Consider the following 72,089-nt stretch of genomic DNA (forward strand, 5'->3'; position numbering starts at 1 on the left):
TTCAAAGAGTACGAGGCTGATGTGGAGAAACGACAAAGTAAAAGTATCAAGACACTACGGTAAGATCGTAGTGGCAAGTACCTCTTGGGATAATTTAGGAGTCATTTATCAGAAGTAGGGATTCAATCCCAACTAACTGCACCTGGTACACCCCAACAGAATGGTGTAGGAAAAGGAAGGTATAGGACTCTTATGGAAATAAGTAGATTGATGAGTTATTAAGAATATTATCAAAATCATTTTAAGGATATACTCTGGAAACGGGAGTGAATATAGTACCTTCTAAATTCAGAACTCTCTACTCATATAGAATTGCTGAATAGGCGTAAGCCTATTTCGAAGCATATTCGGATTCGGGTAGTCCAGCACATATGCTGAAGAGAGACAATGATAAGTTGGACAGGAATTCACTTGTTTGTGGGTTATCCTAGTGAAATGAAAGTAGGTTTATAGTCTTAAAAATCAGAAGGTCATTGTTCGCATCAATGACCGATTTTTAGAAAAGGACTATGTAATAAATCATGTGCCCATAAGAAAATTTGTTCTTAAGGAAATAATAAAAGGCATATCTAATCTAGTACCAACTGTACAAGATGAGATACCACAAGAAAACTGCAACACGTATCACAAATGATACACAATTGCAGAAAGTGCCTTGTCGTAGTGGGAGGGTTGTTAAGCAACCTAAAAAGATTCATGTTTTGGGAGAGTTTTTGGACTCGATCCCTGGAGGACATGAACCTGATCTCCGGACATATGACGAAACACTCCAAGATAAAGATGCAACATCTTGGCAAAGAGTAATGAATAACAGAATTAGAATATATATATTCTAATAAAATCTGGAAGCTTGTAAAATCACCAAATAGTGTAAAAGCCTTTGGGTGTAAAAAGGTCTATAATAGGAAAAGAGGGATAGAAAGGAAGGTAGTAACTTTCAAAGCAAGGCTTGATGAAAAAGAAAACTTTTTCACTGGTATCCATGCTTAAGTCTATCCGGATTCTTTTATCTATTTGGCAAGTGGATGTCAAGACAGCATTCCTTAATGGAAGACTTGATGAAAGCATCCATATAAAGCAACCAGAAGGGTTTATTGCAAAGGGCTAAGAACATCTTGTGTGCAAGCTCAATAAGTCTTTGGACTGAGGCAAAGCTTCAAGGTCTTGGAACATCCGGTTTATCAAAGTAATCCAGACCTATGGATTTATTGAGTAAACGGATAAGTCTCGTGTATACAAAAGGTGTGATGGAAACGTGGTCGTATTTCTTGTACTATACGTAGATAACATTTTTGGTAGTTGGAAACAATATCAAAATGTTGTCAGAAGTAAGGGTATGGTTGTCCAAATAATTCGATATAAAGGACTTGGGAGAATGTATATATTTTTGAGATCAAAATAATAAGGGATCGAAAGAAAAAATATATTTTACTTATCCCAAGCTTGATACATCGGAAAATCCTTGCTCGTTTTAAGCATGCAAAACTCCTCGAAAGGTTTCTTACCTTTTAAGCATGGAGTGTCTTTATCTAAAGAGATGTCTCCGATGACATCAAAGGAGATTGAGGACATGTAACCAGTTCTTTATGCTTCGGCAGTTAGACAACCTAATGTATGCTATGCACGAGATCAGAAATCTGTTTTGCCAAGAGCATAGTTAGCAGATATCAAAGTAACCCTAGACAAGGATATTGGACTGCAGTAAAGCATATATTAAAGTACCTTAGAGGCGCTAGAGATTATATGCTAGCTTACAAGGCAGTTAATTTGGTCCATGTGAGTTACACGAATTTTGACTTCCAATCGGATAGGGACAATAATAAGTCGACCTCGGGGTTTTGTGTTTACTTTAGGAGGAAAAGTCATAACTATGGAAGAGTGATAAGCATAGATGTTTTTCTGGACTCCACCATAGAAGCTGAGTATATGGCAAGCCTCTGAGGTAGCCATAAAAGCTGAATGACTTAATTACCTCAAGATAGACTTAGATATGATTTCTAGTTTGTCCAAAGATTATTACAATTTATTGTAATAATAATGGTGCAGTAACAAACTCGAAGAAACCATGAGTCTATAAGGCAAGTAAACACAATAGAGCGCAAGTACTACCCAATACGAGAAATTGTATAACGAGGAGAAGTTGTTGCCGCCTAGATTGCATCAGATGATAACCTAAAGTCCTTAAGGCAAGAGCTTTTTAAAAGGCATGGGAATCAGATGTATGGCAGCAGATATGGCAGCTTAGTCTTTTAGTATAAGTGGGAGATTGTTAGAATGTATACTAAAAGCCTAGCTTTTGGTATAAAATATTTATCTAGAAATAAGAATCACATTGGTCAAATGTCTACATTTGTGATAAATGTAGTTGTTCAATTAATTTATATTGTAGATAACATGGTGTGTGGTGTCACACACAGAAGATCATGTTATCAGTACCTTATAAATTATAAACAGTAGCTCACGACCAAGATGGAAAGGAACAAGCCATTGGAAGGTCGTAGTGTAATTAGGTATTAGTTTATCTTAACTATATAATTACACTAGTACACTTAGAGTGTATTAAGTAGGACCATTTGAGGTCGTTCCTTTTATACTGACTTTATGAAGGAACAAAGACCTCAGTTATTATGGAAGTGTGTGCTCTTAATCCTAATATAATAACAAGCACATATATTTGATATTTATTTCTTTAATTTATCAATGGGCGAGATTTAGTTCGATGAATCAATAAGCCCGATAAGTTGGGAAATGATATCACTTATAGTGTGTGTTGTTGATTATAGAAGGAAACTGTGTCCTAGTAATCTAGGTTGAGAATGTCCCTAAGAGGAACTCATAAGGATTGTCATGTTAAACCCTGCAGGTGGACTTAGTCCGACATGACGATGAAGTTGAGTGGTACTACTCTTGGAGCTAGATATTAATTAAGTGAGTTGTCAGTAACTTACTTAATTAGTGGACATTTGTTATCTTAAACACAGGGAGACTAACACACTCATAATAAGAAGGAGCCCAAAATATAATTTGGGATTGGTGCGGTAGTTCAATAATAGTTCTTTAGTGGAATGAATTATTATTGATGAAATTAAGTTGTGTGTTCGGGGCGAACACGGGATGCTTAATTTTATCGGGACACCAAAACCAATTCCTCCTCTCGGTCCCTATCGTAGCCTCTAGTATATAGAGATTTATACCCACCGCATACCCACCTTCTTACCCATCCAATGGGGCCGGCCAAGCTAGCTTGGAACCCAAGCTAGGGCCGGCCAAGATCAAGTGGATGAGTCATGTAGGTGGCGCCAAAGCTTGGGTCCCAAGCTTGGGTGTCGACCACTAGAATATCAAAAAGATTTTATTAAAATTATTTCTTATGTGGATATCATGTTTTAAAGAAAGTTTAAAATTAAAATTTCCTTTTATAGCTTTCTACAAAAGATTAAGAGAAGAGATTAATCTCTTTCCTTATTTGTAGTTTAAAAGGATGGTTTTAATTTTTGTAAAACTTTCCTTATTTGTAAATCATCTACATGTTTAAAAGAGAGTTTAAAATTTGAAATCTTTCCTTATTTGTTGATTAAAGGAGGATTTTAAATTTTAAGAAAACTTTCCTTTTTAATCATGTTCATGATTTAAAAGAGAGTTTAAAATTAAATATTCTCTTTTATAAGTTTCTACACAAGATTAAGAAAAGATTTGATATCTTTCCTTATTTGTAGATTAAAAGAGATTTTAATTTTTAGAGATAACTTTCTTTTTATCCACATGTTTAAAAGAAAGATTTTAATTTATTAAATTTCCTTTTTATAAACCAATCATGAAGGGATTAAATTATTGGAGAAATTTTATAAATTTCTGGAGACAAATTAGGAAGTTTTAATTAATTAAAACTCTCCTTATTTGTAGCTTTTATGTGGCCGGCCAAATAAAATTGAGAAAGAAAATTATTTTAATTAAATAATTTTTCCTTTTCAATGAAAAAAGAATTAAGGAAATTTTTATTAAATTTTCCTTATTTGCCAGGATCAAGGATTATAAAAGAGGGGGTAGAGGAGGCTTCAAAGCGAACGACTCTATTATATTTTTCTCCCTCTTTTCCTTGGTGGTGTGGCCGGCCCTATTTCTCTCCTCTCCTCTTGTTGGCCGAAACTTATCTCTTGGTGGAGCTTTTGTTAGTGGCCGGATCAAGGAAGGAGAAGAAGGAGAGAAAGCAAGCCTCGTTTCTAGCATCCCTTGGAGCATAGTGGTGGTGGTCGAACCTCTTCATCCTAGAAGATGTTTTGATGGCCGAAACTTGCAAGGAAGAAGAAGGTGATTGGTGGTTTCTCATCTCGGAAGAACGTTGCCCACACAACGTCCGAGGTTAGAAGAGGAATACGGTAGAAGATCAAGAGGTCTTTCTAGAAGGTATAACTAGTAATTTTTCCTTTCCGCATCATACTAGTTATTTATGGAAATAATACCAAATACAAGAGGCTTACGATTCTAGTATTTCGAATATATTTTTCGATGATGTGTTCTTTTGATTTATTTTTCCTTGTGATTTGATTGTTCTTTTCGGTTAACCTAAAGTTATTTTAGGAAATTAAATATTAGCTTTCCATAAAAGATTTTGTCTAGTCGGTGGTGGTTGCTCCCATATCCAAGAAGGTCATGTGCCTCGCCACGTCAGTACTGGGAACCAATTATGGAAATTAATATTTAATGGAATTAATAACTTAAGGTGATTTGGGTCGAACGTGTTAAGTTCCGTAGGAGATCCAAGTCAAAACCTAAAAGAACAAATAGATTAAGTTTTGGATCAAACGTGTTAAGTTCCGCAGGTGATCCAAAATTTAATTTAAAAGAACACATGATAGCTAGGAAAAGGTTCAGACCTTTGTACAAAATTTTTGTATAGTGGAACCTCTAGGTTTTCCGAGTAGCAACCAACAACCCTGAGCAGCCCAGGGCGCCCGGAACCCTCCAGGGCGCCCTGAGAAGTAAAATCGACCAGATCGAGTTTTGACTCGATCTTAACGTTGGGGGATAAGTTTTATCCCCCCAGGGCGCCCGGAACCCTTCCAGGCGCCCCGACCAAGGCTATAAATATAGCCTTGGTCCAGAAGCTTTGAAATGAATTCACTGATTGTAAATCCAGTGCTTGCACGCTCTCTTTTAGTCTAAGCTTCTGTTTTCTGCGCTGCATTGCTGTACGAGGCTTCTTCGCCTGAAGGAGATTTTTATTTGAACTTAATCTTCCTTGGATTAACAACCACATCGGTTGTAACCAAGTAAATACTTTTGCCTCGCTTTTCTTTATGCTTTTAATTTACTGCTTAGTTTATTTATGCAAGTATTAGCTTAAAGAGTTCGAGGAGGGTTTGTTTTCCTTTTGTGTTAGCAGGATATCCAACAACCCCCTCCTAGCCGGCCCAACGATTCTACAAGTGGTATCAGAGCTGAGTACGCCTCAGAAGGACTAACCGCCGTCTGAAGCAACAAAACAATGGCCGGAGCTAGCGACTACCCACCAGCATTTGAGGGGGAGCTTGCTTCTTGGAAGCAACAAATGACGGTATTTCTTAACTCTGATATTGGTATTTCTCTAATAATGAAAACAGGTTATGAATCACCAAAGACAACGAATGGAGAAGAACTCGATCTACGCCTATGGAACAAGAAGCAACGTGACGAGTCAATGGCAAACGGTCGGGCAGAGTTTCACATTTTAACAGCAATACCAAACGAAGACTTTGATAGAGTTGGCGAATACAACAGCGCAAAAGAACTTTGGGAAAAGTTCTTAAAACTTTACGAAGAACCTTCAAAAGCTGACACCTCAATAGATACCGAGCCACCGACAGAAGAGTCCGAAATCGAGGTAAGTACTACAACAGCCGAAGTACATCCCGAGATCGATGAAGGGGGAGAATCTTCGGAAGAAAGCAACTCAACAGGGGGAGAACCAACGGCCAACGAGGTAAGTAAGGTATGGTCTCTACCTTCTGAACAGCCGGTTAATTCAATAGAAAAATTGCCTGAAGATTTTTGTGATTTAATAATTGAATTACCGAAAAAGTTTTTTGAATTAGAAAATCAATTGTCAAATTTGTCTTGCAAATCAGAAATATTATCAAAAGAAATTTGCAAATTTAAAAATATTTTGACAAAAGAATTATGCAAATTAGAAGAATTTTTTGAATTACAAATTACTCTCTCGAAAGAATTTTACGATTTAGAAATTGAGTCACTGAAAAGGTATTTCGGATTAAGAAATCTATTGTTAATAGATTCCTGTAAATTAGAATTTTTGTTGTTAAAAAATTCTTGCAAATTACAAAATATTCTTTCGAACGAATTTTGCACATTGCCGAAAGAATTTTTTATATTGTTGAAAAATTTTATCAAGTTAGAATCTATGCTATTTGAATATCTTTGTGAAGTTGAAATTCAAAAAATAATAGAAATTAACATGATACAAATTATTGCATGTTTAATATTTGTGGCTTTAAAATTGAAAAAGTGTAATTTGAGAAGTCATGAAAAATTGAAATGGAAATTTAAAACTTGCTGATATAAGTATCAGTATAAAATAAATAAATAGATGCATAGAAAATTTTTTAATGCTATCAATTTTTTTTAAAATTTTCTTGCATAAATTTTTGGGCTTAGAAAGATTTAATTCTGGTGAAAACTTAGAAATTTTTCAAGAGTCATTCTTTGACTTAGAAATTTTGTTTAACTTGGAAATATTTTTTCTCCGAAAAACATTGAAATAGATTTCTATAATTTTTCTAAGTGTCAAACCCTTAGATTGCTTTTTTAAAAAACCCCAATTTTTATGTGATCAAAGGGGGAGAAGTATGTCAAGTCTAGGGGGAGGTAATATAATTTTTTCAATTGAAAAATATTTGGACTTATTGGAATATAAATCGTTTTTATTGCATATGGTTACCCTAACTTAACTTGGGTTGCTCACATCAAAAAGGGGGAGATTGTTGGAACCCCAAGGTGTTTTGATGTGATCAAACAAGCTAAGTTAGGTCCTGCGTTTGTTTAACCCTTGTGTCTAAGTGTGTAAGAGCTTAGAAACACAGGAAGTCGAGCGGAAGATGCGGCTAGCGAGAAGGACGGCACGGGGAGAGAGTCGACGGGCTCGGTGCGTCCGAGGGACGAGGTGACAGCGGAAGAGTACACCGGTGGACGAGAAGAACGTGCGCGGCGTTCGAGGGATGAGAAACCGGGAAGGAAGGCTGCTCGAGGAGAAGGCCGGAACATGGGTTCGGGTGAGCCCTATTCCGGATGGCCGAGATCACCCAAGCTAGTGGAGCCGGAACAGAAGACCCGGACCGAGACGAGCTGAACCGAAGCGGAGCGACCGGACGGAAAAAGTCAACCAGAGTTGACTTTTGGGGTTCGGGGCGCCCGGACCCCTCCGGGGCGCCCGGAACCCTCCGATGGGGAGGATACTAGGATACTATTAGATGTGTCTAAGTGTATACCATTACTTGACACTAAGTCCATTAATAAGATTATGCCCCTTCCGTTGGGGAAGATCACACGCTCTTAATTAACTTCCTATAGTCATCCAAAAATGGAAGTCTGTTCTAGTGATCCACAAACAAGCTCATCCGTTATGGAGGAAGGCACTCAGAGCCAACGCGCAAGCTTGTTTGCATCACTTACAAACCAGTAATGGAGACCATGAGATTTACTTAAAAATCCCTCTCCCACTTAGTTATTTATAAATGAGGAATTTTAACTATGCTAGCCTACTAAATATGTAAACTAACATGCACACACAGCACAGTATAAAAGCAATAAATAGAAAATTTAATTTTCAACTATTATGGCTTTTATCTCTAGTTGTCCTCCGTGTGTTGTCATCCCAAGCTGCTGCCATATTTGGCCACTGCCATCGGGTCTAGCTGTCGCATCCATCTTGCTCCAAGTTCCGCTGCGCCTCTGGTCCTTAGAAGGTTCCACGCTTTGCAAGATTCGATCGGCGACATAAATAGAATTTTACATTTTGATCCTATATTCCATAAAAGGAATGTACATGTATCTAGATCAAAAATAAAATCCTAATAAAACTAAATACAGCTCCTGCTGTATTTTATAATATAATCATGCACACACATATAAATGCCCTTGACATGTCCAAGGGTCCAATCACACACATAAAACTATAAGCCATAATAGTTGGATCCTGCATCCACAAAGTTAGCACATCCTACTATTATCCTGCCTAAATTATGTATGACATGTGCATAATTAAACTAATACCAAATACACAGAGGCAAAACCCTAGCTCTGATACCAATTGTTGGTTGCTACTCGGAAAACCTAGAGGTTCCACTGTACAAAAATTTTGTACAAAGGTCTGAACCTTTTCCTAGCTACCATGTGTTCTTTTAAATTAAATTTTGGATCGCCTGCGGAACTTAACACGTTTGATCCAAAACTTAATCTATTCGTTCTTTTAGGTTTTGACTTGGGTATCCTGCGGAACTTAACACGTTCGACCCAAATCACCTTAAGTTATTAATTCCATTAAATATTAATTTCCATAATTGGTTCCCAGTACTGACGTGGCGAGGCACATGGCCTTCTTGGATATGGGAGCAACCACCACCGACTAGACAAAACCTTTTATGGAAAGCTAATATTTAATTTCCTAAAATAATTTTAGATTAACCGAAAAGAACAATCAAATCACAAGGAAAAGAAAAAAAGAAGAACACTATATCGAAAACAAATTCGAAACTCTAGAATCGTATGCCTCTTGTATTTGGTATTATTTCCAAAAATAACTAGTATGATGCGGAAAGAAAAATTACTAGTTATACCTTTTAGAAAGACCTCTTGATCTTCAACCGTATTCCTCTTCTAACCTCGGACGTTGTGTGGGCAACGATCTTCCGAGATGAGAACCACCAAGCACCTTCTTCTTCCTTGCAAGTTTCGGCCATCAAAACTTCTCCTAGGATGAAGAGGTTCGGCCACCACCACCATGCTCCAAGGGATGCTAGAAAAGAGGCTTCTTTTCTCTCCTTCTTAGATCCGGCCACCAAAGCTATCTCCACCATGAGAAGGTTTCGGCCACACAAAGGAGAGGAGAGGAAAGAAAGGGCCGGCCACACCCAAGGAAGAAAAGAGGGAGAAAAATAATAGAGTCGTTCGCCTTGAAGCCTCCTCTACCCCCTCTTTTATAATCATTGGTCTTGGCAAATAAGGAAAATTTAATAAAAACTTCCTTAATTCTTTTGCCATTGAAAAGGAAAATTTATCTAATTAAAATAATTTTCTCTTTTCAAATTATAATGGTCGGCCACTCTTCTCCCCAAAACAAGGAGAGTTTTAATTAAAACAAAAATTAAAACTTCCTAATTTGTTTATAGAAATTTATAAAAATTTCTCCAATAATTTAAATCCCTTCATGATTGGTTAATAAAAAGAAATTTTATAAATTAAAATCTTTCTTTTAAACATGTGGATAATTTCCAAAAAGAAAAGTTATCTCTAAAAATTAAAATCTCCTTTCAATCTACAAATAAGGAAAGATATTAAATCTTTTCTTAATCTTTTGTAGAAACTAATAAAAGAGAATTTTTAATTTTTAAACTTTCTTTTATATCATGAATATAATTAAAAGGAAAGTTTTTACCAAAATTAAAATCAACCTTTTAATCTACAAATAAGGAAAGAGATTTTAACTCTTCTCTTAATCTTTTGTAGAATCTTATAAAAGGAAGGATTTAAATTTTTAAACTCTCTTTTAAATTATATTATCCACATAAGAAAAATTTTAAAATTTAAAATTCCTTTTTATTTAATAGGGCCGGCCACATGAATTCACCCATGAACATACCCATGGCCGGCCTTAGCTTAGTCTCCAAGCTAGCTTGGCCGGCCCCTATAGGATGGGTAAGAAGGTGGATATGCGGTGGGTATAAATCTCTATATACTAGAGGCTACGATAGGGACCGAGAGGAGGAATTGGTTTTGGTCTCCCGATGAAATTAAGCATCCCGTGTTCGCCCCGAACATACAACTTAATTTCATCAATAATAATTCATTCCACTAAAGAACTATTATTGAACTACCGCACCAATCCCAAATTACATTTTTGGGCTCCTTCTTATTATGAGTGTGTTAGTCTCCCTGTGTTTAAGATAACAAATGTCCACTAATTAAGTAAGTTAATAACAACTCGCTTAATTAATATCTAGCTCCAAGAGTAGTACCACTCAACTTCATCGTCATGTCGGACTAAGTCCACCTGCAGGGTTTAACATGACAATCCTTATGAGCTCCTCTTGGGGACATTCTCAACCTAGATCACAAGGACACAGTTTCCTTCTATAATCAACAACACACACTATAAGTGATATCATTTCCCAACTTATCGGGCTTATTGATTTATCGAACTAAATCTCACCCATTGATAAATTAAAGAAATAAATATCAAATATATGTGCTTGTTATTATATTAGGATTAAGAGCACACACTTCCATAATAACTGAGGTCTTTGTTCCTTTATAAAATCAGTATAAAAGGAACGACATCAAATGGTCCTACTCAATACACTCTAAGTGTACTAGTGTAATTATATAGTTAAGATAAACTAATACCTAATTACACTACGACCTTCCAATGGTTTGTTCCTTTCCATCTTGGTCGTGAGCTACTGTTTATAATTTATAAGAAACCGATAACATGATCTTCTGTATGTGACACCACACACCATGTTATCTATAATATAAATTAATTGAGAAACTACATTTATCATAAATGTAGACATTTGACCAATGTGATTCTTATTTCTAGATAAATGTTTATACCAAAAGCTAGGCTTTTAGTATACACTCTAACAGTTGAGATCCAACATCACCATTGTGACTACTAATTGTGACTCTCACAATATGTGACAACGTCCTTCTATCCTTGACATCTAAATTGATCAATTGAGGCATAGACTGTGTCATCCTCTAATCAATTTATGTCTTGAACTCTAAGTAGACTCACTCTAATCAAATGAGCTCAATATCTCATATTGACTTATTTGGGCATTGTCATGCACTTAATGGTCTCACTCTATCAAGAATCATGATATCACTCCTATCATATAGGACGAATAGATCCCATCTACATCACTCACATCCCTCCGTATAATTTGTTACATACCAATAGTCGCCTTTATAGTCCACACATTTACGGGAGACGTTTGACGAAATCAAAGTATGCAACTCCTTATGTAGGGAACCATGGTGACTTTAGGTCCAAGGACTGATAGTCATACTAATAGTTACATGAGAAAGTATATGACACTCATATAACGATCCATGATACTTTCTCATAGCGGGTCATTTAGTATACATTCTCCAATACATATCCATGTGTCAATTTGATATCTAATATCCATGACTTGTGAGATCAAGTCATCGAGTTGACCTACATGCTAGTCTCATCGCATTAACATTGTCCCTGAATGTTAATACTTGACTAGGAATGATTAAAAGTAGTGTTCTCTATATCATCTCATTATCAATTCAACCAATCGATTGATATAGATAAGAACCTTCTATTCAAGGACGCTATTATACTCAATTATTTGACACCAATACAAGTAAGTATAATAACCATAAAGAAATGCCTTTATAAATATATATATATATATATATATATATATATATATATATAGGAATATGATACATCGAGTTCATACAACAATCATCACATGATCGGCTCTAGGGCTCTCACTAGCATTCCCCGATGAGGGAATAGTAAGAGTCGGTTTGACCTAGGGTTTCCGGATGGAAATCCGAAGTCAAAACCGGATAGTCCAAAGACTATCAAAATGACTTATTATTTCTTATATTATTGCGTTAAACTTTTTTTTCAGGATATGTTTTGTATTTTGGACTAATACATCTTGCAGGGAGTGAAAAAACCTTTAAGTCTCAGACGAACAGTACCCGAGGCACCCTCCATGGAACTTGGAGGTGCCTTGGGTGCACTGCTCAAAGGCTCCGTGCAGCAGAGTAGGAGGCACCCTCTATAGAGCTTGGAGGCGCCCTAGATGTGGGGTTGGAGGCACCCTCCGTGGGCTTGGAGGCGCCCTCAGTCGGATAGGCTGCGGGCAAAGTGGAGCTTATCCATGCTGCGGATAAGATGGGCTTGAGGCACCTCCCAGGGAAATGGGAGACGCCCTCAACATGCTATATAAGTTTGTCTCGAGCAGCAGAAAAAAAAAAAGAACTTTAAATCGTAATCCATCTTTTGTGCTGCTCAAAGAATGATCCGACAAAGCTGTAACTTGACTCCGACGACTAACAGCTTTAAATTCTCTATTTTTTCTATCGGTATAATTTTCGTTACTGCTCTAAATTGTACTTCAAAGTATTTTTCGAATTGATAGTGATTGTCCGAATCAAGTAAAACCCTTGGTGTTTGAGTATTGTTTGTGTTTTAATTTTTCGTTGCGTATTTACTTTGAGTTTTTTCGAAACGAACGAATAAGCCACGAGCGCTATTCACCCCCCCCCCTCTAGCGCTTTCAATCCTACAAAAGTCTTGCAAAAAAAGTCTATAGAACTCCATGGAATTTTTTCACAACTATATGAGATTCTATAAAAATCAATAAAAATCTATAAACTTTATAAAAATCTATCATTAAAAAAAAGTTAATGAAAGTCATTCAATCTCTTAATTGAATATACCCCGTAAATTTCTCTCCAAACTATATTATATATATATATATATATATATATATATATATATATATATATTTTATCGGATTTAGATCCAATCTAAAACCATATCCATTAGCTCAAAATTCAAAATTATTTATCTTAAATTTGGTTCATGACCAAACTAAGTTAGTTTAACCAAACCATTTAGTTCAACAATCAAACCTATTTTTAATTAAAACTAAATCATTTTAGTTTATAATTAAATCAAAGAGGGTCTAATTCTCTTCAAAAGGCGTGACCCATTCGCGCTTCTATTGTGACAAAATTTTCCCCATATTTGTCTTTCATCTAGTCTAACCAGATTCAATCTCTCTCAATCTGAGAATCCAATTCTCAAACTCGTTTTATGTCTCTTGCATAAACTCATAGTGTTTGTGATCTCATAGGTTTCCAATTTTTGTTGGTCGTCGCCTACCATCTCTCTGGAGTCTCCACCCACCGTCCCCAGCTCTTCATTGCGTTAAGCTTTCAGACAGGATCAATTGACAAGTAAGAAATTGGGTTAAGATTTTTTCAAAAATCTTACAAGCCAATTAAAAATCTCATGTGTATAATTATCTTTCAACCAATATCAATATATAGGCCTCATTAATGAATTATATTAGAAATCTCAAATCCAACCCATTACCATTAACTAAAAATTAGCCCATTAACCCCTTGGTTTGGTTCATAACTAAACCAAGTTGGTTCATGACTAATTCATGATTTAACCAAATATTTGTCTTATGTATAGTCCAACCAAACATTTATCTCTTGATCTAAGAATCTCATTCTTTAACTTATTTTACGTCTTTTAGAGACTCATTAGTGGGTGTGGCCTAATAGGTTTCCGATTTATCTGAATGTCTTATATAATTATATTTTTAACCGTCTTTATTAGGTGTCTTATTTAGTTGAATTTGAGACAAAATCTTAAATACTGTCTTAAATTTAATGTCTCCATGTAAAATTTTGAGACATCTATTATTACTGTCTTAATTACTTAGTATTTGAGACGAATTTTGTCACTGTCTTAAAATTTTTATCTCAAAAGCCTAGTTTTCTAGTAGTGAAGCTTCGCACGTGGCTCTGATACCACTGTTAGAACTTTCGAGCCGCAAAAAATCGCTTTTTGCGTTGCGGAAACTTCGAAGCTAGTCACGGATCCGTGCGAAGATAGATAAAATATAACATTAATGTACATGTTTACCTACACTAGATCTATCTTAGATCTACATGTAAAAGGAAGTATTACCCTTGTAGCAATGCCCTTCGCTTATCTCGCTCGTCCAAATGGTTTCCGGATCTCGTAGAGTGTCAAGTGTGCACTCCTCTACACGTATGCACACGGACAAAAGGTGGAGAGAACCACTTAGAGTGTGCTAGCACTATTGAAAGGTCTCGACAATGGAGGAGAAGGAGAGAAAGAAAGAGAGGAAGAAGAAGAGACCTTGAATAATCACACCCTTGCTACACACACATGTGGACGACCCCTTATTAGAGTGTTTTATACCTCCATGTAATACCAAGAGTCATGGCTCTTGGTCTTCCTCATGAGGTGACACACAATGATGTAGCCTTGATGATGTGGAACATCATCATTGGCCGGTCCATGCCAAGTCACAATGAAGTGGTATTTGGTCAAGTCAAACTTGACCCTTCATCTTCCCTCTCAAGTTAAGTCAAACTTGACCTCTTATCTTCCATGGTTGATCAAATCTACCCTTTGACTCAAATCAATTTAATTTAATGAATTTCTATTCATTGGTTTAAATTGACTCAATGAATCATAGTCTAAATTAGACTCATTCGACACATGAATCAAATTGAGTCCAACTCAATTAGTCTAATTTGGATTACTCTTAATTCAATTTGGTTCATCACATGAACCTAATCCTCTTGGTCCATCATATGAACCTAATCTCCATATAACTGCGCTTTGTGTGTGACCCTATAGGTTCTTGTAACGTTGGCAATGCTCCTAAACCCATTTAGAAACATAAGCAATAAGCGGTATCTAGCAACACATCATTACTACCCAAGTTACAAGAATGTTGATGTTGGTTGCTACTCGGAAAACCTAGAGGTTCCACTGTACAAAAATTTTGTACAAAGGTCTGAACATTTTCCTAGCTACCATGTGTTCTTTTAAATTAAAGTTTGGATCGCCTGCGGAACTTAACACGTTTGATCCAAAACTTAATCTATTCGTTCTTTTAGGTTTTGACTTGGGTATCCTGCGGAACTTAACACGTTCGACCCAAATCACCTTAAGTTATTAATTCCATTAAATATTAATTTCCATAATTGGTTCCCAGTATTGACGTGGCGAGGCACATGGCCTTCTTGGATATGGGAGCAACCACCACCAACTAGACAAAACCTTTTATGGAAAGCTAATATTTAATTTCCTAAAATAACTTTAGGTTAACCGAAAAGAACAATCAAATCACAAGAAAAAGAAAAACAAAAGAACACTATATCGAAAACAAATTCGAAACTCTAGAATCGTATGCCTCTTGTATTTGGTATTATTTCCAAAAATAACTAGTATGATGCGGAAAGAAAAATTACTAGTTATACCTTTTAGAAAGACCTCTTGATCTTCTACCGTATTCCTCTTCTAACCTCGGACGTTGTGTGGGCAACGATCTTCCGAGATGAGAACCACCAAGCACCTTCTTCTTCCTTGCAAGTTTCGGCCATCAAAACTTCTCCTAGGATGAAGAGGTTCGGCCACCACCACCATGCTCCAAGGGATGCTAGAAAAGAGGCTTCTCCTTCTTCTCCTTCTTAGATCCGCCACCAAAGCTATCTCCACCATGAGAAGGTTTCGGCCACACAAAGGAGAGGAGAGGAAAGAAAGGGTCAGCCACACCCAAGGAAGAAAAAAATAGAATAGAGTCGTTCACCTTGAAGCCTCCTCTACCCCCTCTTTTATAATCCTTGGTCTTGGCAAATAAGGAAAATTTAATAAAAACTTCCTTAATTCTTTTGCCATTGAAAAGGAAAATTTATTTAATTAAAATAATTTTCTCTTTTCAAATTATAATGGCCGGCCACTCTTCTCCCCAAAACAAGGAGAGTTTTAATTAAAACTTCCTAATTTGTTTCTAGAAATTTATAAAACTTTCTCCAATAATTTTAATCCCTTCATGATTGGTTAATAAAAAGAAATTTTATAAATTAAAATCTTTCTTTTAAACATGTGGATAATTTCCAAAAAGAAAAGTTATCTCTAAAAATTAAAATCTCCTTTCAATCTACAAATAAGGAAAGATATTAAATCTTTTCTTAATCTTTTGTAGAAACTAATAAAAGAGAATTTTAATTTTTAAACTTTAAATCATGAATATAATTAAAAGGAAAGTTTTTACCAAAATTAAAATCAACCTTTTAATCTACAAATAAGGAAAGAGATTTTAACTCTTCTCTTAATCTTTTGTAGAATCTTATAAAAGGAAGGATTTAAATTTTTAAACTCTCTTTTAAATTATATTATCCACATAAGAAAAATTTTAAAATTTAAAATTCCTTTTTATTTAATAGGGCCGGCCACATGAATTCACCCATGAACATACCCATGGCCGGCCTTAGCTTGGTCTCCAAACTAGCTTGGCCGGCCCCTATAGGATGGGTAAGAAGGTGGATATGCGGTGGGTATAAATCTCTATATACTAGAGGCTACGATAGGGACCGAGAGGAGGAATTGGTTTTGGTCTCCCGATGAAATTAAGCATCCCGTGTTCGCCCCGAACATACAACTTAATTTCATCAATAATAATTCATTCCACTAAAGAACTATTATTGAACTACCGCACCAATCCCAAATTATATTTTTGGGCTCCTTCTTATTATGAGTGTGTTAGTCTCCCTGTGTTTAAGATAACAAATGTCCACTAATTAAGTAAGTTACTGACAACTCGCTTAATTAATATCTAGCTCCAAGAGTAGTACCACTCAACTTCATCGTCATGTCGGACTAAGTCCACCTGCAGGGTTTAACATGACAATCCTTATGAGCTCCTCTTGGGGACATTCTCAACCTAGATCACTAGGACACAGTTTCCTTTTATAATCAACAACACACACTATAAGTGATATCATTTCCCAACTTATCGGGCTTATTGATTTATCGAACTAAATCTCACCCATTGATAAATTAAAGAAATAAATATCAAATATATGTGCTTGTTATTATATTAGGATTAAGAGCACACACTTCCATAATAACTGAGGTCTTTGTTCCTTTATAAAGTCAGTATAAAAGGAACGACCTCAAATGGTCCTACTCAATACACTCTAAGTGTACTAGTGTAATTATATAGTTAAGATAAACTAATACCTAATTACACTACGACCTTCCAATGGTTTGTTCCTTTCCATCTTGGTCGTGAGCTACTGTTTATAATTTATAAGAAACCGATAACATGATCTTCTGTATGTGACACCACACACCATGTTATCTATAATATAAATTAATTGAGCAACTACATTTATCATAAATGTAGACATTTGACCAATGTGATTCTTATTTCTAGATAAATGTTTATACCAAAAGCTAGGCTTTTAGTATACACTCTAACAATCTCCCACTTATACTAAAAGACTAAGCTGCCATATCTGCTGCCATACATCTGATTTTCATCCCTTCAACATGCCCATCAAAAGCTCTTGCCTTAAGGACCTTAGTGAAAGGATCTATAGGTCATCACCTGATGCAATCTAGGCGGTAACAACTTCTCCTCGTTTATACGATTCCTCGTATTGGGTGGTACTTGCGCTCTATTGTGTTTACTTGCCTTATAGACTTATGGTTTCTTCGAGTTTGCTACTGCACCAACATTATTACAATAAATTGTAACAATCTTTGGACAAACCAGAAATCATATCTAAGTCTATCTTGAGGTTATTAAGTCATTCAACTTTTATGGCTACCTCAGAGGCTTGCCATATACTAAGCTTCTATGGTGGAGTCCAGAAAAACACCTATGCTTATCACTCTTCCATAGTTATGACTTTACCTCCTAAAGTAAACACAAAACCCCGAGGTTGACTTATTATTATCCCTATCTGATTGGAAGCCAAAATCCATGCAACCCACTAGGACCAAATTAACTGCCTTGTAAGCTAGCATATAATCTCTAGTGCCTCTAAGGTACTTCAATATATGCTTTACTGCAGTCCACTGTCCTTGTCCAGGGTTACTTTGATATCTGCTAACTATGCCCTTGGCAAAACAGATTTCTGATCTCGTGCATAGCATACATTAGCTTCCGATAGCCGAAGCATAAAGAACTGCCTTTATTTCCTTTATCTCCTTTGATGTCTACAGAGACATATCTTTAGATAAAGTTACTCCATCCTGAAAAGGTAAGAAACCTTTCTTGGAGTTTTGCATGCTTAAAACGAGCAAGGATTTTTCCGATGTATGAAGCTTGGAATAAGTAAAATATTCTTTTCTTGCGATCCCTTATTACTTTGATCTCAAGAATATATACATTCTCCCAAGTCCTTTATATCGAATTGTTTGGACAACCATACCCTTACTTCTGACAACATTTTGATATTGTTTTCAACTACCAAAAATGTTATCTACGTATAGTACAAGAAATACCACCACGCTTCCATCACACCTTTTGTATACACAAGACTTATCCAGTTACTAAATGAATCCAAAGGTCTGGATTACTTTAATAAACTGGATGTTCCAAGACCTTGAAGCTTTGTATCAGTCCATAGACTGATTGAGCTTGCACACAAGATGCTCTTAGCCCTTTGCAATGAACCCTTCTGGTTGCTTTATATGGATGCTTTCTTCAAGACTTCCATTAAGGAATTCTGTCTTGACATCCACTTACCAAAAAGATAAAAGAATCCGGATAGACTTAAGCATGGCTACCAGTGAAAAAGTTTCCTTTTTCATCTAGCCTTGCTTTGAAAGTTTCTACCTTCCTGTCTATCCCTCTTTTCCTATTATAGACCTTTTTATACCCAAAGGCATTTACACCATTTGGTGGTTCTACAAGCTTCCAGATATTATTAGAATACATATATTCTAATTCTGTTATTCATTACTCTTTGCCAAGATATTGCATCTTTATCTTGGAGTGCTTCGTCATATGTCCGGAGATCAGGTTCATGTCCTTCAGGGATCGAGTCCAAAAACTCTCCCAAAACATGAATCTTTTTAGGTTGCCTAACAACCCTCCCACTACGACAAGGCACTTTCTGCAATTGTGTATCATTTGTGATACGTGTTGCAGTTTCCTTGTGGTATCTCATCTTGTACAATTGATACTAGATTAGACATGTCTTTTATTATTTCCTTAAGAACAAGTTTTCTTATGGGCACATGGTTTATTACATAGTCCTTTTTCTAAAATTGGTCATTGATGCTAACAATGACCTTCTGATTTTTAAGACTATAAACCTACTTTCATTTCTCTAGGATAACCCACAAACAAGTGAATTCCTGTCCAACTTATCATTGTCTCTCTTCAGCATATGTGTTGGACTACCCGAATCCAAATATGCTTCAAAATAAGCTTACGCCTATTCAGCAATTCTATATGAGTAGAGAGTTCTGACTTTGGAAGGTACTATGTTCACTTCCGTTTCCAGAGTATATCCTTAAAATGAATTTGGTAAAATAACTCATCATCAATCTACTTATTTCCATAAGAGTCCTATACCTTCTTTCTACTACACCATTCTGTAGAGGTGTACCAGGTGCAGTTAGTTTGGATTGAATTCCTACTTCTGATAAGTGACTCCTAAATTCTCCCAAGAGGTACTTGCCACTATGATTTCACCATAGTGTCTTTTTACTTTGTCGTTTCTCCACATCAGCCTAGTACTCTTTGAACTAATCAAAGTACTTAGTCTTGCGGTATATTAAGTAAATTTATTTGTATCTTGAATAGTTGTCTATAAAATAGACGAAATATTCAATACTACCTCTTGTCTGGATAGTCATAGGATCACACAAATCAGAATGAACCAATTTCAACATATCTTTGACTCCATACCCCTTAGACTTGAAAACTTCTTGGTTATTTTTCCTTCCAAGTAAGACTCGCAGGTTGAAAAGATTTCCACTACTAATGAACCCAAAAGTTCATCAGCTACCAATGAATCATACTCAAGTTAATATAACCTAGCCTTAGATGCCAAAGATATAATTGGTTCATTTCCGAAGGTTACTTTCTCTTAAAGTTAGAAGATGTGTTACTAATTTCCATTTGTTGCATCGTGAGAGTTATTGGATTTATAAATTTCCAACCAACGTACCAGAACAGATAACTTTCCTCTTTTTCTTAATAACAACTTTGTTATTAAAAGAGGCAGAATATCAAGTTCTTTGAATAGTTTAGAAACTGAAAACTAGTTCTTTCTAAACTTGGTGTGTAAAGACAATTACTCAAAAATCCATGTTTTATTCTTATCAAAGATAAACATCTCCCACTGCAACAGCTACCATTTTTACAATAGTGTCCATGTGGACGGTGTTTTAATTTAGTTGTCGGGTTTCCTGGAACCCTGCAATGAATTGCGGACATGATTAATGGCATCTGTATCTACACTCCAGGTTCTGGTAGATAACACCACTAAACATGTTTCAACTAATGAATTAAATACACTTATGTTGTTCTTAGTTTTAAGAAGACAGTCTACCTTAATGTCCAAGTCCTATTTCCAATCATTACAATTGGGACTACTAAGCCTTTTCTATAGTATGACTACTAGGGGATTGACAAATATTTAAATCCTAAGAATCACAAAAATATTTGGTCAAGATCAACTCCTTAAAAATCCCCATGAATTTTGTATGCCACGATAGTGTGGACGTATACAAAATCGAAGAGTAGATTTTATTCATTAATTTTATTATCTCGTCAACTTTACTTTATGACAAATAAAATTAATAGTTGATCTGTCTTTGATCAAATATTTGGTCAAAAACTTTTGAATTTAAAAAAAATATTGATTCCTCAAACAATATTATTTAAATTCACCAACACCTCAAACACCGTGAATTTTGCATGCCACGTTAGTGTGGACGTATACAAATTCAACATTTGTAAAAGGAGGGTTTTAACCCATTAATTTTATTATCTTGTCAACCTAAGTTTTTGACAAATAAAATTAATAGTTGGTATCATTTGGTCACACAAATAATAGCAGTGACTCCGATGGGGAGGATACTATTAGATGTGTCTAAGTGTATACCATTACTTGACACTAAGTCCATTAATAAGATTATGCCCCTTCCGTTGGGGAAGATCACACGCTCTTAATTAACTTCCTATAGTCATCCAAAATGGAAGTCCATTCTAGTGATCCACAAACAAGCTCATCCGTTATGGAGGAAGGCACTCGAGCCAACGCGCAAGCTTGTTTGCATCACTTACAAACCAGTAATGGAGACCATGAGATTTACTTAAAATCCCTCTCCCACTTAGTTATTTATAAATGAGGAATTTTAACTATGCTAGCCTACTAAATATGTAAACTAACATGCACACAAAGATATAAAAGCAATAAATAGAAAATTTAATTTTCAACTATTACGGCTTTTATCTCTAGTTATCCTCCGTGTGTTGTCATCCCAAGCTGTTGCCATATTTGCCACCGGGTCTAGTCGCATCCATCTTGCTCCTAGTTCCGCGCCTCTGGTCCTTAGAAGGTTCCACGCTTTGCAAGATTCGATCCATGACATAAATAGAATTTTACATTTTGATCCTATATTCCATAAAAGGAATGTACATGTATCTAGATCAAAATAAAATCCTAATAAAACTAAATACACCTGCTGTATTTTATAATATAATCATGCACACACATATAAATGCCCTTGACATGTCCAAGGGTCCAATCACACACATAAAACTATAAGCCATAATAGTTGGATCCTGCATCCACAAAGTTAGCACATCCTACTATTATCCTGCCTAAATTATGTATGACATGTGCATAATTAAACTAATACCAAATAAACAGAGGCAAAACCCTAGCTCTGATACCAATTGTTGGTTGCTACTCGGAAAACCTAGAGGTTCCACTGTACAAAAATTTTGTACAAAGGTCTGAACCTTTTCCTAGCTACCATGTGTTCTTTTAAATTAAATTTTGAATCGCCTGCGGAACTTAACACGTTTGATCCAAAACTTAATCTATTCGTTCTTTTAGGTTTTGACTTGGGTATCCTGCGGAACTTAACACGTTCGACCCAAATCACCTTAAGTTATTAATTCCATTAAATATTAATTTCCATAATTGGTTCCCAGTACTGACGTGGCGAGGCACATGGCCTTCTTGGATATGGGAGCAACCACCACCGACTAGACAAAACCTTTTATGGAAAGCTAATATTTAATTTCCTAAAATAACTTTAGGTTAACCGAAAAGAACAATCAAATCACATGGAAAAGAAAAAAATAAGAACACTATATCGAAAACAAATTCGAAACTCTAGAATCGTATGCCTATTGTATTTGGTATTATTTCCAAAAATAACTAGTATGATGCGGAAAGAAAAATTACTAGTTATATCTTTTAGAAAGACCTCTTGATCTTCTACAGTATTCCTCTTCTAACCTCGGACGTTGTGTGGGCAACGATCTTCCGAGATGAGAACCACCAAGCACCTTCTTCTTCCTTGCAAGTTTCGGCCATCAAAACTTCTCCTAGGATGAAGAGGTTCGGCCACCACCACCATGCTCCAAGGGATGCTAGAAAAGAGGCTTCTTTTCTCTCCTTCTTCTCCTTCTTAGATCCGGCCACCAAAGCTATCTCCACCATGAGAAGGTTTCGGCCACACAAAGGAGAGGAGAGGAAAGAAAATGCACACCCAAGGAGAAAAAAGAGGGAGAAAAATAATAGAGTCGTTCGCCTTGAAGCCTCCTGTACCCCCTCTTTTATAATCCTTGGTCTTGGCAAATAAGGAAAATTTAATAAAAACTTCCTTAATTCTTTTACCATTGAAAAGGAAAATTTATCTAATTAAAATAATTTTCTCTTTTCAAATTATAATGGCCGGCCACTCTTCTCCCCAAAACAAGGAGAGTTTTAATTAAAACAAAAATTAAAACTTCCTAATTTGTTTATAGAAATTTATAAAAATTTCTCCAATAATTTTAATCCCTTCATGATTGGTTAATAAAAAGAAATTTTATAAATTAAAATCTTTCTTTTAAACATGTGGATAATTTCCAAAAAGAAAAGTTATCTCTAAAAATTAAAATCTCCTTTCAATTTACAAATAAGGAAAGATATTAAATCTTTTCTTAATCTTTTGTAGAAACTAATAAAAGAGAATTTTTAATTTTTAAACTTTCTTTTAAATCATGAATATAATTAAAAGGAAAGTTTTTACCAAAACAAAAATCAACCTTTTAATCTACAAATAAGGAAAGAGATTTTAACTCTTCTCTTAATCTTTTGTAGAATCTTATAAAAGGAAAGATTTAAATTTTTAAACTCTCTTTTAAATTATATTATCCACATAAGAAAAATTTTAAAATTTAAAATTCCTTTTTATTTAATAGGGACGGCCACATGAATTCACCCATGAACATACCCATGGCCGGCCCTAGCTTGGTCTCCAAGCTAGCTTGGCCGGCCCCTATAGGATGGGTAAGAAGGTGGGTATGCGGTGGGTATAAATCTCTATATACTAGAGGCTACGATAGGGACCGAGAGGAGGAATTGGTTTTGGTCTCCCGATGAAATTAAGCATCCCGTGTTCGCCCCGAACACACAACTTAATTTCATCAATAATAATTCATTCCACTAAAGAACTATTATTGAACTACCGCACCAATCCCAAATTACATTTGGGCTCCTTCTTATTATGGTGTGTTAGTCTCCCGTGTTTAAGATAACAAATATCCACTAATTAAGTAAGTTACTAACAACTCGCTTAATTAATATCTAGCTCAAGAGTAGTACCACTCAACTTCATCGTCATGCGGACTAAGTCCACCTGCAGGTTTAACATGACAATCCTTATGAGCTCCTCTTGGGACGTTCTCAACCTAGATCACTAGGATACCTTCTATAATCAACACACACTATAAGTGATATCATTTCCCAACTTATCGGGCTTATTGATTTATCGAACTAAATCTCACCCATTGATAAATTAAAGAAATAAATATCAAATATATGTGCTTGTTATTATATTAGGATTAAGAGCACACACTTCCATAATAACTGAGGTCTTTGTTCCTTTATAAAATCAGTATAAAAGGAACGACCTTAAATGGTCCTACTCAATACACTCTAAGTGTACTAGTGTAATTATATAGTTAAGATAAACTAATACCTAATTACACTACGACCTTCCAATGGTTTGTTCCTTTCCATCTTGGTCGTGAGCTACTGTTTATAATTTATAAGAAACCGATAACATGATCTTCTGTATGTGACACCACACACCATGTTATCTATAATATAAATTAATTGAGCAACTACATTTATCATAAATGTAGACATTTGACCGATGTGATTCTTATTTCTAGATAAATGTTTATACCAAAAGCTAGGCTTTTAGTATACACTCTAACAGTTGAGATCCAACATCACCATTGTGACTACTAATTGTGACTCTCACAATATGTGACAACGTCCTTCTATCCTTGACATCTAAATTGATCAATTGAGGCATAGACTGTGTCATCCTCTAATCAATTTATGTCTTGAACTCTAAATAGACTCACTCTAATCAAATGAGCTCAATATCTCATATTGACTTATTTGGGCATTGTCATGCACTTAATGGTCTCACTCTATCAAGAATCATGATATCACTCCTATCATATAGGACGAATAGATCCCATCTACATCACTCACATCCCTCCGTATAATTTGTTACATACCAATAGTCGCCTTTATAGTCCACACATTTACGGGAGACGTTTGACGAAATCAAAGTATGCAACTCCTTATGTAGGGAACCATGGTGACTTTAGGTCCAAGGACTGATAGTCATACTAATAGTTACATGAGAAAGTATATGACACTCATATAACGATCCATGATACTTTCTCATAGCGGGTCATTTAGTATACATTCTCCAATACATATCCATGTGTCAATTTGATATCTAATATCCATGACTTGTGAGATCAAGTCATCGAGTTGACCTACATGCTAGTCTCATCGCATTAACATTGTCCCTGAATGTTAATACTTGACTAGGAATGATTAAAAGTAGTGTTCTCTATATCATCTCATTATCAATTCAATCAATCGATTGATATAGATAAGAACCTTCTATTCAAGGACGCTATTATACTCAATTATTTGACACCAATACAAGTAAGTATAATAACCATAAAGAAATGCCTTTATAAATATATATATATATATATATATATATATATATATATATATATATATATATATATATATATATATGATACATCGAGTTCATACAACAATCATCACATGATCGGCTCTAGGGCTCTCACTAGCATTCCCTGATGAGGGAATAGTAAGAGTCGGTTTGACCTAGGGTTTCCGGATGGAAATCCGAAGTCAAAATCGGATAGTCCAAAGACTATCAAAATGACTTATTATTTCTTATATTATTGCGTTAAACTTTTTTTTCAGGATATGTTTTGTATTTTGGACTAATACATCTTGCAGGGAGTGAAAAAACCTTTAAGTCTCAGACGAACAGTACCCGAGGCACCCTCCATGGAACTTGGAGGTGCCTTGGGTGCACTGCTCGAAGGCTCCGTGCAGCAGAGCAGGAGGCACCCTCTATAGAGCTTGGAGGCGCCCTAGATGTGGGGTTGGAGGCACCCTCCATGGGCTTGGAGGCGCCCTCAGTCGGATAGGCTACGGGCAAAGTGGAGCTTATCCATGCTGCGGATAAGATGGGCTTGAGGCACCTCCCAGGGAAATGGGAGGCGCCCTCAACATGCTATATAAGTTTGTCTCGAGCAGCAGAAAAAAAAAAGAACTTTAAATCGTAATCCATCTTCTGTGCTGCTCAAAGAATGATCCGACAAAGCTGTAACTTGACTCCGACGACTAACAGCTTTAAATTCTCTATTTTTTCTAGCGGTATAATTTTCGTTACTGCTCTAAATTGTACTTCAAAGTATTTTCCGAATTGATAGTGATTGTCCGAAGTAAATGTTCAACGAGTGTGAGCCTTGGAGTAGGAGTCGCCCTCGGCTCCGAATCAAGTAAAACCCTTGGTGTTTGAGTATTGTTTGTGTTTTAATTTTTCGTTGCGTATTTACTTTGAGTTTTTTCGAAACGAACGAATAAGCCACGAGCGCTATTCACCCCCCCCCCCCCTCTAGCGCTTTCAATCCTACAAAAGTCTTGCAAAAAAGTCTATAGAACTCCATGGAATTTTTTCACAACTATATGAGATTCTATAAAAATCTATAAACTTTATAAAAATCTATCATTAAAAAAAATTTAATGAAAGTCATTCAATCTCTTAATTGAATATACCCCGTAAATTTCTCTCCAAACTATATTATATATATATATATATATATATATATATATATATATATATATATATATATATATATATTTTATCGGATTTAGATCCAATCTAAAACCATATCCATTAGCTCAAAATTCAAAATTATTTATCTTAAATTTGGTTCATGACCAAACTAAGTTAGTTTAACCAAACCATTTAGTTCAACAATCAAACCTATTTTTAATTAAAACTAAATCATTTTAGTTTATAATTAAATCAAAGAGGGTCTAATTCTCTTCAAAAGGCGTGACCCATTCACGCTTCTATTGTGACAAAATTTTCCCCATATTTGTCTTTCATCTAGTCTAACCAGATTCAATCTCTCTCAATCTGAGAATCCAATTCTCAAACTCATTTTATGTCTCTTGCATAAACTCATAGTGTTTGTGATCTCATAGGTTTCCAATTTTTGTTGGTCGTCGCCTACCATCTCTCTGGAGTCTCCACCCACCGTCCCCAGCTCTTCATTGCGTCAAGCTTTCAGACAGGATCAATTGACAAGTAAGAAATTGGGTTAAGATTTTTTCAAAAACCTTACAAGCCAATTAAAAATCTCATGTGTATAATTATCTTTCAACCAATATCAATATATAGGCCTCATTAATGAATTATATTAGAAATCTCAAATCCAACCCATTACCATTAACTAAAAATTAGCCCATTAACCCCTTGGTTTGGTTCACAACTAAACCAAGTTGGTTCATGACTAATTCATGATTATACCAAATATTTGTCTTATGTATAGTCCAACCAAATATTTATCTCTTGATCTAAGAATCTCATTCTTTAACTTATTTTACGTCTTTTAGAGACTCATTAGTGGGTGTGTCCTAATATGTTTCCGATTTATCTTAGTCGTCTATAATTAACTACTTAATTATAGAACGATCATGAGTCGCACCTAGTAGTATATCATGATCCCCAATTAGTCGAAAAATTATAGTTAATCTTAGAATTAATTCTAAATCCTTCAGTAGCTACAGTGAGTCGTGCCTTGTTCCTTTCACTCATCTTACACTCACTTGGTTCAGGACATAATCTATATGTCTTGTCCTCACTAGGCTGACTACATCACACCTAACCCAAGTAATACTTCCTTGTTTTGCGAATTCAAATTACTCATACATGTGTACAAGAGTCTCGCACTCTAAATATGTGATGCTTTAGCCAAAGACTTTGAGTAATAATCCTAACGAGTGTCCATAGAGTATACATCTCCCCGCAAGGAGCGGTGAATCCTCTGTGGGCTATTCAAAAACCTTCGGGCACTTCAACTTATACCCAATCATCCTGGGTTCACACATCAATGAGATGCTTGCTTAAGATGTCAAAATATAAGTCTCCATGACCAAGATGACTTGTATACGTCAAGTTGAAGGAAACTTGCACTCGTGCTACAGTAAAAACTTCACAGACATGTCTATATATATGCAGAGAACTATATGAAATCTTACAGCGAGTCACTCCAATGAACTAGTTATCATAACCAGCATCCACGTTTAACTCACTACATCCCAATATCTCCAGCAGTGAGAAAATAGCTGCTTGGCCAAATCAAGTAGTATAATCCTTGCTAGTATTATAGAATTGATGGTGTTCGAATACATCAATTCGACGACTAGGGAAATTTCAATATATTCATAATTGGACATGTAGAGATAATTACTAGTTGCAATCCAATCATAAATTCTTTCATGCTATGAATTATATTACGGGCATTCAGTAAATGAGTTTTAAACAATCAAACATATAATATGCACTCAAATAGTGAATCTATACTTATCAAATAGCAATGCGACCGGGCGAGCAAGCGGTCGTACTCGACTGTTATCACGAGCTCTCTACCGAGTAAGAGATGCACGACAAAGGAGAAGGGGAACGTAGGTGGAGAGTTTCAACTTTTTTGAGTGTGTAACCTTTTACCTGTGGTCACAACCTCCTTATATAGGAGCTCAGACCAATGGGCAACCTTAATGATCATCTAATGATTATTACTTGCAGAGTTGTGAAAGTCCATCATTTACACAAGTAGCAAAAATGTTTACATGACAAAATGTTAATTATTCCACTTGGGAAAATTTTGCCACAATTAGTCCGGCATTCGGCGCGCGTAGGTCGTGCCCGTACACGAGTATTATACCCTCTTAGTTTAGGACATAGTCTATGCGTCTTGTTCCCACTAGGCTGACTACGTCATACCTAGCCCAAGTAATACTTTCTCGTTCTGCGGATTCAAATTATTCATACATGTGTACAAGAGTTTCAAACTTTTAACATATGATGCTTTAGCCAAAGACTTTGAGTAATAATCCTAACGAGTGACCATAGGATATATGTCTCCTCACAAGGAGCGATGAATCCTCTGTGGACTATCTAAACACATTCGACACTTCAACTTATACTCAATCATCCCGGATCCATACCTTAATGAGATGTTTGCTTAAGATGTCAAAGTATAAGTCTCCATGACTAAGATGACTTGTATACCTCAAGTCGAAAGAAATTTGCACTCGGAAAACCTATCGGTTCCACTGTACAAAAATTTTGTACAAAGGTCTGAACCTTTTCCTAGCTACCATGTGTTCTTTTAAATTAAACTTGGATCGCCTGCGGAACTTAACACGTTTGATCCTAAGTTTGATTTATTTGTTCTTTTAGGTTTAGACTTGGATCTCCTGCGGAACTTAACACGTTCGATCCAAATCACCTAGGTTATTAATTCCATTAAATATTAATTTCCAAAATTGGCTTCCATGACTGCATGGCGAGGCACATGACCTTCTTGGATATGGGAACAACCACCACCGCCTAGACAAAGCCTTTTAAGAAAAGCTAATATTTAATTTCCTTAAATAACTTTAGGTCAACCAAAAGGAACAATCAAATCACAAGGAAAAGAAAAATAAAAAAACATAACATCGAAAACTAATTCGAAATACTAGAATCGCATGCCTCTTGTATTTGGTATTTTTACAAAGAAATAAAACTAGTATGATGCAGAAATTAAATACTAGTATACCTTTTCTTTTGAAAACAAAAAACCTCTAGGTCTTCTACCGTATTCCTCTTCTAATCCCGGACGTTGTGTGGGCAACGATCTTCCGAGACGAGAACCACCAAGGCACCTTCTTCTTCCTTCCTTCAAGTTTCGGCCAAGCATATCTTCTAAAGGATGAAGAATTTTTTCACGAACCAAGCTTCAAGGGATGCAAGCTTTCTCTCCTTCTTCCTCAAGCTAGATCCGGCCACCTCCTCCAAGCTCCAAGAGATAAAGGATTTCGGCCACACAAGAGGAAGAGAGAAAAGAAGAAGGGCCGGCCACACCAAGGAAGAAAAGAGGGAGAAAATAGAATAGAGTCATTCATTAATGAAGCCTCCTCTACCCCCTCTTTTATAATCCTTGGTCTTGGCAAATAAGGAAATTTAAATAAAAACTTCCTTAATTCTTTTGCCATGAAAAGGAAAATTTATTTAATTAAAAATAATTTTCTCTTCTCCAATTTATTTGGTCGGCCACTCTTCTCCCCAAAACAAGAAAAGTTTTAATTAATTAAAACTTCCTAATTTGTCTCCAGAAATTTAAAAAATTTCTCTAATAATTTTTATCTCTTCATGATTGGTTAATAAAAAGAAAATTTTATAAATTAAAATCTTTCTTTTAACATGTGGATAAAAAAAAAGTTATCTCTAAAAATTAAAATCTCTTTTAATCTACAAATAAGGAAAGATATCAAATCTTTTCTTAATCTCTTGTAGAAACTTACAAAAGAGAATATTTAGTTTTTAAACTCTATTTTAAATCATGAACATGGTTAAAAAGGAAAGTTTTCTTAAAATTTAAAACTCACCTTTTAATCAACAAATAAGGAAATATTTCAAATTTTAAACTCTCTTTTAAACATGTAGATGATTTACAAATAAGGAAAATTTTTACCAAAAATTAAAACCATCCTTTTAATCTACAAATAAGGAAAGAGATTAATCTCTTCTCTTAATCTTTTGTAGAAAGCTATAAAAGGAAATTTTAAAATTTTAAACTCTCTTTTAAAAACATGATATCCACATAAGAAATAATTTTAATAAAAATCCTTTTTAATATTCTAGTGGTCGGCCACCTAAGCTTGGGACCCAAGCTTTGGCCGACCACCAACTTGGCTCATCCACTTGGTCTTGGCCGGCCCTAGCTTGGGTTCCAAGCTAGCTTGGCTGGCCCCATTGGATGGGTAAGAAGGTGGGTATGTGGTGGGTATAAATCTCTATATACAAGAGGCTACGATAGGGACCGAAAGGAGGAATTGGTTTTGGTCTCCCGATGAAATTAAGCATCCCGTGTTCGCCCCGAACACACAACTTAATTTCATCAATAATAATTCATTCCACTAAAGAACTATTATTGAACTACCGCACCAATCCCAAATTACATTTTGGGCTCCTTCTTATTATGAGTGTGTTAGTCTCCCTGTGTTTAAGATGTCGAATGTCCATTAATTAAGTGAGTTACTGACAACTCATTTAATTAATATCTTAGTCCAAGAGTAGTACCACTCAACCTTATCGTCATGTTGGACTAAGTCCACCTGCAGGGTTTAACATGACAATCCTTATGAGCTCCTCTTGGGGACATTCTCAACCTAGATTACTAGGACACAGTTTCCTTCTATAATCAACAACACACACTATAAGTGATATCATTTTCCAACTTATTGGGCTTATTGATTTATCGAATTAAATCTCACCCATTGATAAATTAAAGAAATAAATATCAAATATATGTGCTTGTTATTATATTAGGATTAAGAGCACACACTTCCATAATAACTGAGGTCTTTGTTCCTTTATAAAGTCAGTATAAAAGAAACGACCTCTAATGGTCCTACTCAATACACTCTAAGTGTACTAGTGTAATTATATAGTTAAGATAAACTAATACCTAATTACACTACGACCTTTTAATAGTTTGTTCCTTTCCATCTTGGTCGTGAGCTACTGTTTATAATTTATAAGGTACTGATATCATGATCCTCTGTGTGTGACACCACACACCATGTTATCTACAATATAAATTAATTGAACAATTACATTTATCATAAATGTAGACATTTGACCAATGTGATTATTATTTCTAGATAAATATTTATACCAAAAGCTAGGCTTTTAGTATACATCCTAACAGTGTACAAGAGTCTCGTACTTTTAACATATGATGCTTTAGCCAAAGACTTTGAGTAATAATCCTAACGAGTGACCATAGGATATATGTCTCCTCACAAGGAGCGATGAATCCTCTGTGGGCTATCCAAACACATTCGACATTTCAACTTATACTCAATCATCCCGGATCCATACCTTAATGAGATGTTTGCTTAAGATGTCAAAGTATAAGTCTCCATGACTAAGATGACTTGTATACCTCAAGTCGAAAGAAATTTGCACTCGTGCTGTAGTAAAAACTTCACAGACATATCTATATATATGCAGAGAACCATATGAAGTCTTACAGCGAGTCATTCCAATGAACTAGTTACTATAACTAGTATCCACGTTTAACTGTCGACATCCCAATGTTTCCAGCCAGTAAGAAAACAACTGCTTGACCGAACCAAGCAGATAACCCTTGCTAGTCTTACAGAATTGATGGTGTCCAAATACATCAATTCGACGACTAAGAAAATTTCAATATATTTATAATTACACATGTAGAGATAAGCACTAGTTGCGGTCCAATCACAAATTCTCTCATGCTATGAATTATGCTAGGGCATTTAGTAAATGCGTTTAAAACAATCAAACATATAATATGCACTCAAATAGTAAATCTATACTTATCAAATAAATAGAAAAAAAAACGTAAGGTGATTGTCTTAGGATATCCCTCAAATTCTAACAGAGCAAGCTAGCGAGCGAGCTGAGGCCGATCGAGCGTGCGGTCGTACGGACAAAGAGGCCGACCGAGTGGTCAGAGAGGCCAACCGAGCAATGCGACCAGACAGGCAAGCAGTCGTACCCGACTGCTATCACGGGTTTTCTGCCGAGCAAGAGATGCATGACAAAGGAGAAGGGGAACGTAGGTGGAGAGCTTCAGCTTTTTTTAGTATTTAACCTTTTGTCTATGGTCGCAACCTCCTTATATAGGAGTTTAGACCAATGAGCATCGTTAATGATCGTCTAATGATCATTACTTGCCGAGTCAACATGGTTCAGTGCAATCCATGTCCTAGATTTGTACCCCCTACGCACCCACGCGTGAAAGAGAGCTCATGCATTTATTCACATCAGCAATGCATGTGAATCAATATAAACTAACTAATATGTCATGAAACTTTCAATGTAGGATTAAATTCTCATTCACAATGGAGCTTCATGTCTCTTTTAGCTATTCTTCATTCACATATATCCAACAACGGGCTCCTCAGACAGCCTACGTTTTTTATGGAACAGTATGGTGGTGTTCAACCGCCACGCGCCCGTCGCCGTTGCACGGCTGATACCGCCTTCAGACACCCCCTCTTCGATGTCCTTTATGGCTTAATCGACGACTTCCACGTGTTGCATCAGAGATAAGTGGGCATGGGGGAAACGAGGCGAAGAAGGGGATCCTTCCACTACACCATCACTAAGGATAAGAGGGAGTGCGAGTTTGTCGACGACCGAAGCAGTGGCACCGGAGACAAGTCAGCACGAGGAACGAGGACGGAGTCAATGACAACATGGATGTGATGGTGTCGGAAATTGATTGGGCAATGATAGATGAACTGATGATGCGGTACTATAGTGCTCAAAACAGCACAGTTCCAGTGAAACTTCTAGCGATAACGGTGATGAGTCAACACCGATGGTGCAGCCAGGATACGATGTGGACTTTCCTGACTAATTCATCTTCTCATACTTATCTTTCAACTCTCCACTGTATCTCTTGAACCTATGGAAAATCTTTAGGAGATAGTTTTAGATTTTTTTCGGAAGAGAGTTTAGATTTAAATATTTTGATTTATCTAGTCATTTTAATCGAAGTAATTAATTGGCTTAAAACTACATTAAATTATAAAATAAAATATATATTTTATAAAACCCGACGAATTTAAATAAAATATAATATTATTTTTATGATTTATACATTTTATACCTGATGAAATCAAAGATACGAACACTTGGATAAGACTCATCTACAATACCAAGCCATTGGAAGTTAGACTGGGCCGTTCCCCGACGGCCCAACTAGAGAATATGGAATATGCCTTCGTAATGGTTATAAAATATCGAAAAAATAATTAAATCCCACATTTATATATGAACCCGACGTGAATCGAACACGCATCCTTCTGATCTGGAGTCAGACGCGCTACCATTGCGCCACGGATCCGATGTAAATGTTTTCGACAATTGTTTATTTCCATAATAATACCGCGTGATGGTTAACTAATTCCTGCGAGAATAAACTACAAATTCCAGATAATTAATTTACTAGTTCTTCCATAGTGTAAATAAGTTTTTTTATATAAAATTTAAAAGAAATGTGGATTATATATATATATTTTTGATGGAATGAACGAGATGAGCTAGTCGTGCAAATCACAGGTCAAGCGAGTCAATTAATTTGTGCATCAGAAATCTAACAAAGTGACAAAAAACTTTCTAACAAATTTACCATCATAAATTTCCTAAATAGATTAAAAATCTAAAAAAAATTAAAATTATCAAAAATATTAAAAATATCTAAAAGATAAAAATTATCAATAATAATAATAATAATAATAATAATATTACGTGGATCCAGTCAATGTTAATTAACATCGGATAATGATTATTTTAAGAACTGACAAGATGGAAGGTTTGAGGATAAGGTAAAAAAAAAGATAACTAGTGTATTTCTTTTTTTAAAAAAATTTTATTTAATAATAGAAGAATCCCCTTATAGTTAAATAGATGTTTATATATATAGACAATAATTTTTAATTCGTACTAAAGGTTAAAATTGTTGAATGAAAGTAAAAAAATTTCATAGCATACTCGTAATTTAAAATTCCTAAACAGTTAAAAAAATTTAAAAAAATAGAAATTATTAAAACACCTTAAATACTCAAAAAGATTAAAAATATTAAAAATAATAATAATCTATAGATTCTGCCCCCATCAGTTTGGATGAGTTGAGAGAGAACTCAATCTGAATACTTCCTCCGTTGTGGTGGCGGAGAATCGAGCTAAAGGGATGAGCGTTGCCTATCTTCAAATTATTAATTGATTTTATTTAATTGATTTCTCAAAAATGATGTCATAGAAATGAGTTACCCATGTATAGCAGGTTGAAATGGAGGTGCGTCTGGCCTACTCAGTAAGGTGGGTGCCAAAATGGGCTTCCACAATGTGGTCTAACTCGAACACACGAGAATAAGCATTAGTGACACACTGATTCTTGAATTGTGAGGCAAATTTGACGATCATTGTTTCACTCAGTGTACTTTCTTTCTCTATCCCGCAATTTTTATTTTTGTATTATTCTTTATATTACTAATTAATCATCATCCAGCAAGTACTTGACTATCTATTGTAGAGTATATGGATTACGGTCTCAATAAGTAATTTGTCAATGCAGTTTCTCGATCGGTACCGAGTGAATGAGTCGACCTGTATATTGAACTACTTTACAGATATTTTTTTTTAAACTGCAGTAGCACTCAGTTAATTTGATTCATAAATTAATTGAATTAATTAAAAATTAATTTAATATTGATTAACTGAATTGAATCAAAATTTTAATAAGACTAAATGTTCATACATAGTACATGCTCAAGATGATGGACTACAACGCACGCTGCTTTGTGTACGACATCATGCTGGAGCATGACTACCCGGTGACGGGCTCCTCTGACAGCCTACACTTTTGATGGAACAATATGGTTGCATTCAACCGCCACGCGCTCATCGCCATTGCACGGCCGATGCCACCTTCACCTACTGCCTCTTCGATGTCCTTCATGGCTTAATCGACGACCTCCGTGTGCGGCATCGGAGATAAGTGGGCACGGGGGAAACGAGGAGGTGGGACGAATCTGTTTGAAGGAAACTGCGACCCTCACAAACCTTAATCTATCCACCCACTCGAATTCTACATTTGCTCGGTCGGCCTTTACATTCGCTTGACCGCTAACTCGGTCGACATTTTTGTCTGATCGACTGCACGCCCGTCTGGTCGCTCAATTCGCTCGGTCATCCTATGCATTCGCTCGACCACTAACACGGTCGGCATTTTCGTTTGGTTGGTTGCATGTTCGTCCGGTTGCTCAATTCGCTCAATCAGCCTTTGCATTCACTCTGATCGCTTAGTTCTCCTGTCCGACCGCACACTCGCTCAACCCTCTGCTCTCCCGGCCGCTCGCTCGGTCTACTCAGCTGGTCACTCGCTCAACCGCTCAGTCCACTCGACCGCTCGGCCCCTCTGCTCACCTGACTGCTCGCTTGGTCAATTCGCTTGGTCGCTCGCATACTCACTCAGCAATTGGGTCACTTGGTTTGGGACTTGCCAGTCCGGCTGCTCACTCGGAGCTTGGTTTGCACTCGGTAATTAGCAGAAACCAACCCCTATTGGCAGCCTGATATTATCTGCCCAGGTCATCTTTACAGATAAGTTAAATTTAATTTCATGTAACTTAAATTCAACAAAGTTCCCAATATCTCTGGCAGATTGTTGTTCCAACAATAATATGGTGGCGTTCAATCGCCAAGCGGCCGTCTCCATTGCACGGTCGATACCGCCTCTTCGATGTCCTTCATGGCTTAATCAGGCTAATTCACACCGACGTGTGTGACCTCAAGGGTACACCAACACGTGATGGGAATAAATACTTTATCACTTTTGTAGATGATAATATAAAATACTGTTATGTGTATTTTTCTCAAAAGTAAGAATGAAGCTATAGAGAAATTTACACATTATAAGAATGAGGTTGAAAACCAGCTTAATAGAAAGATTAAGGTGGTTAAAAGTCATCGAGAAATATGTATCACCATTCACTGAGTTGTGTGCTGAACATGAGATCAGACACGAAATTACAGCTCCTTATACTCCTCAACAAAATGGAGTTGCTAAGCAAAAGAATCGAATTCTAAAGGAGATGATGAATGCTCTTCTATTGAGCTTTGGACTGCCAGAGTATAGGGGATCTTGCGACCGGCTAGAATGGGGGGTTGAATAGGCGGTGCCCCCAAATCGATAGCTTCCTACGCATGTTAACTTGTGCAGCGGAATAATATAAAATAAATAAGTTAAACACTAAACGAAATACAAAGACTAAGAAAGAAAAGCAACCCAATACACGTCGATGTAACGTGGTTGAGAGATAACTTGCTCTTACTCCACGATTGTCCGTAAAGTGGATGATCTCTCAATCCGTTGGTGAATTAGTCCCCGGAAATTCTGGCTGGCTCAAACCACCTTGTGGTGGAGAAATCTCACCACAAACTCAACAAGACCTCTTACACACAAGGGAAACCTTGAGCACTGGTAGACTACCAATTAGACTTTAACCAAGTCTAATTTTGTCGACTTTAACCAACCTCCCAAGGCTTAGTTATATAGGTCGCGGGTTAGAAAACCTAGCCTGCTAGTCGACTGCAAAAACTATCAGTCGACTGCCCTCTGTGAAGATCCCAACGACTCGATACCAGTCGACTAGTAAAAGTATCAGTCAACTGCTCCTCATTGGCCGAGCAAACAGAAGTATTCTGTTCGCTTCCAGTCAACTACATAGTCGACTGATAAAACCACCAGTCGACTGTTACCCGAGTACAATCTCTCAGCACTCGGACCCTCACCCTTACGACTCACTCGATGCTTCGTTGTAGCTTTGATCTCTTACCTTCAAGCATACTTCCTTTGGCTCTCGTCCCTCAGATGCACCCAAGCCCGTGGATTGTCCCAATGTCATCCTTCGCGTATGCCTCGAAGTTGCTTCCCTCGGCCTTTGTCCTTACTCCCTTGTCCACGGTCCCTCGGATGCTCCATCTTTCACCGGAATCAAAGACATCAACCTGAGTTATATGTGTATCCTATAAACCTGCATAACTCGAATACACATATCAAATACAAGGGTGAACCCAACTTAAACTCTTTGCTCAAATACCAAAAAACATGGTCTCATGGACCATTAGGATTGCACCAACAATCTCCCTTTTTTTGATGTTTAACAATACGTTTAAGTTAGGGAAAACAAATAGCAAATAAACATGCTAAAAGAACAATGGACTTATGTTGCCAAGGCTACACACTTGGACTTATACCACCGAATGGACTTATGTTACCAAGGCTACACACTTGGACTTACACCGCCGAATGGACTTATGTTGTCAAAGCTACATACTTGGACTTACACCGCCGAATGAACAGCAATGCAACATGCATTGGAACATATCCCAAAGCTCTCCCTACACCTATGCTCTTCATTGACTTAGGAATTTTACCATAGGGTTATTTAAGAATCTATCACAAGGCTACACACTTGGACTTACACCGCCGAATGGACTTACGTTGTCAATGTTACATATTTGGACTTACACCGCCGAATGAACAATAATGCAACATGCATTGGAACATATCCCAAAGCTCTCCCTACACCTATGCTCTTCATTGACTTAGGAATTTTACCATAGGACTATTTAAGAATCTATCATAAGGCTCCTCCTACGCAAAGGCACTAAGGTTTTCCCAACTAAATCTTACTTCTCCCCCTTTGTCTAACATCCAAAAAGCTATGCATCACTATCCTAATTGTTAAAAACTTATCATCCAACTGACCTTAAACTCGTGTATTTATCCCTCATAGATCTCATACATCTACACGAGTTGACCCGGTCACAATCAGTGTTGAAATACAGTTTCAGACTAGTATTAGTCTACTGCCCATATTGAAATCAACACACAGAAGCATTTTGTGTTCGATTTTCATTGTTCCCAGTCGACTGGCACCTAATTTCATCCCTTTTTAGTATTTCTAACTCTATTTCAGAAATGCATAATTAATTCTTCGGCCCTTGTCCTTGTTGTCTTGTCCATGGTCCCTCGAATACTCCATCCTTCATCGGACTTGAAGTCATCAACCTGAGTCATATGTGTATCCTGCAAACCTGTATAACTCGAATATACATATCAAATATAAGGGTGAATTTAACTTAAACTCTTTGTCCAAATACCAAAACACATGATCTCACGGATCATTGAGATTGCTCCAATAATTTTCTCTATTTTAATGTTTGGCAATACGTTTAAGTTAAAGAAAATAAATAAGAAATAAACATGCTAAAAAAATATGGATGTGGTGGTGCCAGAAGTTAATTGGACAATGATAGATGAACTGATGATGCGGTACTATAGCGCGATGGTGATGAGTCGACGCCGATGCTGCAACCAAGCTACGACATGGACTTTCCTGACTAGTTCATCTTCTCATACTTATCTTTCTAACTCTCCATTGTATCTGTTAGAACCTATGGAAAACCTACATGAGATAATTTTATATTTTTCCAAAAAAGATGTTAAATTTAAATATTTTGGTTTATCAAGTCATTTTAATCGAAGTAATTAATTGGTTTAAAACTACATAAAATTATAAAATAAAATATATATTTTATAAAACCCGACGAATTTAAATAAATATAATATTATTTTTATGATTTATACATTTTATACCTGATGAAATCAAAGATACGAAGCAGTTGGATAAGACTCATCTACAATACCAAGCCATTGGAAGTTAGACTGGGCCTTCCCTGACGGCCCAACTAGAGAATATGGAATATGCCTTCGTAATGGTATAAGAACTAAGCTCAGTTAAAATATCGAAAAACAAATTTAATCCTGCATTTGTATATTGAACCCGACGTGAATCGAACACGCAACCTTCTGATCTGGAGTCAGACGCGCTACCATTGCGCCACGGATCCGATGTTAAATATTTACTATAATTTTTTATTTGTATAATAATATATCATGATGGTTAACTAATTCCTGTAAAAATAAACTACAAATTCCAGATAATTAATTTACTAGTTCTTCCATAGTGTAAATAAGTTTTTTTATATAAAATTTAAAAGAAATGTGGAGTATATATATATATATATATATATATATATGGAATGAACGAGATGAGCTAGTCGTGCAAATCACAGGTCAAGCGAGTCAATTAATTTGAGCAACTGGATGTCAAACAAAATATAAAGTCAAGTTAGACAAGTTAAGAAGAAAGTTAAGCGAGATAGGACAAACCGTATGAGATAAACGTAATTATTGAGTCGACACGCATGCTGGACTCTTTAACAATATTGACGAGTAGATCTAAGTGAATTGGTCAAGCGTGTTCAATTATACAAATATACAATTATAATAATTTTGATTAATGACATTCACATCGACGATTGACTTTGTTTCGTCTTCGCCAATTGATTAGAAAATGATAGATATATGAGAATAAGATAAGAGATTAAAAATAGATATATGAGAATAAGATAAGAGATTAATTTTTTAAGGATATATATTTTTAGAGAAAAAAATCTCTTCCCATCTTCTAAGATAGACTATGATAAATATTTAGGATAAATAAAATCATATTTAGTACTATTGTTGTTTCTTAGTAGGTGAATATTATCTTTAATTTTACAGCCTATCATAACACAGTATGATCATAAAAATCTCACAAATAAGATTACTATTTCTTTATTAGATAGATCTAAATTTGAATAAATTTGATTTATTTTTAAAAATATATTTGCACCATTATACGCCGGTTTAAAATGAAATATGATGTTTTTTTAGCTCAACTTGTTTGCCTTAAAATAAAGATCAAAATTGTCAATCATGTCACTCTCCCCATGACCATTATCTTGTCTCTATTACATGCTTTGGAATGGAGAGAAAAAAAAAATTCAAAGTGCTAATTAATGATTGATTGCTACTATATATATATTTTTAAAAATTAATTGTTAAAAAAATGAAGTATCCATTTTTCCTTTATTTTATTATCTAGATTACTCATTTGCTAATGTATGGGAAATGTTTCACAATAAAATTAAATAATTTTTTCACGCTAACCAAAATCCGTAGAAATGGTCGATTAATTCGAGTTTTTATAATTCTAAATAAAATGGTAATTTCTTGCCAATTTAATTCCACGAGGTCAGATCCTCTTATCTAAAAAATTTTTAGACTAGTGGAGCTAATTTCATAGAAAATTTTCTGGATCATTTTTTTTATGATTTAAAAGATGATCCTTTGATCTTTATTAATGGATAAATGATCTCCATTTATTAAATAGTTGGGGATCATTCATCTCTACCAATAAATATAAAATGACTATTCTTTATACCATAAAAATAATCCAAAGGATCTTGTCTCTATAAATTTATTATTACGCTAGAGGATTCATTATCAAAAATTAGATATAAAATATAAAACTGGTAAAATAATTCGATAGATTAAATAAATAAATAATTTTATATTAAAAAAACGTCCAAATAAAATTTATTTTGAATCATCACCGAATTGAAATTATATTGCCAAAACTAATATTTTTCCAAACAATTAATAATGTGCATTGCTTCGCAATCTTGTTGACTTGGCCATACACCTTAATGAGCTGGATCAAAGCTGTGATTTTGATTTATTGACTGAATATTTCCATTAAAAATCTAAACAATTTGCTCTGGCCATCAATAATTTACAAGTTTATTGTCACCCATAAAAATCAATGGTAAACGGGTTTTTTACTAAAAACAGCGCACGTTTCTTCTCATCAATAATAATAATAATAATAATAATAATAATAATAATAATAATATTCTCTTTCTATATTTTTACTAACCTCTTAGATCTCCTCTCTCCATCTACTATTTTCCAATACATCTCCTAATAAATATGATATAAAAAAATATCAAAGTCATGCTGAGTCTCCTATGAGAAAATAACAGGTTGATATTAAAACATATCAGATCCATACTAGGTATTGTTGGATATTGGGATCTTAAATTGATCAAAAACGATTTTGAGGAAGGAAGTCATCAATTGTTGAAAGTCGTAATTGACTTCAAAATTGAAATCTACGATTCGCGTAGATAGATTTAGACTATTAATTTGCTCAAAACTGATTAAGGGTGAATGAGAAATTAATGTTTAAAGTCAGCCCAAAATAACATTTATTATTCATTAATAAAATGCATGGGAGAATAGTCCCACATCGGAAATTCTCGATGTGTATTCTCTACTTATTAATGAAGATGTGTTAATGGAGTTAACACAAAAATAAAAGGACAGGTGCTCCCTTAGCCCAAGGCAAGCAGGTGCTCGCACCTGTGAGCCCGCCACCCGCCACGTGCGCAATGGGCGTTTTGTAGGCGCAATTTGGCATCCTCGTGGGCAAAGGGAGATGACTGGACAGTTGACTTAGGGAATGGATGGCTACCGTTGATCAACATTGATCAAATAGGTATGATGGATTGCTTGTGATGCGATCTAGAGCGTTGGATCGCAAAGAGTAACGATCTGACGGCCTGGGATGAGACTTGATCTGAAGCATCGAATCAATGGATCCAGATCCGATGACCGATGACAATAGGCGGGATCTGAGGGTCACAACTCCTCAGATCTGATGGATGAGATTGAAGTGAGCTTGGTGAAGGGTTACAACCCTTCAGAATGGATGATCTAGATCGATCCAGCCCAAGGAATATCGTTTACGGAGATAGTGTCGAACACTAGCCTCGACGATCAGTTTGCATACTCCAGAAGCTACCCGGGGATAACAGTCATAAACGATATTTCGTGCAAACTGATATGGCTACCAATGACATTCCGACGGCCGTTCCGACCGCCATTCCGACAACCATTCCGCACGGAGAAATTCACCGGAACCGACTTCAAAAGATGGCAGCAGAAGATGCTGTTTTATCTAACAACGCTAAACCTTGTACGGTTTTTGCACAAAGACACGCCAGCCGCTACGGAAGGTAGTAAGGCTGCTAGTGATGCGTGGTCTCACGGAGATTTTCTGTGCCGCAATTATATACTCAACGCCTTGGACAACACGTTATATAACGTATATTGTTCTCTGGAGACGGCGAAATCTTTGTGGGAATCCCTTGAGAAAAAATACAAGACCGAAAATGCTGGATTGAAGAAATTCATCGTCGGTCGGTTTCTGGATTTCATGATGGTGGACTCAAAAAGCGTCTCATCTCAAGTCCAAGATATGCAATTAATACTGCATGATCTGGACGCCGAAGGCATGAAGCTGAACGAGACATCCGCAGTTGCTGCGGTAATTGAGAAGCTCCCTCCGTCATGGAAGGATTTCAAGAATTACCTAAAGCACAAGCAAAAAGAGATAGGGCTGCAAGACCTGATCCTAAGGCTACAAATAGAGGAGGATAATCGAAAGTTATCCGACTCCAGAGGAACCAAGCGGACTATAGACGAAATGTCCAACCTGGTCGAGCCGAACGCTAAAAAGCCGAAGCAGTTCAAAAAGAAGGCTCAAGCAAAGAAGTTCAAAGGCTCCTGCTACAACTGTGGAAAGGCAGGACACCTGTCCAAGGACTGCAGACACCCAAAGAAGCCAACTAAGGGCCCAAAGGATGCTGCGAATCATGTCGCAACCTCTCTTGAGGACTTGGATCTCACTGCGGTTGTATTTGAAGTCAACTTGGTGGATACCAACCCGAAGCAGTGGCTCATTGATACTGGAGCAAATCGTCATATCTGTTCCGATAAGGCGATGTTCTCCAAGTATACTTCGATAAATGGCAGGAAGCTCTATATGGGTAATTTCACGACGTCGCCAATTGTTGGACTCGGAAAGGTTGTTCTGAAGATGTCGTCTGGAAAGGAGCTAACACTCATTGATATACTCCATGTTCCCGACATCAGTAAGAACCTAGTTTCTGAAACGGCATTGGTCAAGGCCGGATTTAGGCTAGTGTTCCAGTCAGACAACTTTGTACTTACGAAGAATGGTGTCTTCGTAGGAAAGGGGTACCTAGAAAAGGGTCTATTCAAAATGGTTGTAATGCCTGTACTCTGAAATTTTGATGGTAATAAAATAAATGCTTCCAGCTATGTTGTTGAGTGTTTTAATTTATGACATGATCAACTCGGACATGTGCATAATAATACTCTCAAACGTCTCGTCAAATTAAATTTATTACCAAACGTCAATGTTGACGGAACACACAAATGTGAAGTGTGCGTGGAAGCGAAAATGACGAAACTACCTTTTCATTCGGTGGAAAGGACAACAACTCCTCTAGAGTTGATACATAGTGATATATGTGACTTGAAATTTGTGCAAACTAGAGGAGGTAAAAAAAATATATTTTATTACTTTTATCGATGACTGCACAAAGTTCTGTTATGTTTTTCTTTTAAGAAGTAAAGACGAAGCCCTAGAGGCGTTCAAAACCTATAAAACAGAAGTTGAAAACCAACTTGACAAACGAATTAAAATAATTCGAAGCGATAGAGGTGGAGAATATGGTGCACCGTTTGATGAATCTGGCATTATCCATCAAACAACGGCGCCTTACTCACCTCAATCAAACGGTGTTGCCGAACGTAAAAATCGGGCACTAAAAGAAATGATGAATGCCTTGTTGATAAATTCAGGCTTACCTCAAAACTTGTGGGGGGAAGCAATATTATCGGCAAATCACATTCTCAACAGAATCTCTCATAAGAAAAATGATAAAACTCCATATGAACTATGGAAAGGCCGCGAGCCATCGTACAAATACCTGAAAGTGTGGGGGTGCTTGGCAAAGGTCGAAGTATCTAAACCAAAGCAAGTAAAGATCGGACCTAAAACGTTCGATGCGGTATTTGTCGGATATGCCCATAATAGTAGTGCATATCGTTTCCTAGTTCACAAATCAGACATTCCTGATATACATGTGGGAACAACCATAGAATCTCGGAATGCGATATTCTTTGAAAACGTATTCCCAAATAAAAAGGGAAACGTTGAAAGTGATAACAACGGAAGTTCAAACAAAAATGACGTTACCGAACTTAGCTGTTATAAAAGGACTATTGACGATCAAAGTGAAGAGCCACGTCGTAGCAAACGGGCTAGAGTTGAGAAATCGTTCGGGCCAGATTTCATGACTTTCATGTCAGAAATGAAACCAAGAACATTAAGTGAAACTCTCTCTAGACCTGATGCTCCAATGTGGAAAGAAGTTGTCAATAGTGAAATTGAGTCTATCATGAATAATCATACTTGGAAATTAGTAGACCTTCCTTCTGGTAATAAATCATTAGGTTGTAAGTGGATACTAAAATGTAAGTATAAAGCTGATGGATCAATTGACAAGTATAAGGCCAGACTTGTAGCCAAGGGGTACAAGCAAGAGGAAGACCTTAATTACTTCGATACATACTCACCGGTGACAAGGATTACGTCCATACGAGTGCTAATAGCCATTGCAGCACTGTATGACCTTGAAATACATCAAATGGATGTTAAAACTGCGTTCTTAAATGGTGAGTTGGAAGAAGAAATTTATATGGAGCAACCCGAAGGGTTCATGGCTCCTGGAAATGAGAAAAAGGTGTATCGACTTGTTAAGTCGTTGTACGGACTTAAACAAGCGCCTAAACAATGGCACGAAAAATTTGACAAAGTAATGCTGTCAAACGAATTCAGAATAAATGAATGTGATAAATGCATTTATGTCAAAAACACACCTGAAGGCTATGTAATTGTCTGTCTATACATAGACGACATGCTAATAATGGGCAATAATCATGATGTAATCATGACTACAAAGAAAATGTTGACCAGAAATTTTGATATGAAAGATATGGGTCAAGCAGATGTTATATTGGGAATTAAAATTCTCAGGACATCAGAAGGGATAGTTTTAACACAATCCCATTATGTAGAATCTGTATTGAAAAAATTCAATGCGTACGATCTCTCTACAGTGAAAACACCTATGGATCTAAGTCAACACTTAGCGAAAAACCATGGTGAGACCATATCGCAGTTGGAATATTCTCGGATAATAGGTAATTTGATGTATCTTACAAACTGCACACGTCCAAATATTGCCTGTACGGTCAACAAACTGAGTCGTTTTACGAGTAATCCAAACGACACCCATTGGAAAGCATTGATGCAAGTTCTCAGATATTTGAAATATACTATGAACTATGGATTACATTATGGAAAATATCCCGCTGTGTTGGAAGGATATTGTGATGCTAATTAGATATCAGATACAAAAGACTCCAAATCCACTAGTGGATATGTATTCACGATCGGTGGGGGAGCAGTATCTTGGAAATCCACTAAGCAGACTTGCATTGCTCGGTCAACTATGGAATCCGAGTTTATAGCACTAGACAAAGCAGCTGAGGAAGCTGAATGACTGCGAAATTTCTTGGAAGATATTCCGAGCTGGATGAAACATGTGCCTGCCATACTAATCCACTGTGATAGTCAATCGACGATTGGAAGGGCACAGAGTAATATGTATAATGGGAAGTCACGACATATACGTCGTAGACATAATACCATTAGGCGGTTGATCTCGAATGGAGTGATTGCATTCGACTATGTTAAGTCCAAAGATAATTTGGCAGATCCTCTAACGAAGGGGTTGAGTCGAGATCAAGTATACTGCTCATCAAGAGGAATGAGATTAAAAATCTACAACTGAAAACGACTGTAGCGGTAACCCAACCTTGTTGACTGGAGATCCCAAGATCTTGGTTCAATGGGACAACGAAGTTACAGAAGTTGTGGTCCAGCACATTAGATAGTTTATCTCTATCCCAATCCTAGGATAAATTTATGCTGTCCTATCTCATGTAGTGAGGTTAAGCTTATGCTTTTAGTAACTTCTATACCTGATAAGATAGAGTATGGTAGGATACTCTTGATAGAAGTGTCACCTATGTGAGTGTGAAGACAGACCGCTTCAATGAAACACTCATGAATCCAAGATGGTATCCATGGCCGAAACGGAACCAACCATGAGAACCTAAAGTAGGTGAGATAGATCTCTGTGTGGGTGTTATTGTCTAAGTATACACCAACAGCTGAGCAGTTCAAGACATCACGTTCACTGCGCAGCCTAGTATACTCGATAGCATTTCACTACGGAAGGTTCAAAGCCACAAGCTACCTCTCCCGATGCAGTGACTTATCGATTGGACTCTTGTAAAGTGTCAGCATGCATACACGCATTGCATTAATTTCCATTCATGTGGGGGATTGTTGGATATTGGAGCCTTAAATGGACCAAAAATGATTTTGAGGAAGGAAGCCATCAATTGTTGAAAGTCGTAATTGACTTCAAAATTGAAATCTACGATTCGCGTAGATAGATTTAGACTATTAATTTGCTCAAACCCGATTAAGGGTGAATGAGAAATTAATGTTTAAAGTCGACCCAAAATAACATTTATTATTCATTAATAAAGTGCATGGGAGAATAGTCCCACATCGGAAATTCTCGATGTGTATTCTCTACTTATTAATGAAGATGTGCTAATGGAGTTAACACAAAAATAAAAGGACAGGTACTCCCTTAGCCCAGGGCGAGCAGGTGCTCGCACCTGTGAGCCCGCCACGTGCGCACGTGCGCAATGGGCGCTTTGTAGGCGCACTTTGCACTTCGCACGTACGCATCCGACCCAAGGAACACATCCACTCACCCAAAGGACACTCAACCTCTTCTTTCAGTATAAATAGAACCCTCCAGATGATGGAATACTCACTTAATCCTCTCTTCTCTTCCTCAAGCATTCATCTCATCTTGTGCATTCAAGAGTCCAAGAAGTCTACTAGAAGGTTCGCGGGTTTCGGAAGTCGGAGTGCTACGATTCCGAGACGTTCATCGTCGTTGTATCTTGGGAACGAATTGCAACAATCCGTTAAGCACCGTAGCGGAGCAATATCGTTAACGGAGATAGTGTCGAACACTAGCCTCGACGATCAGTTTGCATACTCCAGAAGCTACCCGGGGATAACAGGTATGATGTGAAAAAATATCACACCCACGCTGGATCTGATATTGGATAATATCAAGCCCAGTGTAAGTCTGATATGGAAAAATATCAAACCATTTTTAATCTTGGAGAGACAAATTGAGCTTAATGTAAGAAAATATTAAGCCCATGCTGAGTCTAATATTAGATCATATCAGTGATATGAAAAAAATGTCAGGTCCACTGTAAACCTGATATGAGATGATATCAAGTTCATCATTGAACTTGATATAGAAAAATATCAGACTCTTTTTAATTTTAGAGAGAGAAAATGTACTTAAAAATAATGAGAGTGGGGATTTAGAAGATTAAAAGATATGGGATGAAATAAGAGAAAATTTGCATGCAGTCCCCATTGGTAAATAAATCTTTGCATGCAGTCCCCATCCATGAAAATCTTTGTTTTCACTCCCCAGTCAAACATATTTACCTAATTGTCCATGATATTTTTAAGTACAAAAAATCTAAAAATCAGTATTAAATCCTCTTACATTCAGTATATTAAATTAAAATCTAGTAGATTTTCTATCAAATTGAGTATGCTTCTTTTTCCACCTCAAAATATACTGAATTTTAATTTAATGTGTTGAATTTAATAGGAATTATACTCATTTTTAGACTATTGTACCGAAAAATATGAGAGTTAATTTCGATAGAAAATATACTAGATCCTCGTATAGATACTAGATTATAGTGTAAAGTGCTGAATTTAACAAGAATTATACTTATTTTTAGACTTTTTATACCTAAAAAATAAGAGGGACAATTTTGATAGAAAATATACTCGATTTTTAATATAAAGTACTGACTTTAAGAAGAATTTTACTCGTTTTTGGTATTTTTGTACTCAATTTTAGACTTTTTGTACCTAAAAAAATCTGAAGGGCAATTTAGGTATCAATATTTACATGAGAGAGTTGAAACAAGTAATACTTTGCATACAGAGAGTGGAAACAAAATTTTTTGGACATGGGGATTGCATGTAAAATTAACATTATGATTGAAAATTTTTCTCTAATTTACCAATGAAATAACATTTTTTAAGCGTTCTTTTCATAGTTTTAGGGTACACTAAATTAAATAAAAATAATAATAAATCAAAAGAACAATTCTTTTCTTTTAAAAGCTATCAAAATAATATCTCACTTATAAATGTTCACAAACAGCGTGCAGATTTGGAGATCAGCAGAAGAAAAAGTAAAGAATGATTCGAGTGTAAGTCAAAAAGAGGGGCGTAATGGCCAAGGACTTTCTCATCTCATGTCTCCTCCAATAATCCACAACCTCCTCCTTCAGTTCACTATTTCATATCCCATAAATTTATAATTAACACATATATTAAATTTAATAATATGAATGATCCATTAATTACCAAGTAAATAGACAGAGAGCATCTTTCTAGAGTTTCCTATGCATGAATTAATTATTAAAATAAAAATGGAATAAATGTGAAAATCGCGCGGCATGCGATTGGCTTGACCAGCTGCCTCGACTTTAATTTCTGTAGTCCACATTCCACAATCTTTTTTAAAAAGGCCCTATAATATTTTATAAATTACTATATTTTGTACCTATTCGATTGCTCTTAAGAAAAGAAAAGGCCCATTCAATTCGAGTAAGTTGATTTAAAATTGGGGTCGTTTCTATAAAAAAAACAGATGATAGAGGTTTATTTTGGTAAATTGGCCCCAGAAAACTTGCCGTTTTCCACGCAGACCTGGAGGACGATCTCTGCCGTTCACGTGTCCTGTTAGTCCGTGTATGCCGTACGATTCACTCTGCACGTGTCTTTCTGTCATAGGGCAAATGGTCGTGGTGATGTCGAGTGACGCGCAGCGGATGCGCGTGAAATTAAGAGCTTAATTAACAACGAGAGGCTGCTTTAAATAGCCCACTGACACCGCCCTTTCTTCTTCCCTCTAAAGAGAGACGAGCGATCAACCCACCCACCGCCGCTTCGTCCATCTCTCCCTTCCACTCTTCGGTGAGGCCGAGAGATTCCCATCCGAAGAAGAAGCGAGGTTTGTTCTCCGATCTCTTAATCCCTCCTCTCTGAATCCCTCGCTGTAGTCTTCTGTCTCCGTAGGAAGAAGGAAGCTAGAAATCCCATCTCGTGCTTCGTTTTTTCGGTTGTTTCAGCCGAAAAAAAAGAGCGAAGGTTTGGTAAATTTTGCCTCCTCTTTCTTCTTTGGGTGCCGGAGATTCCAGAACAGATCCAGTACATTTTCTTCTGGATTTTTTGATTTTTATCTACTGGATTTTTAATCGACCAGGAGGGTTGTTTTTCTGTGCCCTGTGGTCGTTTTCTTTGTGGATCCAAGAGAGGTCGGCTTTTTGAACTACGCCTCTGGAGGCCATTTTTGATTTGGGATTTCGTTTTTAGCTCTTTCTCTATCTATTGCTGAAAGGTCTTGTCTTGTTTTCTGCCTGTTTCCACTTTCGAGTTTTTTTCGTCGATTTAGTATGGTGACAGCTATAGATATGCACAATAGACTTCCGGTTGCCTCTGCAGAATTTCTTGACGAGGAGCTCAGGACAGCACTTGAGCCTTTTATGACAAGTGCTTCTTTCTCCTCCCATTCCCCTTCTCCTTCCCCGCCTTCTTCCTCTACTCTCGATTACTCCTCTCCCTCTTCCTTCTCTTCGTCTTTTTCTACTCCATACCTCGCTTCCTCTCTCCTCTCCAGCTCCTCGCTTCAGAGTCCGAGCTTAGACTACTACTCCTATCAAAACCCCTCCTTTGGCTGCTTCTCTTCCCAAAATACGACCTTTGATGGATGTTCGCCGTCGTCGTCCGTAACCGAGATGGTCCCGGGAAGCCTCATGGCTTTGGATCGTCTTGGGGTTGGCGGTTCCGGCCCGGTCGGGCTCACCCACCTCACTCCTGCTCAAATCCAGCAGATCCAGGCTGAATTCTTTCTCCAGCAGCAGCGAAACCTACTTGCAGCGAAGCAGTTGCCGCACCACCTCCACCACCAGCAAGCTGCGAGCTTTCTCGGACCTCGGCATCAGCTGATGAAGCACGCCAGCTCCACCGCTGCGTCAAAGCCCACTAAGCTCTACCGTGGGGTGCGGCAGCGCCACTGGGGCAAGTGGGTGGCCGAGATCCGGTTGCCCAAGAACCGGACTCGCCTCTGGCTGGGAACCTTCGACACTGCCGAGGAGGCTGCGTTGGCATACGACATGGCCGCCTACCAGCTCCGCGGTGATCTGGCTAGGCTCAACTTCCCCAACATCCGCCATACTGCTGACGCCGTCACTCCCAGTCCCCTGCACTCCACCGTCGTCGCCAAGCTTCAAGCGTTATGCCAGAGCCTGACCAATTCGAAGAAAGGAAAGTGTTTGCCTCCCAGCAGCCCCACCGCCCTCAAACCCACTTCGGAGGCCATCACAGTTGACGAGGCGCCTCCCATGGTCGAGGCGGCGGTGACTAAGGGCGACTTGGGTTGCCCAGCCTTGGAAGACAACAAGTCAGACATCTCGTCTGAGGGCGAGGACTCTTTGGGGTCGTTGCCGATGCCTGAAATACAGCATTTGAATTTCAACGAAGTGCCTTGGGACGAATCCGAGAACTTTATGCTGAAGAAGTATCCCTCTTGGGAGATAGACTGGGATTCAATCCTCTCCTCAAGCAATTAACCGCTTTGTGTCGGTTCTAGTCCGTAGTCATTTCCGGTGGTTGCTGTAAATGGGGTTTTAGACATTTGCAGAGCTGCTTTAGTTGCTCTTTAGCCTTATGCAGTACAAGAGTCATTTAGGATGTGTGAGTCCGTAGTTTATTCTCTAGTTTCTATCACCTCCTAGTTTCTGCTGGTTGTTTTTGTCTCAGCAGTGCTAGCGAGGAAGAAGAGTATTGCGGTGTCATATTATGGAGTTGTAATCGTCGTGTTTATAATCTCAGTCTCAGTTTTACTATATCAGGATCCATATATAAACTTTGCAGAAGTGGGAAAAGTAATCCAAACTTTGTCATGCTCTTCATGTGGCACTCTTCTGAATTATCAGGATATTGTTTGTTACTAATACAACTTTTGCAAAACATGCTCTTCATGTGATATTGTTATTGAATTATAGAACTAATTCAAAGTTTGTGAGACATGCTCTCCACGTGAGATGGAAATGGGATTCTCATGAGTGCTCTACTTTTCTGATAATAGTGCAAAAACATGTTCAGATTCTGAGTCAAGAAGGTTTATCATATCAGCACAACGCCAGCTTATCAACTAGGGAACTTCTTCGAGCGTGGAGTATGCAGTTTGTTGTTACCATTGGCATTTCTCATCAACTACTTGAGGATTACTGAAGGAGAAGCAATGATGCAGAACCAATTACAGTGGTGACATGATTTCATCTCATTTAATTCAGTTTAGTTTAATTTAATTTGACTTTTGGAGTTTTGTTCTGTTCATATAGGATGATGGATCATGGATGGTGGATGGTGGATGGAAAGAAAAAGAATAGATGAGGCGAGCAGAAGCAAAGCAAGTGGAAATGGAATCCAACTTATCTTGGTGAAAAGGACACAATTGTCTTGGGAAAGCAACCAGACCCCATCTACGACCACATCCGTCCTCATTACTGCAGGGATCCCCATCACCAAAGAAAAGCAACACTTTGGCCTTCCACCAAAACCACCCAACCTACCGCCATTCATCTCTTTGTTCTTACTCCTGCATGGGGAATCAATTCCCTTTGCTTTCTAGATGGGTTTAATTGCTTGGAAATGGAGTCTTGAAAGAGATGCTCCTACACGCCCCTATCAGAAGGGGGATGGTTGCTTCTTTTATCTGCCTACGTTGAAATTATCAATGAAGCTAAGATTGCAGATGTGAACGCCGGCCCACAAGCACTGTCGAAGAGTCTTCTGCTCAGCAACAACTGTTGTCAAGCAAGAAAACTGCACTTTCAAACGCCTTATCCCCGCAAATAATTATTGATTGTCAATAGGATGGATGTACTTGAGTAATGCACTATACATGTTTCCCACCATTTCCACAATGGTGTAGTTCTTTCTTCCCTCCAACACTCAATGAATGGTGAGTAGACAAATTCTCCTTCATTATCTTGTTGCCATTTTGATTTGCTGCAAGAGCTTTAAACTGAAGAGAAATAGCAAAAATGGAAGTTTATGATTTCCATGACAAAAAATATAACCACATTCTTGTAAAGTCACCAACAAAGAGAATGAAATATAAATTGTTATCATGGGAAGGAGTTCTTATAGGACCACTTATGTTGGCATGCGCAGTTCAAGAGGTGAACTAGATCTCCATGAAGTTTTTGGGAATGGATCAAATCCATGCATTTTATGTCATATGCAACCTTCACTTGAGATCTATTTATCTTTGGTGGACATTAAGAGAAGAAAAACTTTACTTAAAAAAAAATAATAATAATAATTTTAATTAGTCTCATTGATTATTTTTGGGATGACTAATCCAGTCCCACGGAAGTTTCCGATCGACCACTAGAATAAATCGGGAAGCGCATACTGCGGCCAATCCAGAGTCCAGCATTCTTTGATTGCGTCCCCCATTTGGAGGAATAATTCCTATAAATATGTCATAGTTGGAGATCGAGCCGCGAGTGCCTAAGTGACAACCTGAATATCCTACTATGACACCATAGTTCCCGGGACAAAAAAAATTCTACTTGAGTTCATTAGAAAAAAGGTGATATAATAATTTAATGAGGAATATAACTGTTCTCTTATTTTTTTTGTTTTTTCATGACACAACTTGTCTAAAAATAATTTAGTTCTTCCTACTTAACCACACTATTATATTTTTCTAAACGAATGCATGTACTAGACAATTTAATCTATCCTAATAACTTAATTAGTCACTACATAAGACCAAAGCAATTTGATTTTGAATTCCAACGATACAATTTGATTTAAGCTTCCAAACATGTAATTTGATTTATTTTTCTAACATGATATGGACAACAATAACTCTTTTTGCCTTTAACTTTTTAGATCTTTACATCACCAAGTTTCACATAGAAGTCTTTGAGTCTCCTCTCCTGTCATTTAACTAATACACCAAGTGTGTATTTTCAGCATTTTGTTAGGCATTCATGCAAGAGAAAAAGTTGATCTTGCACCTCTTTAGAGAACTTTGCTTCTTGTTTGCTATTTTTGCCTTTGTACCAACAACTGCTGTTTCATGTGCTCAGAGAGTATTTCTTTGTCACAACAACAATATGATCAATCTTTTATATATATAATTTACTCCCTCCATATCCGTGGGACCGGTACTGAGGGACCGTTAAGGTAATGGATATACCTTTTTATATATATATAATTTAAATGTCCAAATTTCACTTGATTAATCCTAGAGATAAACAGTTCACCCCTAATTCACCTGATAGATAAATTTAGAGTATAAATTATACACACTTATAGATCGATCTTTAGAATATTCATCTTTATTGAAATTCAAACTTTTATATTCTTATTTGTTCTCCTAAGTACTTTACTATTACACCATATCTTTCGAATATGGATACTCATGATACACTTAGATTGTAAATTATACTTCAACAACACATACCCATTTGCGCACAGTTCTAGCTATGTTTCACACTAACTAGGAAATAAAGAAACTAAATCCTAAAGTTTTTTATGGAAAAAATTGGATTCATCTTGGCATGGAAAGTACATGGTGGGTCTAACTTGGGAATATGCCAAAGCGAGTATGATTCGTCCTTTGAAAAATCCAAAAAATTAAGTGCCCTTTTTCAAAAAACAAATTAAAAAGGAAATGCTGAAAGATTAAACATGACATTAATTTGTGGAACGTCTGCATCAATGTCACCTAACTCTCGTCCTGCATTAATTTGGCTATCTTTCCACGTATTCACGAAGCCCGTGATTTAAGGCGTCTCGAATGGTTGTGTGTTATAATGTCCTATTAAAAACATAAAAATTTACCATTATCTTCCCAATAAAAAAATTTCTATATAATTTTTGTGCAAACCCTATCCTATCAAATTATACATATTTATTTATTATTTTTTATTTCATATCTATAATTTTTATCATTACTTATAGGCCCACGTATTTACATTATTAATTTAGCTTTAAAATTTTACTATCACTTTTAGATTACAAACCGTTGTTTTCTTCATCCTTTTCATTTTATAAGCCATTTAAAAACCTCCAATTGGAGATGTCCTTATCCCATCAATGCATGCGGTCACACACTCATACAAGTTGCTATTTTTTTTTTAGTTCTCGATGTATCTAATGTTGGTTGGACCGATTAATTTTAGTAATGATTGGTCCGACTCTATAAAACTTTTTTATAATCATCAAAATATATCTAGAAATTTTTCGGTCCAATTTTATTATAAATATTTAGAAGACTAACTTCGTACCACTAAATTAGGTTGGATATATATGAATAGAGAAGAGATTGAAGAGACATAAAACTTTATTGTGAATGAGATTTTAGTCTTACATTGAGAGTTTTAAGACATATTGGTTGATTTATATTGATTCACATATATTGATGATGCGAACAAATACATAGAGAAATGCTTTCTCTCACGCGTGGATGCCAGGGATAAATCTAGGGCTCGGATTACACTGAATCAAGTTGACTCATGCATAAATACAAATTAAATATTAATGCAGCCGAGTAAAACGTTGATGTTTCACACTTATTAACGCTCATTGGTATGAACTCTTATATAAGAAGATTGTGACCGATCCGACCTCTCACTCGCTTGCTTCGCTTGGTTATCTACTCGCTCGATCGATCACTCGTCTGTGCTCAACACTTGACAAAAAAATTCAACTAATTATTAAAATTTACAATAACAAATTATTTTATCCAATAAATCATATCCTGAGCATCCAAGTCACTATCGAAGTTAGCCACTTGGGAGGACTTCAATTTTAGCAAGTAATCTCCATCGCCCGTCAATACGCATGTGGTGAAAATTCGCTATACATGGACGTCAATGGACGAGGGGAAGAATATTTCTTTTCAAGAAAATGAAATTCCTGTCGTAGAGTGAAAAATATATATTATTCATTTAATTAGTAGTAATATTATAAATAATTTTTTTATGACAATAAAATATCACACTTTGTTTTCTCGTGTCTCTTAACATGCTCGACGTGCTCACCTTTCCTTCCTTCCCTCTTTATATTATATATATTTTTTTGGTCAAAAGTTAATCGATATTCAAATAGAAATGGACAAGATAAGGCAATAAAAGATTTTATAATTATTTAGGAAATTGTATATCATGTGCAACTTGTGGGCTTTGGGATCACAACCAACTTTAAGGATAATATAAAATTAGAAATAATATAAAACTCAATTTTTATTAAGATTCAATGATAGGATGTATTTAGATATTTAAAATCACTTATTAGTATAAAATTGTAAGTCCAAAAAATATATATAATTCTTAAAAATTATATGATCAATCATATAATTTCTTTAATGTGAAACGTAGAATACTTAAAAATGATAATTGAGAAATAGCAACTATACAATATGCTACACATCTTATATTGACATCCACGTACATAGTATAATTTTTTTTAAAAACTTAATGTTTAGGATTATGCCTTGACATTTAGGGTTTAAGTTCAGTAATTAGCATTTAGAAAGTAAAAAAAATACTCTAAGGTGAGCAGAAGAATATTAATGTGTGCACAGGATGAGTAACATAAGATGAGTAGTATATAATTCATCTGCACACTTTATGTACATCTTGTGTACACCTAGCGTATTTTTTTATCCTAAATTCTAAGTTAATTTTTTTAAAAAAATTATACTAGGTGAGAGTTTTGATAACTTATGCAACAATCGCCTGTTCGACTGTCTGCAACGTCCATTAGAGTGTCTGGATTGAATCCAAATGTCCCGAACACCCCTAGTAGAAGTGCATGTATTCAATCCATATGCCTTGATTTCTTTTTTTTTTTATTATTTTTTTAAAAATATTTCTTTGAATATAAATCCTAAATACATTATTATTCCTTGTAAACGCCTATAATCTTTTTATTTTTTTTTATTTTTTATTTTTCTTTTAACTTGAATACTATAACTTAATTAAGAAACTTGAACCTTAAGGTAAAAGATTAAAATTTTTTAATTTAACACTATAATTTAATTGAAAAATCTGAACACTAGGGATAAAGAGTTAAAAAAAATACATATCAACCTAGGCATCTGGATCAAATCTAAGCGTCTAGATTGATGTTAAGCGCCTGGATTCAATTTTGACACCTCAATTGTGACAAAAGATGAATACGCTCGCCCCCAACGCCCCCGCCAACCCGTTCCAGAGCCAATACGGAAGAGGTAAATCACGGACGGATACTAGTCTTTGGAATAGTGACTAGCACATAAAGAAAGTATTTACCTCGGCTTTGCCAAGATTCAAACTCCAGACCTCAATTCTAACACCTCAAGCACATACAATCGCATATCAAATAGGCATATAGGATATCAAAATTTTATATATAGCTCACCTTATAAGTACCAAGTGTATATATATATATATATATGATCCGGTTGTAAGGACGGGGAAACCGCATGAGCTGGGGTCAACAACACGTGAAAGTCAAAGGTCGAGTATCAACTTTAAGGGTCGTCCGATCGGAATACCAAGTGAATGGCCGGCCGACCTGGGGGTCTCCCAGCCGGACGGAATACAACCCGACCAAGGGTCGGGCTTTCGACGCTCAAGGCCAAGGAACTCTCGTGCCAAGCGGTGGGCCGCTCAGCTGAGGCAGGGGCAATAAGGCACAACTGAGGCCGAGCATGCCCGGGCGCTGGAAGCGCCAAGCGGCAGAGCCGCCCGGCCCGAGAACAGACAAGAGACGCAAAAGGACGAATGGGACAGCTGGTAACATCATCCTCGAGACGACTACCGGCGACAACCAGCATGGTCGGCGGCCGGACCGGACAGAGTATCGTACGGCGGAAGTTTCCAGCGTCACGTCAGGGATATGCTCGGACAATGGCGGAATAACGTCAGACATGTTTTTCTGACACACTCGTTTGGAAGTATGTTTGGGGAAGCGTGCACACATCGAGAAACGTGATCGCGACTCCCCGGGGGCCTATATAAGGACCCCAAGCTTCGACGGAGGTATGCAATTTTTCTCATCACTGTAGTCACAGTTACTCTGCATCCTTTCTTCTTCGTTGTCTAACTTGAGCGTCGGAGGATCGTCGCCGGGAACCCCTTCCCGGCTCGGCTTCTTTGTAGGTTCGCCGGAGATCCACATCATCAGTCGAAGACAGCGGAGAGCACCACGCCCCCAGTGTCCATCGACTCAGCGCTCGGACAGGATATATATATATATATTAGATTTATAATTTAATTAGGATTTAATATTTAGTGCTGGGATTATAGTATTAAAGTTATAGAAATTTTAAAAAATAAAATAATACTCATAAGTAGGATATATTCGAAATTTACTTTTATAATAACATTTTATATCTAAATATTTGCTAACTAGAATAAGAAATGATTTATAATTCCTCCCATCTCTTCCTCTGTCGCTTGTTGTTCGTTACCGACGCTTAATGGACTCCGCCAAGTCTAACACTAGCAGTCTTCGACCCTGCCATGGCAGCGCCAGCGACGATTTCGATTCCTACACCAACTCCACCGACGGCTCCGCCCTCCGGCCACCGCCGCCCTCCTCTTCCTCCCGCCATAACCTCCTCTTGGATTCACAGCTCCCCACCCGCCTCGAATTTACTGATTTCACCTCCACCCTCGCACCCGGCGGCCTATTATGGCCGGCGCAGCATCCCGACCGCTCCGTCACCGCCAAGAAGAGGACGAGGGCTTCTCGGCGGGCGCCGACCACGGTGCTGACGACCGACACCATGAACTTCAGCGCCATGGTGCAGGAGTTCACCGGCATCCCGTCTGCCCCCTCCGCCGCCGCCCGCCCTCGACTCGACCTGTTACAGTGCCTCTACTCTGATCCACCACCACCTCCGCCGCCGGCCTCGTATCTCCATCGACTCGCTTCTTTGAGCCCCAACTCCTGGGATCAATATGCTCGTTTAAACTCGCACTTGCAAAATCCAACCTTCACATCCCAATCTCCGGTTCGAGCCAAGAACATCCGCAGGCCTGCGACGGCCGTGCCGCCGACCGGCAACGAGACGAGGCCTCAAGGAGACAGAGCCAGCAGTTCGCCGGAGTTCGCGAATACTAAAGCAGAGGAGGGCAGAGCCAGCACGGGTGGATTCGTGGATTTCGAATGAGTTAATTCTTCGTTAATAATTAAGTTAAATCCAAAATTGATCGATCAGTGGCTGCAACTGCAGTTGATTAACGCCGGAAGGACTCTTACGCACGTCGGATATGAAGTCACTGTGATCTTATTTTATCATGCGCAAATATTTCTATAATTTTGTCATTTTCAATTTCATGTACCTCTTACCGATTAATTCTTAATATTAGATTATGTAGTTAGATATATTCCAATCTCCTTCCTCAAGCAAGTTACAACAATAAAATTTCCACGTGAGCTTTCCTCATCTTCTAATTTTTCCACACTAAAGTTCCTACATTTAATTTGCTTATTTCTTTTATATAAAGCTTGGTGTGCATTCTTTATATATATTTTATTGTTTGTTTCTTGTTGGCGAGATTCATGAAATGAGTAGTTGACGAATTAACCATTTGAGTTTAAATCTATATATAAAAGCCTAAAGGATCGGAGCAGACCATTTGAGTTTAAATCTATATATAAAAGCCTAAAGGATCGGAGCAGACGCATATTGTTTTCTAGTTGAAAACAACAATAGATTAGAATTTAGATAATTTTCTTAGTTTTTCTTTGTCATTATTTCTCAGTTGATTGAAGAACTTTAGAATCACTGTTCAGGCATTGATGAAAAGAAAAGAAAGGAATAGCGGGAGGATCATAGGTCTGAGCTTATGATGTGGCTTGATGATGACATGGATGTCTTAGCATTGCAGAGAAAGGACACCATTGAAGTATCATGAAAATGTTGTGCAAATTATCTAATGGTAAGGCTGTTAGTATAGTGAATGATTCTGTCTGAAATTTGAATCAGATAAAGGCTGGTTGATATGTCATCGGTGTTGACAGAAAGATAGACTTGGACACGCCTACGTATATGCACATGAAAACGGATCCCCACGTGGAATTGAAGGACGGCGGTGACGAAAGCGGCGATACTTAGGCTCCGCGCACACTCAGATAAACACATGAAACGTTAGAGGCCAAAAACCAAGGAAAAAGATTCCGACGCAAGCCTTCCAACGCTTAAGTCAGGTACTTTTTCCCCAGAAGAACAGTGTATGAAGAAAAAAGAACTAAAGCACGAGTGCGAATGTGCGATCGTACTTGCTCAAGGAAGAGGACCTCCCTTTTTATAAGACACTACGTACCTCTGGAGCCTGACCGATATAAGAGAATATCAAGTGTCAGGGCCTATCGGGTGATGGAGGGCACGTGGTACCGGTGTCCTCTTATTGGTTGAAAAAAGGTTCCATTCCTGAGAATGACCGACCACTGGAATATTTCCTGGCTAATGACAGTCATTCTTTGACGGGCAATTACGATTCTTTGAAACTGTTGTCCTTTAACGCTAGCTGTACCTGCTCAGGTTTAGTTACGGCCCGCCCGAGAGACTACTCAGCTAAGCTACCATGTTGGGGCATTAAGTAAGGAAGATGAGCTGAATCATGTGAATTGAACCATGTAAAGCCCGAGCGGGTAAGAACTGATCGATCGATGATAAGCCAGGAACTGCTCGGTCTTGTGTCTCAAATCTGGGTACCCGATCTGCCACGGACCGATCGGGAGTTATGCAGCAGGTGAGGCGGGACAGTCTAACCACCCTCTTTCCTTGACTTCTGACTGCCACATCCTCTTAACTTCTGACTGTCACGTTCATGCGGGACCCTTACTTATACGTCGTATCAGTGAACATAAATAGTCGTAGTAGATTATTATTCAAAGTTGAAGGAGTTATGAGATAAGTTGTAGGGGCCTAAATGCGGAGATATTCACTATATCCTGAATCCTTAATTTAAGCTTTAATTTTGTTACCAAACTTCATTTATCATATATATTTTTCAAAACTCATGATTCAAACCGAAGGACTTTTTTTTATTACAACCATCATTAATACTCTAAAGTTTGAAATGCACTTAGTTTATTTGCTTCTTATCTGTTAGACACCATTAGCAAAACTTATCTGAGTTCTTATCTGTGCTTGTTTGGACCCTACTCTATCAGTTATTGATTTGGCCATCGTGGAGTTTGATATCATTCCTACTCTTCCAAAATCAACACAAAGTGTTAGGAATTGAGACTTTTAACTTAAGCTATTTAATTATCCAATAAATTCCAAAGAATTTGAACCTGAACACAAAGCAATCTTTCAAGCCCCTTCCAAACCTCAGTTGCTCAACATCTTCCTGCACATTAACGTCAGATATGAAATACTGCAGGAAGTTGATAATAATTTTAACATTTCAAAGTTAGAATTCTTGTTTTTTTCTTGTTTTCGTAAGCTATTTACATGTGAAAAGATCTACTGAAAGTTCATTATCCACACATGGAGTTTATCCATACTAAAAGCCTGTATATATATATACATCCACTTGACCTGCCTTTCCATGGAGGAAATGAACCATTAGCCAAACTTTATCATCTTCAAGTCAAAAGGCCGAAACCAATTATATATGTATAAGCATGAGATCAATGCATGGGTTTTGCCTTTTCTGTACATTGAGTGTTGGCCACACCTTAATCTTCTTATTGGGCATGCCACTGCCAATTGTCCAATCCACTGAGTCATTTTGGATTAAACTATAGCCATTTATTCTGACAACTAAAGAGATTTAAATTCAGAATGAATTTATTGATTAAACTGGATTGGTTATAAGAACTCGAGAGGTAGATTTATGTACACTATGAACTTGGCAAATGCTCATCCAAGTCAACCAGGCAGGAGCCAATTGACACCGAGGTGTTGCCATGCCGCACTGACTGTCAGTGGATCACCATTACTTACTTATTAGTGTGTTGATGCATGCCCTCAATCCTCAACAACAGTAGTCAAACTCTTCAAACCTAACAAAAATCCACCTCTTCGTGAATGTGATCCTCATCCGCTTAACCCTTTCTTGCACTTTGTCTCTTGTTTCTTCCAAAGGGTGTTTTGTTTTTCCCATTAGCCAACGATCGATCCATGCACTTTCCTCGACCTACAAGTCAATCTTTGTCACACACGCGGTCTCTATACATGTTAGAGCAAAAGGTAATATCGTGTCAGACATCCAATGAGATATTTTACACTCGATTGAATTACTAACTACATCAACCCGTGAGACACTTGCTCCTTGGCAAATCAGCAAATTAAAACCAAGTGGCCCATGCACCTCAACAACTGTATATATACAAACACCAATTCGCCTTGCATATTGCTCAAATATCTTCTTGCATTCTTAGTTTCCATTAATTCGTTCCAATCCAATCGATCTTCGTCGTCACTTTTATCATCATGGGGATCGACGAGTCCACTGATCGTCTGTCTAATCTCAAACTCGAGATCAGAGTCGATCGACTGTCAAACTTCAACCTCGACCTTTCCCGCGACGGCGCCTTCGTCCGATACTACGTCGTCGCAGGGAAGGGGCAGAGAATTCGCGTGGACACTCGAGAGGTTTTCCCATCTCTCGACCAGGTTTGGGACGAGGTCGCGACCATGGAGTGCCGGGGCCGCGTGGGGGAAGTGCTGCAGCCGCATGTGGTGGTGTTCGAGCTGTGGCGGCGGCGGCCGAGGACTACTAGGACTTTGTTTTTCTCCAGGTCGAGACTCCTGGGCAGGGCGGAGGTTGCTTGGAAGGAGGTGCTGGCCGCGCCGGAGATGACGTTGCGGCGATGTGTCGGGTTGGGATCGCTGAGTTCAGAGTGGAGCAGTGGAGTCAAATCGCCAGGGCTTTTGGTGGAGATGAAGGTGGAAGTGAACTGTGCGGCGGCGAGCGTTGAGAAGCAGAGGATTGGCAGGGAGAGATGTGGTTGCAGGGACTCTGGAGGATTTGGAAACGAGGAGGAAATGCTTTTGGCTGCAGCGACACTGAATGCATGGTAGCCAGATGCATGAATGTTTTCCATCTCCATTTTGTTGTCTTTGATGAAAAGAAAAACGATCACGAAGAGCTTTGATGCTGAATTAGTCACAAAAAAAAAAAAAAAAAAAAATCAAAAATCAAAAATATTTTTTTAATAATTCAGTGTCCAACATTTACCCGATTCAATTGTCAAATGGCTTGATCGATTAATCAATAAATTCAATTGAATTAAATCGATTGAAATTTATTTTAATCGATTAAAAAATATATACAGTTCTTCAATTGATTCATGAATCGATTGAAGATTGAAAGAAGAAAAAAAACGACATGAACAGTAGGTTTTGACAGAGATCATTGCATGTTTGTTTTTTTTTAATTTTTTTCTCCTTCACGTAGATAAACCGTGCATGTTTAAATTTTAATTAAATATATTTATTAATTAATTAAATACATATAGAAATGTATTATTAATTAATAAATAGATATTTAATTAATTTATAGTTCAATTAATTGAAAATTGAATCAAACCAACTTGTTCAATCAAATCCAGGTCTGGTTTAAATTATTAGTTGATTTAAGTAGACCAGTTTGATTCAATGATACCTAGATCTGGTTCAAATTATTTGCTGGTTTAACCAGTTCGATTTATTATTGAATTAATTGGGGTGATCTTGATTACAGAAGTTGGGCTAGTTAAATATAACCAGATTAGTTCTGTTGTTTCAGATTTGATCAAAAAGATTAGATTTGTTCTAATGGATCAAACTTAATCCAATAGGCAATTGGATGAATCAAACGGACATAAGTTTGACTAATAAGTCTGAGATTGACTCAAATAGGCTTAAACAATAACTGAACATAGGTCAGAAATCTCTATCCAATTAGATTAGTTCTAATGAAGACAATAGACTAAACTTAAGATCCGGACTCCTGATCAACTGGTACAATCGATCAGTCGACTTAAACTCCTGAAAATCAAGAAGATTTGTTTTTCTTGATTTATAATGATGGTTCTATATCTGTATAAATTGAATTAAACTGGTTTTGTACCGGTTAGTCGGTTTTGTACTGACTTATTTAAATTCAATTTTTCAGATGGCTCGAACGATTACCACATTAACTCGTCGCGAAGTGCGGCGAAACTAGCTCCGGAAGGAGATTCAGGAGATAGAGTATAAGTCTGCTTATGGAGTCGACAAACGTGTTAGAAGGCTTGATAGACTATTCTGGAATCTTGAGCAAGAAGAGTTTCCAGTCCTGGACAGTTATAGGATCTAGGCATTGATGCATTCATTGCCAGAGTATTCTAAGGTAATAACAGATTATGTATGGGGGCGTCATGAAGGACGTGCCACATATTCAGAACTGTGTGAGGAACTACTTCACTATATGGGTGAAGAAGAGCCTGAAGAGTCTGAAGAGGACCAGGAAATGTTCGAGGAAGATCTAGAAATGGATCTGATGAAGAATCCTGAAGTTGCTCCATCTGAGATTATCCCAAATGAGTTCAGCTTAATAAGGATAATGTTGGTTGTTGCACTAGTATTTGTCCTAGCGGGAGCGGTGTTGGCCTATCTAGTTTATTAGTGTTCTGTTTACTGTCGTTATGTACGAACAGTGTTAACTCATTTAGTGTTTGAGTCATGTAATAATTTCTGTTATTATGTACGAACAGACTTATGATAAATAAACAGTTATGTTATATGTTAACTAACTTGCTCATGATTAATTCATGTGAATATGATTAGTTCATATATCCATATGATTAGTTCATATGAAAAATGATTAGTTCATTTTAATAATGATTTGTTCATTATATGGGATGTGTGTAATATGATTGATCAATATTGATTAGATTAGAACATACAAATGATGAGTGGAAACAATGTTATCACTTGATTTTATAAACTAACTCTAATTTACACTGAGTCAATAAATAATTGCGCATTTATGAATTACACTGAAATAATAAATAATGTATTTATTTATGTAGATTATGACAACTAAAAACATCATAGCTGAACTCAATAAGGGAGAGAAATTATATAGGGATAACTATAAAATTTGGCACCTCAAGATACAATACGTTCTTGAGGAACAAGAAGTTATAGGGGCTGTAAATCAATTCATGGAGGAACCAGTTGATGGTTCTACAACACAGTACAGATGTGACCTTGATGCCTATAAGACATGGAAAAGGAAGGACTCCATTGCTAAGGGAATATTGATTAGTTCAATGGTGGATGATCTGGTATTTGAGTATGAGCCATTACCATCGACTCATGCTGTCTGGGCATCCCTTAGAGAGAAGTACAGTGGAGTAAGTCCGAGTAAGCTCCGTCAGCTAACTATCAAGTTTGATATCTGTAAAAAATGCTTGAATGTTACCATGGCCCAACATCTCAGGGAGATGGGTAACATGATTCGAGAGCTTAAGATTACTGGTTATGCGTTGACCAATGAACAACAAGTTCAAGCAGTTATCCATTCCCTTCCTGATTCTTGGGAAACGATGAAACATAATCTGACCTATAGTGAGAGTATCAAGACTTTCACTGATGTCTCACGCCATGTAGAACTTGAGGCGGAGAGGATTGAATCCGCAAGGATTTCTGGTCAAGCTTTTGTAGCTAAAGGTTATGGTTCCAAGAATAAGAATAAATGGTTTAAGAAAAGAAATGGAAAAGGAAAGGAGGCTAATATTGTTGCTGGGGAAAACCAAATCAAGAAGAAAGGAAAGAAATATGGACAAAGACCTAAGAATAAGTTGACTTGCTATAACTGTGGCAAGAAGGACCATTTTGCTCGGGATTGTACTGAGCCTAAAAAGGTAGATACATTGTTATCTTCTTTCCACGAGCAATATGTTGCAAGTACAGTGTTGTTAGCTGATTCGTATCTTTTGTGGATTGTAGATCCAGGAGCAACGAACCATGTAACACGTGATCGAGCTACATATGTGGAGTACTATCGGGTACCAGCTGACAACAAATGGATATATGTAGGAAACAATGTAAGAATTGAAGTCAAAGGAATTGGCACTTGCAAGCTCAACCTACGTGGTGGGCGTACCTTGTTTTTACATGATGTCCTGTATGCTCTTGAGATTCAACGGAATCTTATTTTCGTCATTTTTCTTCTTGATTTAGGTTATAATGTAAATTTTTATAGCCGTTGTGTGAAACTTCGAATTAACTCTGTGTTAATTGGGTATGATTATGTAACAAATGGTTTATGATTCTTGATGTAAAACCAAATAATAATGATGGTTGTTTTTCAAACATTGCTCTTACTAGTAATGTTGATATTAATGATGAAATTTGGCATGTTAGGCTAGGACATATAGGACAAGAACGAATAAATAGATTAAGGAGGGCCTTTTGGGCACTCTTGCTAAGATTAACTTGTCTATATGTGAGCATTGTCTTGCTGAAAAGACGACTAGAAAACCATTTGGTAAGGTTTTTAGGACTGAATCACCATTGCAATTAATTCATTTGGATATTTGTGGTATAATGAATATGAAGGCTAAAAATGGGAGTTCTTATTTCATTACATTTATTGATGACTTCACATGTTTTGGTCATGTGTATTTGATTTCTCATAAATATGAAGCATTAGATTGCTTTATTCGTTACTTGAACGAAGTTGAGAATCAATTGGAACGTAAAATTAAAACCTTGCGTACTGACCGTGGAGGTGAATATTTGTCTGATCAGTTCAAGACAATGTGGACTGAGGGTCGTAGGGGGAGGTAGGTTAGTGGCAGAGGTAGTCGGTGGAGGAGGAAGGATGAGATCGTTGGTTGCTCTTGGGCTCAAAAATTAACAACCCTAACAGCGGGGTCTCTCCTTCTCTGTCTCCCTTCTCCATAAAATTAGGACTATACGGAGGCAAAAACTCACTTGTCTTTCACAGAGGGAGGTCGATCGCGGAGGAGGTCGTCATGTAGGAAGGAGGTCGTTGTTGCGGAGGTCGTCGCAGAGGAAGGAGGTCGGTCAAAAACGGAGAATGGAGGCTAGAAATCGCAGGTCTGAGGAAGAGGAGAAATTCCAAGAAGAAGCCGCGGCAGCAAGGAAGTATAATTTTGTGAAGAAAAGAGAGGCGGAGAAAGAGAAAAGTTGAGGCAAATATCATTTACCTACTGCTGACTTGGTCTCATCCACATGGGTCTCCAGCAGGGTCGCGGACATGAGTCGCAGAGAAAAGTAGAGGCAAGTATCATTTCTTAAAGTAAAATATATAAATTTACTTCTACTTGGCATAAATTAAATTTGTACCTTAGTTGGTAATACATTAATGTATGACACTGTAAACCTGTGGAATTGTTATGAACCCTAACCACGAACTATTCGAAATCAAGATGATAGTCACGTATCTCAAACTATCAACGTTATGTCACAATGTTTTAACCCTTAACCTGGTGATGTGCGATGATAGTCTTTTTTTTGTTATTCTTAACAAGATAGAGAATACAATTCTCTTCTTTACTCCCTTTTCTTTTCTTTGTTTTTTCTCTTTCATACTTCACACAAAAATTATGAATTTATAGGATAAAATAAGAATGGGGTTACTAACCTTCATATGAATGTCCTATAATGGGCATAAGTTACTTACATGTATTAATGTCTGATAGTGGGCATAAATTACCTACATGTATAAATGCCTCATAGTAAACATAAGTTATTAATATTGTTGAATGCCCCATAGTAAACATAAGTTACTAATAATATCTTCAACACAACCAGAAGAATGGGTCATTGAAGCAAAAGCTTATGTGCATATGCTAGATATGGATGAATCGATAACGACCAACTCGAGTAAACAATCACTAAGATCATAAGCCTAATTGGCGAGACACAAGACTAATCAAAGAAAACAAAATACCATAAATGTAATGGAGAGGAAATCCAATAAGAATATCATTTCCTCTAATAACAAAACAATTAACTCCATTCATACGGTATGTTGCGAGTGATCCAGAGAGTAACATGGGGTCATCAAGATAATGTGGTAGTTAAAATCAAGATGAGGTGACGGTCAAAATTAAAATATACGCAACTGAACGAGTCATTCTCAGTGATCCTGTCCGAACGCTGAATCAACGGACGCTAGGCATGTGGTGCTCTCTGAATTACTGACGTAGATCTCCGACCGGTCGTATGGACCTCCGGCGAACTTGCAAAGAAGTCGGACCGGGAAGGGGTTCCCGGCGACGACCCTCCGACGCTCAAGTCAGGCAAGAGGAAATGCAAGTGGCTTCGAATACGAGAGAATGCGTACCTCCGGCGAAGTGTGAGGCTCCTTATATAGAGCTGTGACGAGGCTCACACACACATACCGAGGCGAATACGTGTCCTCTAATCATACCTCAGTATGGGCTTGTCAGAAGAGCTTACCTGACACCATACTGCTACAGTCCGAGCACATCTCTGATGGGACAGCGGAACACTCTGTCGTAAGATCTTGCGTATGGCCTGGTTGTTGAACATACCCGCTGTCAGAAGATGTTCCCTTGTCCTTTTGTCTCTTCTTACCCCATTCCGAGCGTCCGGCCGGTCGGCAGTCCCCTCACGTCCGGCTGGTCGTATGTGCTAGTCCGCTCGGGAGATTCCTGGTCGTGTGCTCTGTGGAGACTGTTCGCAGTATTACTACTTTATGCCTTCGGCTGAGCGGGCTACCCGCTCGGCCATACAACCCTGTTCAACATGAGCATCGGAACCCCGACTCCCCGCCGGGGTGTCTTTGCTTCCGTTCGGCCGGTCGCCCCAATCTTTATCCGCTCGGCCAAACCCCTGATTGACCTTTTACCTTTCAACCTCCACGTGGCGTTGACTCTGCTTAAAGGGGGGTCCCCCCTCCTCACTGCCGGATCACTTGCCTCCCCTTCAAGTCTAGTCGAAGGAGGTGATTAGTCCGACTGACTAGACCATCAGTTGCTCCGAGCGGCGTCCATATACAACTACCCTCTGCTCGGACACAAAGGGGGCAACTAAAACGTCAATCAACGCCAACATTCCTCGGTATCTTTTTGAAGTTTTCGCCAATCTCCATCATTAAGGTCGAGCACGGGCTCATTAAATGCGTTCCAGTGGCCGAATGCCACGTGTCGAGGCTGCCATCATTGTACGGCGGCGACGTGGTGTTCTGACGGGATCGAGGCGGTTCGAAATGAATGGTGCGATGCGTGCTCCGGTTCTCGCGACCTGAATCCGACAGTGGAGGCCGCTCGGGCTCCACCCTATAAAGGCTTCGCTTTCTTCCTTCGCCGCATTTCTGCTCTCGCGTGCTCCATAACTTCTCGCTCTCAGCATTCCGGCGACCCTGCTCTTCTGTTCTCCGACGATCTCCGGCGTTCTTCCTTCGATCCTCCTTCTTCTCTGTAAGGCTCTTCCTTCCTTTCCTCTCCGTTAATCTTGTGTTTCTTGTCTAGTTCGGATTCTCTGGCCGCTGTTTTGTTTGCCATCTTCTTTCTTTTATCCTCTACCTGTCATATTTTTTGGTTTCGTCCGCTCGGCCAATGGCTAGCTCCTCCCAACCTCATGACCAAGCTCTCGGCCCGTGGTACACCACCATGGAGTCGCGCTTCGATCGGCGCGACGTCGATATTCTGATAGATAGTTTTGACATCCCCTCCGACCTTGAAATTATCCTACCCACTTCTTCCGCTCGGCTGAACAAACCGCTGCGCGGAGCTTTTTGTGTCTTCCGCGACCAGTTCACAGCCGGTCTGCGATTTCCAATTCATCCCTTTATCATTGAAGTTTGCAATTTTTTCGGCATTCCGCTCGGAAGCCTGGTCCCCAGCACTTTCCGCCTTTTATGCGGCGTTGTCGTCCTGTTTAAAATCTATAATATTCCCCTCCGACCGGAGGTATTCTACTATTTCTACTACCCTAAACAGTCCGAGCTGGGCACTTACATGTTCCAGGCTTGGCCCGGTTTAGTTTTCTTCAACAAACTACCCTCTTTCAATAAGCATTTGAAAGAATTCTACTTTTATATTCGTCTTCCCGAGTGGGTCTGCTTCCGAACCCAATGGCAGATCGGACCACCAACCTCCCCCGAGCTGAAGAGATTCAAGACCCGGTCGGACTATCTTCACGCCGCCAACATGTTAGCCGGCCTAAAGTTCGACATCAACAAGTTCCTTCCGGAAGGTGTTATGTACATATTCGGCCTGAGCCCGATTAGAACCCCCCTCCCGAGCGACTTCGGTAAGAATTTTACTTGTACCTTCTGTTAGCTAGAGGCCTAGAGCCAATCATTTGATGATTGTATTTTGGACTTGTTGTATCATATTTTATATAAATAAAGGCATTTGGTTTTTGGTTATTATACTTACTCGTATTGGTGCCAAATAAACTAAGTATAATAACGTCCTAGAGTAGAAGGTTCTTACCTATATCAATCGATTGGTTGAATCGATAGTTAGATGATATAGGGAACACTACTCTAAATCATTCATAGTCGAGTATTAACATTCAGGGACAATGTTAATGCAATAAGACTAGCATGTAGGTTAACTCGATGACTTGATCTCACAAGTCATGGATATAGAGATATCAAGTTGACACATGGGTATGCATTAGAGAATGTATACTGAATGACCCGCCATAAGAAAGTATCATGGATCGTTATATGAGTGTCATATACTTTCTCATGTGACTATTAGTATGACTACTAGTCCTTAGACCTGAAGTTATCATGGATCCCTACATAAGGAGTTATGTACTTTGGTTTCGTCAAACGTCACCCGTAACTGGGTGGACTACAAAGGCGATTACTGGGTATGTAACAAATTATGCGGAGGGATGTGAGTGATGTAGATGGGATCTATCCCTCCTATATGACGGGAGAGACATCAGTATTCTTGATGGAGTGAGACCACGAAGTGCATGACCATGCCCAAATGAGTCAATATAGGATATTGAGCTCATTTGATTTAGTGAGTCTACTTGGAGTTCAAGACTTAGATTGGTCAGAGGATGACACGGTCTATGCCTCACGTTGATCAATTTAGATGTCTAGGATAGAAGGACACTTGTCATATATTGTGAGGAGTCACAATTAGTAGTCACAAGGTGATGTTGGATCTCAACATTTCTTGTAACTTGGGTAGCAATGATGTATTGCTAGATGCCGCTTATTGCTTATGTTTTTAAAAGAGTTTAGAAACATTGCCAACGTTACAAGAACCTATTGGGTCACACACAAAGAACAAGTGGATGGAGATTAGGTTCATAGGATGAACCAATTGGATTAGGTTCATATGATGCACCAAGGATTGGATTCGGAAATTAGACTTATTGAGTTAGACTCAATTAGATTCAATTGTTGAATAAGTCTAATTTAAATTTGATTCATTAAGTCAATTTATATTAATGAATTGAGATTCATTAGATTGAAATTGGCTTGAATCAAAGAATGAATTCAACTCAACAAGGAAGAGATTTGGTCAATTTTGACTTGACCAAAATGGGAAGTTGAAACATCAAGTTTGACTTGATGAATTGCCACTTCATGGAGGATGACTCATCCTACATGGCAGTCACATCATCTCCTAGTTGTCAAGGAGGTTACAATCCTCCATTTAATGTGGCCGGCCACATTAAATGAGGGGGTTACTCATGTGTGGCTGGCCACATAATGAAAGGGGTTTTCATTTTTGGTGGGATATTGATGTGGATGTAATTATTCCATCTTCTTCCTAGCTTCTTCCTCCTCCTTTGCTGTGGTTGCCGTGAGCTTTCATGGAGGGAGAAGGTGTATGAGTTGTGTTCCAAGAAAAGGGTGAAGTGAAGGTCACAAAGGAGGGTACCTAGAGGATTATGTGAGATCCCTTTTCTTTCTCTCCTTTCTCCCCTTTTTAAATCCTACCCGAGAGCCCTAGAAAGTGCTAGCACACTTGGGTGCTCTCTTCTCCATCCTTGTGTGTTAGAGAACACACCTTGTTCGTGTGGATATCACTAGAGAGTTGTCTACGTTGACAACTTCGAGATCCGGCGTACCATTGGATGAGCGGGATTTGCAAGGGCACGCTTCAAAGGTAAAATGTTTTTCCTTTGTAGATCTACTGTAGATTGTAGTTTAAAACTCGTACTCGTGTTTTCGGAAAGTTTTCTTCGCACGAGATCTAATGGCTAGGGTGATTCGGGGTTTCCGCGACGCGAAAACGCGGTTTTCGCGGCCCGAAAAACCCAACACCTTCGCCTTAATTGCTAACTGATTTTATTCTTTTTCCTTTGCAGCGAACATTGTCATGGAGTCGGTGATGGCTGAAATTTTGAAGAGGAAAGCGGCGGCGCTCGAGGCCGCGACTGCAAAAGAGATGGAGGCGCTTCGCATTGAGCCGGTCGGCTCGCATGGAGGGGAGAGCGGGACTCACGAGGAGTCAGCCGCTCAGGCTTCTCTCCCGGAGCCGGCGGTGGGAGCAACTGTTAGCCAAGAGCCTTCCGTCCGGGAGGAAGGCTCTGCTCAGGAAGAAGAGCGGCCTCTCCGACAAAAGAGGTGCCGATTGGAGACTCCCCTCCGATCGGCCACGTCCACGGTCCAGCCGTCTGAACGGGCCACCGCAGCTGCTCGCGGCAAAGCTCCAGAGGTCGAGGCGATTTCGTCCGATCAGACCCCATCGCAGTTGGACGCGTCGGCGGACCCCTTGGAGGCCATGCCCGTCAGCTTCCTTCCGCCCGCTCCCCGCCAAGTAGAGCGTTCGACAATTTT

The 72,089-nt window shown here is 37.7% G+C and overlaps 3 protein-coding genes and 2 non-coding genes across 5 annotated transcripts; 3 read left to right on the forward strand and 2 right to left on the reverse strand.

The window, feature by feature from the left end:
* Positions 1-33,518: 33,518 nt before the first annotated feature.
* TRNAW-CCA lies at positions 33,519-33,590 on the reverse strand. Its single transcript has one exon. It is a non-coding gene; the product is annotated as a tRNA-Trp (tRNA).
* Positions 33,591-39,091: 5,501 nt separating this feature from the next.
* Positions 39,092-39,163, reverse strand: TRNAW-CCA. The gene has a single exon. It is a non-coding gene; the product is annotated as a tRNA-Trp (tRNA).
* A 10,003-nt stretch (positions 39,164-49,166) lies between these two features.
* LOC121995524 (ethylene-responsive transcription factor ERF056-like) lies at positions 49,167-51,176 on the forward strand. The gene has a single exon (XM_042549247.1). It carries the CDS (start codon positions 49,725-49,727, stop codon positions 50,898-50,900), a length of 1,176 nt encoding a protein of 391 aa, XP_042405181.1. The 5' UTR covers positions 49,167-49,724; the 3' UTR covers positions 50,901-51,176.
* Positions 51,177-57,753: 6,577 nt separating this feature from the next.
* On the forward strand, positions 57,754-58,806 carry LOC121993644. The gene has a single exon (XM_042548011.1). It carries the CDS (start codon positions 57,821-57,823, stop codon positions 58,514-58,516), a length of 696 nt encoding a protein of 231 aa, XP_042403945.1. The 5' UTR covers positions 57,754-57,820; the 3' UTR covers positions 58,517-58,806.
* Positions 58,807-61,688: 2,882 nt separating this feature from the next.
* On the forward strand, positions 61,689-62,552 carry LOC121993645. The gene has a single exon (XM_042548012.1). It carries the CDS (start codon positions 61,796-61,798, stop codon positions 62,384-62,386), a length of 591 nt encoding a protein of 196 aa, XP_042403946.1. The 5' UTR covers positions 61,689-61,795; the 3' UTR covers positions 62,387-62,552.
* The last annotated feature ends 9,537 nt before the right edge of the window (positions 62,553-72,089 follow it).

This window comes from Zingiber officinale, chromosome 6A (assembly GCF_018446385.1).
Source record: "Zingiber officinale cultivar Zhangliang chromosome 6A, Zo_v1.1, whole genome shotgun sequence".
NCBI lineage: Eukaryota > Viridiplantae > Streptophyta > Magnoliopsida > Zingiberales > Zingiberaceae > Zingiber > Zingiber officinale.

What these genes read in the sequence shown, in the direction of transcription:
- LOC121995524 (XM_042549247.1), top strand. Translation starts at nt 49,725, where the DNA reads ATGGTGACAGCTATAGATATGCACAATAGACTTCCGGTTGCCTCTGCA.
- LOC121993644 (XM_042548011.1), top strand. Translation starts at nt 57,821, where the DNA reads ATGGACTCCGCCAAGTCTAACACTAGCAGTCTTCGACCCTGCCATGGC.
- LOC121993645 (XM_042548012.1), top strand. Translation starts at nt 61,796, where the DNA reads ATGGGGATCGACGAGTCCACTGATCGTCTGTCTAATCTCAAACTCGAG.